Here is a 72,089-nt window from a genome sequence, read left to right as displayed (position 1 = left end):
GCATTTGTTTTCAGATCACTCGTCAGCTTTGAGACAAACCTTTTTTTTTTGGCCTAACACAAAAATAATGTTCTTTGAAAATCATTATGACGATGAACAAATTGGCATCATGACAAAGAAATTCCTGTTATCCCACATAACATATTCCTCTTGTTTCCATTTGACAGATGTGTCACCAGTGACATTCCAAGAGCAACAATGTTGGTGTTCAATTGCATACTATGAGCTCAACAGCCGTGTTGGCGACCCCTTCCATGCATCCGGCACTCATGTCACAGTGGACGGTTTCACTGATCCATCCAACAAGAGCGACCGTTTCTGCTTAGGCCTGCTGTCCAACGTCAATCGTAATTCTACCATTGAGGGTACACGCCATCACATCGGCAAAGGTAAGGAATTCTGGGTTTTTTTCACTTGTCCTGTTCATTTTGGTTTTCTTTAGTAAGTCATTGTTTGATATGACATATGGCCATCTAATCTTCAGTATTCTCCTGAGACATTTGAATTGAAAACTGTCCAACTTCCTGTTATCACTATCATTGATCTTCCAAGTTTCACAGCCGTATAATAATACTGACATTACCAGAGATTTGAGCAGCTTCAGTTTGGTTCCTAAAGTGAGCTTGCTGGCATTCCAGATTTGTTTGAGCTTCATGAATGATCCCATTGCCTTGCAAATTCTGTTCCTCATGTCTTCTCCCCCTCCACCTTGGTTGCTGACATTTGCACCTAGGTATGTATACTTTTCAATGAACAGGACAGTTTAGTGGGTGTTTAATTTGTGTTTCCTAATATATTCACATTAAGTACTATGTGTAATAAATATTTTTGCGGGGTTAAAAATTCACGACTGCCTCTTTGTCTGTGAAAAGCGTGAAAATTAAACCCCATGAAAATTTCCCTATACCTATAACATTAATTTCACTCTGTATATTATGAGCATTTGCAGTGTTGCCAGACCTCGACATTTGCAGTGTTGCCAGACCTTCCTGAAGGAAGAGTAACTTTGATATTTGTACCAAAACTGTAAAGATCAAGAATACGGTTTAATCACACCAGGCCCCACTGTAAAACTTAAACCAGCCAAATTTGCACACTCACGGAGCCTGAACATAAGCTGCCAGGGTTTTCCTTAAGCATTTTGCTGAAGGGGTATTTTTGTACCCTTTTTCATCTGAAGGGGTATAAAACATTGCCCAGGAGGGTATTTAAAAAATATTTTAACCCCTGAGCACTACCTGCCGATCTAACATTGCCTCTGATTGGTCAATTACATGATATCTTCACTTCAGTCACCAATCAGAATGAAATTATTCTAACAATGTTGCTGATTGGTCCAATTGATAATGAAAACTTCTTTTTGGCCAATCGGCAGCTAGTTCTCATGGGGTTAAAATATATACATGTGTGTGTCAATCTGGATGAAGCACAAGACTTTGACAAAGTCTATTTCTGTTGTGAATCCAATATAGTATCACTGTGATAAAGGAAGGGTTTGTTTGCACTAGCACATTAATCATGATAGCACACACCCGCCCAGCGGACACCTCTGCCATGTTTAAACAAATATGGATATCTAGACAAATATGAACTTTTGACATACTGATTAGGAATAGACATATAGCACACATGTTACTAAGGCAAAAAATGGTTGTGTTGCCCTCAATCGGCCGACCCTAAATCCTGAAAAATCTGGGTCGCATTTTTTTTTTTTTGAATGATGATTTTTACAGATTTGTTCAACAAATCAATGTTTTTCACTTTAAAATTAATATTTTATTGAAAGACTAGTCTTAAATTGATTATCTAACATGTCTAACAAGTATCCAGAAGTCAAAATTGACAAATGTCCCCTAATTGAAAAAGCATTATTTAATATTTGAAGGGATTTAAAAAAACTGAAGGTTAAAAAAAAATCTGACCGACCGACCCAACTTTCTCATTTTTCCCACTTGAGGGCAACACAACAATATTTTTTGGCGTAATTTATTGCCATTCTCGAGCAGGTCCTCACATTTCCAGTCTAAAACACTTCCCTACTTCATTTGAAAATACCAATCCTATCTTTTCACTGAACACTGTTTTGGATAAAATATTTTTTGGTCTGTATGTAAAATTCAGGGTGAAATAGTGAAGAAAAAAAAGTTCAATATACATGTAGCCCTACCCCATTGAAATGTCTACTCTAAACTGTGATGTGCAGGTCAATTGTGCCATTAGCCTGCCTACGGTCCATGGTGTGTGTTGGGTAAAATCCCTACTCATTGCTGTGAATGTTTGGGGACGACCGCACATTTCAAACTTTTCACTTTTTTCTCCCAGAAGAGTTGACATTTTAAGATTGATTATCTTTTAATTTTGTTGTTTCTCACTTTACAGGGGTGCATCTGTACTATGTAGGTGGTGAAGTGTACGCCGAGTGTTTAAGCGACAGCAGTATTTTTGTACAGAGTCGTAATTGCAACTACCGACACGGATTCCACCCCACCACCGTCTGTAAAATCCCACCAGCCTGCAGTATCAAGATCTTCAACAACCAGCAGTTTGCCGCCCTACTCTCGCAGTCGATCAACTGCGGTTTCGAAGCCGTGTACGAGCTGACAAAGATGTGCACGATACGAATGAGCTTTGTGAAAGGGTGGGGTGCCGAGTACCACCGGCAGGACGTGACAAGTACGCCCTGCTGGATCGAGATTCACTTGAACGGCCCCCTGCAGTGGTTAGATAAGGTGCTGACACAAATGGGTTCGCCACACAACCCAATCTCCTCTGTCTCATGATCAAACTCACTAAACTGCTCACTATCAGTGTATCACACTAGTCCTGCACTGATGTACATGTATGGTGCGTGCTTTTTGATATTGGTACATATTTTTGTAGTAATTTATTTGACAAGTATTGACGGATATCCCAAGGTAGGTGGGGGGAGGGGGCACTTGTATAATTATATTTCATGGGCCTGTTATCGACTGTTGTATGTGTCGTATTATCGTCGATATGACCCTAAATCCGATCATGTCAAAATAAATTGTCATTTTTCGACACTTAACGACACATATCAAAAAGAAAAAAAATTAAATTTCCATGCTATTTTGTCTGAATAAGCTTACCGTACGATCATGTTACCTCCCGAAATAGAACGAACCAGGAAGTATGTTTATACCGGAAGTCTGCAATCGTAACTCAAGTGTTAAATTAGAAATCATGTGTCGATAACAGGCCTAGTATTTCAAGTTGTATATCCTTTGTGTACAAGGACTTTCAAAAATACCCAAAGCTACGTACATGTCCATGTACGTTCATGTTAAATGGACTCCACGCAAGTACTGTGTGGTGGTTTTCTAACCAAGTATTCATTAATTTTAAACCCAAAACAAGAGTTGCACTAGCCTCAAGAGAAGTCTGGTACTATATTTCTCTGATTGACGTGAGCGCCCTGTTAATGTTAATATGTGGACGGAGCTGTGTGTTCCCTTCATGAGTGCTGCTCTGCGCTGACCACAATGCTTTGACATGTAATTGGCCAATAAGATTATCAGTTTGTTGTTTCGATTGTCAAACGATTGAATCGGCCAATCAGAACCCCATTTTCATGTTTACGCTGTGTGCACTCTCAAAGTGTAAATAAGTGCCATTCTTCTCTGCCAGCAAGTGTAGTAGTTTTTTTATACTTTTCAGGTACTAATTTAACAAGTGGCTGCGGGACGCCAGGTAACCTCGGTATTTTCTTGTCAACCTAACCCTAACCCCCCAATTAGATGTTCATTGACAGGATAACGGTCAACAGGATTACTGCTTACTGTGTAACAACAATAGGTTACCTGGTGCCCTGTAGTCGCTTCTCTAATTAAAACCAACCCTGTCCAGTACCCATAATGAATGGTGGCTGGTAGCGATTGGGAGGATGGAAAACAACGAAAAAGCAAAACGAGAGTTTTTGTGTAGAATTTCACCTTGGACATTACCTTCATTTCAGGTGATATGTGAAGGAAATACAAGTGTCATTTAATATGTAGTTAGTATGTAGCTTTTCAAGAGCATATATGTGACACAATCAAGGGGAATGAGTCGGATGTCGCTAATATTGATTTTGAGATATTGGCAAAAAAAGCATTAAAATTTTTTTGTTTTATATTGTTTTCAGCGATTGATAAATTGATGTAACTTCACAAAGAAAAGTCGTATAAACTTGGGATTTTCAGTTTCTGAAAGCTCTAAATGCCCTCTTTAGAAACACAGGCAAACCTCATTTTCGACCAGGGTCGACATGTGACTCATTCCCCTTGATCATGTCACATATATATATATATATATATATATGATAGCATTGTTAACCCCTAGTATGCTTAATCATGTTGAAATTGTGATATCAAAACAGGAAATATAATATTTAAGGTTTGTAATGAATTTTGTCATTGGTGCATTCCAGAAATTTCTCACTCCACCCTACCCCAAACTGATCCAAAGACAACCAAGTTAAATACATCATGTAGGATATTGGCACAAGTTTAGAATGTGGGATGCTGGGAACTCCTGGCATACACCCTCTCATTATTTTGTGAACGGTGCATACAGAATAAAAAAGTGCAGCTTGTGTGTGGCGTATTTTATTGTGAAACCTAGCCCTACCATAGGGCCTCTTTACCCAGAGGTCTGCTAAAACCCAGTGACTGCTCCACCCTACAAAAAGCATGTTTAAGGTGTTTACAATCAACAAAAATGGCCTTGTGGTAGGGCTAGTAAAACCTGGGTTATTTCCCATGGGTTTCTCAAAACACTTCACATAACAGTCAGGCCTTATATTAAGTATGCCTGGACCAGGAGCTAAAATGAGTTCCTGGTCGCAAACATGGCTTCTAGTCCTATAGTTTGTAGAGTAAAATATTGGACACACCAGGAGCCAAACACTTGGCAACCATGGGGTACAAAAAGTCTGGGTGCCTGCTTAATATGTGACGTGTCATGTCAAAATAAAGGAGACACTTTTGGGCAGGATCGTAAATGGAGAAATAGCCAAAAAGCTGCACAGGGGTGATTTTTTCACAATTTGGGTTTGTTGCGAATTTGTGATGTTATTATTGTTGAAAATATTGTCTGATGGTTTCAAACCAGAATATAACTGGCATCTTGTATTTTTTGAGACATTTTTAAAGGTAATTCCTACTCTCAACATTGTCAATAATATTTTTAAAGGCCGATATCTCAATTTCCAATTTTATAATACCATAACTTACGAACTCAATATCTTCGCTTAGGAATGTCCGATTTCATTGGGGAAAACAGCGTTGTGGAGCAAAATATCTCTATATTTAGGATATGCAAAAACCTCAAAATTGATAACCTGCCCAAAAGTGTCTCCTTTTGACATGACACGTCACATATTAGCCTTGATAACAGCATGATTTTCTAGCCCCAAATTCAGGGTGGTACTACCAGGGAATTGAGGTATATATTGATCTACAAAGCTATCCTAAGCTATAGGAATTCAAATGTAATCTTGCGTCATTGGGGGTTGGACGTTGTTGTTTTGATGAGATTCCCATACAGTATCAAGTGGAAATGGTGTGTGTGAAATTACAGTGTCATCTGGGGTAGGGGAATCTTCTGGAATGACCCATTAGAAAATATAAATAATAGTCTTGTCACTGTTAAATGTCTTATGAACTTGAAAGAAACAGTTTTTTTGTAAAACCTAGAAAACATAATGTAAGCAAACTAAGCTGTAATATATTTTTTGAAAACAAGTTGTATGAACTACTAGTTTTTGCTAAGCAAATCCGAGAGATTTTGTTAGTATGGCTTTATAATTCCATTTTCAAGTAATGATGACCACCAATGTATATTGTACCTAGTTGTTGAGTAAGCAGGGTAGGACTTCTTCAGAAAAGATACCTTACCATTCATTCCCAGAATCCTTTGCAATGTGATGCATCATCTCGTTACAGGAAATGACACTCCAATTACTAAACAGGTTTCCTTTGTTTTCATGTTGAGAATAGGGTCACAACTCTCTAGTCCGAAGGTTCCCTAGTCCGAAGACTCCTTAGTCTGAAGGTTCGCTACTCCGAACACTTAATTTACCATTCGCCAGTCCAAATTCTAAAAAAGGTTCGCTGGTTCCGAATATCGGGTTCTCTAGTCTGAATAATAAATAACGTTCTCCAGTCCGAATATAGAAAAAGGCTCGCTAATCCTAACCCTAAACTCTAACCCTAACCCTTATTCTATATTTGGACTAGCGACCCTTCGGACAAGAGAACCTTCGAACTAGCGACCCTTCAGACTAGAGTGAAGTCACAAAAGAATAGACTGGGTAAACATTGGTCGAGAGTCAAGAAATACACATTTGTTGCAAGATCTGGATGTGCTCTGTTCATTGAGGAGAGGTACTTTTTGTCACTATCGGCCCATGTTGCTTTAGATAGCAAATCAGTAGATTTGGGAGAAATGCATTGTGGGAAGTGTAAGATATCTCTTGTGGGACTTCTCCCATTGTAATCTTTGATAATGATATGAGGTATTATAACAAAAGCTGTATTTAATAGTGAACTTGTAGTAGCAATACTTTAGATAAGTAATTCTGTATATGAATATTCCTCAAAATTGTAACCATATTTTAAAAAGTGTATTATAAGTAAATATGCCGAAACTTCTTCATTATTCACTGACGTCATACATTTTTTTTTCAAAAGGAAAAGAATCAAATTCAGAATTGGTGCAAAAGCAACAATTCTTGGGGGAAAAAAATTTTGATATAAAATTGGATCGATGGAGCCCATATTTATTGGTCGAAATACAAGTTTTAAAATATTGGACAAGATGTAAACTCATAGGGAGACCAATAAATATTGGGTGTAAAACATCCAATTTTATCATTTTTATGTTTTAGATTCATCAAAACATGATATAATGGCCATGTTTGGACAGTTTTATAAATGTACATGTTAAAAATTTTGTTTTCATGTTTTTTTTTTTTTTTTTTAAATCTAGCGACTCAATTCTTGGGAAGTTTTTATTTTTTGTACATCAGCCTCATTTTTAGGTATCATAAGTTGAGTTGTGTGTCAGTCAGCCGGGGTGTGTATCTGTATGTCCACAATATCGGCACCCTCATAACAAAACTGCCTATGTTTCTCGTATGCAATTTTGAATTTCTGAGTAATAAACCCATAATTATTCAAATTTCCAGCCACATTCTTCATTAACTTTTGGAATACATCACAGAAATGTATTCCACAAGTTAATGAAGATTGCCGCTGGAAATTTGGGAATGACTTAGGCACTTTTGTTATGAGGGTGATGATATCGTTATGAATTCGGCAGATGGCCGAATCCGGATCGTTATGAATTCAGCAGACGGCCGAATCCGGATTCGGCTTTTGGTAAATTCATTTTACGCATGCATTACTTTTGAATTTGAAAACAAGGGATCAATACTTTACCTATAGAGGGCAGCAGATCGACTTTTTAACGGTTATTGTCGTTGACCGTACTGCATGCACCGTTAGCTAACCCTGTATGTCGCCCTCTTTTGAATACTTACTATGCTGTTATCATTCCGTTAAAAAATTGATATGCTGCCCTCAAATATGTACAGCATTGATCCCTTGTTCTCAAATTCAAAAGTAATCAATGCGTAAAATGAATTTACCAAAAGCCGAATCCGGATTCGGCCGTCTGCTGAATTCATAACGATATGTAAGACTTGTTAAAATTTTGTCTCATATGAACTGTTCAAAGTAACCAAACTTATAATATAGCTGCTCGATGTGAACCTTTGTGTTCTGGGGTTTTCAAGGTCGCATAAAGTACTTTTCACTTGATTGTGTCAACGCTCTGTGTAACCATGGTATTATTTCAACACATGGATTGATTTGACTTGGTATATGAAAGTAATTTAGTAATCAAGTAAAAAATGTGTGATAAAATTAGGCCATGCTTTAAAGGAAGGCACATTACTGTCTCACTGAGAAGCATCAATAACCTGCTACAAGAAAACATATTTCTTGCTACAAGATTATTATCAATGTTATCAATGTATTCAATGAAATTTAGTTAGTGGTTGTCAAGGTAACGTGTCAAGTACAAACATAACACAGAGCTTTAAATTGACCTCAATTTGTTGTGTGTAGTCAAATCATTGAAGCCTCATTAATAAAGAAAGACCTTGCAGAAAGTAACCATTGTAAATAAGCTTCAGAATTAATAATTGCTGTCGGTGATAATAATCGGATTAACTACCATAGCAATAGATGAATACAATTTTTGAATAGATAGCCCTGCACTTCAAGCAGTGCAGGGCGATCTATTCAAAAATTGTATCCATCTATTGCTAGGTAGTTAATCCGATTATTACGTCTATTTTGACGGCTAATACATAGTATTTTACTATACAGATCGCAAAAGAATTTAGGTACCAGTTATATAAGGTGTATTTGGCCATCAAATACAGATCTGGGGATCTTCATAGCCTACAAGCAAATAATAATGGGACGCCCCTGTACTATGCCAAGCATTCAAATAATAGTTGTTAATAATGTGCCATACAACACTGCTGAAATATCACTCAATATTTAACATTGATCTGTGAATGTCAACCCTGTGAAGTTAACTACCTGTCTAGTCTACGTACATGATAAATGAAGAAACAAAGCCCTCCTTCTGGAGGATGCATCTCAAATTATTTAGTGTATTTTTTTTCTACCACTGTAGCATGCTTGCTGCAGGGTGTAAGCAGGAGATTGTAGAATAAATGTGTGAACAGTTCAAATAGTTTGTTTCTTTTCTGTGTGTACTTCCCGGGGGGTTCACTCGCATACTAAAGTGGTACCCATGCTTATCACAGCATATCGAAATTCGACCCTAAATGGCGTATTCAGGGGTAGCAAATTTTACCCTTAATTGGTGCAAGATATTAGAAATGTTACCCTAAATGGCGTAATGTGTAATGACAATTTTCTCACTTAATATGAGTACTAATAAAGAGAATACACTGGAACTAGATTGATGCATTTTCTTTTGTTTTGGTATCACTTGTGTTCCTGAGTACCATCTCCAGAACGATCTATTTTACCTTAACGTCTAAGGGCGCGTTCTCACTATGCCTGTTTGATACCAGGACGTGGACTCGATCCTACATCGAGTCCACTTCCAAGCATAGTGAGAACGCGAAATAAGTGGTCTCGATCCTACATCCAGGATGTAGCATCGAGACCACCTCATTGAGGTAGTCTCGTACCTAGGACGTGGTATCAAACAGCATAGTGAGAACGCGTTTACAAGTGGACTCGATCTACTTATACCGGAAATGCTCTATGCACGACCTTGATGGCTGGCGTTGTACTATAGGCCTATACAATATACAGTCTATGTGGAAAAAGCTCGGGGAAAGTGGCTATACACGGAAGTTTGTTTGAGATGCTTGCCGTAGTTTGATGAGCAGCATGCTTCTCGTGAAGTGTGAAAACAACGGCATCGCGGCAAGATACAGATTTTATCCAGTTTCAGAATTAAACAAAACGACTTTGAACTTCAAAAGGATATTATTCAGGGGTAATATATTCGTTTTTGAGGTGTACATTTTGCTAGACTGAGTCAAAATTACCAATCAAAAATAGTATTTTTGATGGTGATTTAGAGGTTGTGTTGCGTGTAAATCGGCATGCTTGACCCAAAGTATTCTTTGCTTGACCAAAATCAGAAATAACAACCCGATGTATTTCTCTCATTTTACACGTATAGGCCTAATATAAAATAAGTTTTTTGAGCGTTTTATTTCAGATCTTTCCAAATTATACATATCACAAAATAACATATCCATAGATTGCAGAAATATATCAGGGGGCCTGGAAATAAAAAATGATCTTTCAAAATTGATAGTCTAGTAAAGTTTGATTTGTGCTGTGAGTTCGCTCAAAACATGCATTGCAACAGAATTTGTGACGTCATGCATTGATATTATAACATCCGGGTAAGTGGAGTCGATCCTACATCAGCATTTTGGTGTTAGTGAGAACCTTGAAATCAATGTGGACTGAGTCCACTTGTATGTGGACTCGGACCTAGGTACGAGACCCCATGTCTGTAGTGAGAACACGACCTAAGACAGGTTGAAATTAAAACCCTAAACGTCGAAAAGTACCCATTTTCCTGAAGACGCCAGCAGGTCAAAATTTGACCCCTTTGTGACGAGCATGCATACCAAATAATATCCTAATTGATCCCCCCTCCAGGTGTATTTATCTTGGGGGCGGGATGTAAATGGACCTTTTAAAAAGCTTTTTCCAAACTGATCCTCTCCAGCACATGCTTTTCATTCAAAAAGTCCCTAGTACCAGACATCGTGTCTGCACAAAAAAGTATTTGTCACTGAAAGATGCCATAATTTTGAACTGAAAACTTGTTTTGGTATAAAGGCAAGTTCTCAACATTACTGTAATCTCAACCAGTGTTGTGAGAGTTCCTCTTTTTAGTCTTCCTTTTTTTCCAAAATATTGTGTTTCCTTTTATTTTCAGCCCATATTTGGTGTTTTTACACCAATTTTGCACTGCTTTTCAGCTTTTCATAAGTAATTTTCCTTCTTTTTTGGTCTATAGCCTCTCACACCACTGCTCAACAAAGCAAATTATGAGCCCATTTCTTTGTTGAATTTGCATGCTGGCCATTATAAGTGATGAAAAGATAATAAGACACTCCCAAGAATCTAGCTAAGTTTGGAGCAAGGCAATTATAATTTATTTGAATTGATTTACGGATTGTTTAAAATTGCTACTGTATTCGTTCAAATATGTGCCCATACCCTAATAAGCGCCCACCCAGGGCATTTCAAATTGCCTTTCATGTTTGAAGTGACGGATAGATGTCAATACAGTGAAAAAGCTGGAGGACTGCAAGTCCCGTGAAATTTGCAATACATTTTCTACATCAGAAAAGCTACTACAACATCTTGGGACCCTTTTACATGTTTTATACATACGTAAATTCATCTCTAATAAACGACCCCTTATGAAAAAAATTAGGTAAACTAGGTAAAAAAATAAGCGCCCACCCAAAATGACTTTGTTAAGCACCCTGGGCGCTTATTGGAATGAATATGGTACCATTTCCACCAAATTGCTACAATTTGGAAAAATCTAACAACCTAAAACTGCTCCAAAGGAGACCCAACTACTCCAAAATGCACATTTCAAGAATACAATGGCCAACATATATCTGCCTGGAATGAATTGTTTTATTCATTGTCCTTTCATAACTTATACAGGAAAATGATTACTTCTACTGATTAGATATTGGACATACAAGGTGTCCCATAAAAAGGTTACATGTAGAAAATGAACCGCATTTTGCTATGGTACAACAAAACAATATAATTTTTTCAGGTATTATTTATTCATCTTTCTTGTAATTATCTGCTAAGTTTGAAACCTGTATCTTAAAAGCAACTTAACTTGTGAGCGCAAGATGACAGGGGTGTCAAGAGTGACCAATCATCAAAATATCGTACAAATAAAGTTGAGCACAAGCATATCTTTGTTTGCATATCTTTTCTTATTACTTTTAATTTTTATTATTTATAGTACTAAAGAACCATATTGACAAATTGAATATTGCACTTCGAGTTTCTTGACTCTTGGTGGTAAAAAATAAAGGGAGATGGTCATTAGAGAGGAAAACCTTTTTGGTGAAGGTATTTCTGCACGATGTATCTCCTGCCATCAACATAATGAAATTAATAACAGTTTGCATTTAGGCTTTGTTAATTAGGTTTAGTTGAGTTGAAGTCACTGCTGTGTTATTACAGTAAAAATACTGTCCATTTTCTGATTGGACTCTCGAAATAAAACTGAATAAGTTTAATTATCTGTTGAACAGAATAATATACGGCGTCTGCCATGCTATGGCTGGACCTACTCAAACAACCGCCAAATGCACTGTGCGCCGTGTACGAGCAATAAACCTCGTGTTACATTATGTCACGTAAACATGGTTAACAGCTTGCTCATCAGGAATGCATGGAATGTGGGCTAAATACGCATGTTGTGAACTTGACATTCACAGGAGTACTAGTAGAGGGTCCATAGATTATGTCATGAAAATGACATTTATATTTGTTAACATTAACTTAAGACTTTTTTTTCAAATTTGGCTAAGCATATCAAATTTTGATATGTAGTTTATAGATATCAGTTACATACTGTGCACAAAAAGCATCTGAACACGTAAAACGAAAGCCATTTCCTAAAAGGGCATTTCGTGATCCGCAGCATCATCCCCCCACTTTTCTATAAAAAAAGTTGAGATTTTTATATCACTGGAAACCTCTGGCTATATGTTTATGTACAAAAAATTTCTTGCAGATTAATTCGTTTAGCAAAGATATCGTGAAATTTGAATTTTGTTCTGGTATACCAGAACGAAATTACAACACATTGTCGCAAACGCAAAATCGGAATCAACTGAAATTTTGGAAATTAGCTTTTTTCGTGGATATCTACTGAAAAATGTTATAAAAAAGAAGATGCTAGGATCACGAAATTACTCCTTTAAAGACACTAAAACTTAATTACAAAATTAAGTATTTGATAGATGAACAATTTTGTTCTGCATATTTTGACACCTCATTCGGCACTTCATGACCATATTTTCCTAAATTATAGCAATTTGAATAAACAGAGCTTTTCAAAAGTGACAAAAATTTAAATTGACTTTTCCCTCAAAAGCACACAGATATTGAACACATTGGAGTGAGCGTTTATCTGTCAAGCTGTCATGAGGCCGTAACAAAGGCAGCAGTAATTGCATTGAAGGAGGAAATATCCAAGATTGTCACTTTTGAAACTCTACCCTTTTGTCATTCAAATGAGTATTACTTAGGGACCGTTCACAAACACTTGTAAGGGGGGGGGCCTGATGCAAAAAAATTTCATCGCGAAAATTTTTTTGGGCCCCCCCTTTAGAGACCTCAAAAATTTCAGGGGCCCCCCTTTTTGACATGAAAATCATGGGTCAACCCCATAGAAAAGCATATAAACTCAATTTTTAAAGGAAAATTTGTGGGCATTTTTTTTCAGGGCCCCCCCTTCGGAGGGTCAAACATTTTCAGGCCCCCTTTTTGCATCAGGCCCCCCCTTACAAGTGTTTGTGAACGGTCCCTTATTGGAAATAAGTCGCATCGTGCCAACTGAGATATCAAAGTACGCAGAACAAAATTCTTCACCTATCGACTATACGGTCAATTCATTTGAAACTACACTCAGCAGAATACAATACCTTGAAATTGAATTTGCATCTTGAATTTGATATAACTCTACTAAACCACAAAAATCAACTTAAACCAGCAATATTTTTGTATTAAAAAGACACACATTTTACCACTTATCAACTATACAACATATAAAATATCCTACACCGACCACACTGCTGTCACATGTAACCAAGCATATTATTCAAAGATTACCGACTCAAAAATGCATACACGTAAAGCGGGGGAAAACCTAATATGTGACACGATCTGGTCCATGGGGGCCAAAGGCGGCAAATTTGAAACAGAGATAAAGGCAAAAATATGGGGTAAAAAACAACAAAATACATAAGAAAATACACATCACTTAAACCTCATAACTTTAGAACCAAGTCTGCTAGACCTTTGGTGTTTTCAGTATAAGATAACCTTATAATAGGTATAATGTTACCACAATTATAATAACTCAATTTTCAAAAATGCCTCCTTTGGCCCCCATGGAGCAGATTGTGTCACATTATATACTTTTTGCCCTTGAACATGGATGAAGCAAACCATTCAATATAAAGTCTACACCTATAAGGCTTTATCCATTTTCAAGGGCCAATAGTAAATATGAGGTTTTTCCCGCCCAGTGACGCTATGCTGAATCCGCCATCTTGGTTTGACGCTCACAGATGAGGCCACTTAATTGTACCTCCGTCATTTCTCGGCAATACCTTGAAATCAAATTTGCATCTTTAGTTTGAATGGTTATAATGATTTGCGCATACAGTGCAGCGCATATTTTTTGGCCAGAATGCAAACAATCACATGCTTTGAATCTATTGTCTCATATAACACAGGCGACATCATTATTTTAAGTAAAACAATGAGGCGAAGCCAAGTTGTTTTACGCCAAAAATAATGATGTCGCCCGTGTTATATGAGACGATAGGTGCACGGCAGCGGCTAAAAACAATACCTTTATTCACATTCTTAAACAGAAATAGAAATATCATAAGTATTACAAATTTTAATCAAATTAAATTCTACATTTTACAAGGAACTACCTAGGGCTTAAAATCGATCAGTCCCGTTGTTGCTATGCGCCTCCGATTGGTTCAAATAGCAAGCACGCGTATCGCGTTGATGCACACACCCTGACCCGTGTGATATCGTGTCATATCACACGGGTAAGAACCAATGAGATTGCAGGAACGTTCTCAAGTGTTTAAGAATAAAATATAGCTGATCATTGTTTTTTGCAGACAAACTATGACTCACCTCGTTTTTTTAAACCTGAACCTCCACTTCAGTGCACATAACTTCGTTTAGCTCAAGTTTGGTAGTGACATAGGAATGCATTTCCCTGGTTGCAGTGTGTAATTAACCTAATACAACACACCAGGGATTAATCAATTTGGATATGACAGCTAGAAAAATAGTATGTAAAGATATGAAAGCTGCCATTATCCTGCCACTGCGTATCCTGGAACATTACCGTAATATCTACCGGCTGTATCGCATATGATGCTCCACGTTATCGGAAATTTGTCGCTTACTGCATCCACAGCCCGGAAATTTGATGCTTGCTGAATCCACAGAAAGACTTTTTCAAGCCTACTCTAGTGTATTTTTTTTCAAATTCTATTATGAATGTTTTTTTAGCGCATCCATGAACTTTATTTATTAAATACATCAAATGGACCAACAATTCTGCGATCCCAGCCAAGAAAACAAACAAATACTATTTCAATCACGATCGCGAGAATTAACCTCAATTTACACATTCTATATGTAAGACTTGGCAATAGTTTATGTCAGCACCCCACCACCAACAATGACGGCCCCTGAGTGTACTGGGGTGCTGGAGTGCAGTCAAAACATGAGCGGGAATCATCTGGGAAAATCAGACTGGACAATTTGGCATGCAGACTAGCAAATTCACTGTCAGAGGCTTGCATATTATACACACGCATACACAGGTGGCAGTTTGCCTTTGGCATGCTTGCATATTAACTAACGTCACTACCAAACTCCAGGTGAAACACAGTATAGATGAGGACTTAGGCCTGTCACAAGCCCACAAGAATAAGAACGGCTGGTCCATCCCTTCCCCACTGCCCACATCACCATTTTTTAAACTAAAACTATTTAATAATAATAAGTGACACATTGTGCACTATCGGTTAATACAATGAAAAAAAAGTAGCCAAAATTATGCAAAATATGAATACTGAGAATAAATTTATTTAAAAAGTACATAATTAAATAGTTTTCTTTTGTGTGCAAAACAACAGTTAGTTCAGGAAAAATTTTTTGCTGAAAATAAAAAACAACCACACTTTTGAGCCAATGTTTTGGGTCAGTCTGGTCATGACAAACAATTTGTTTAAAGGCTGTAACGTACACCTACTGATAACCATAAGAACCACTCCATGAAGCCGTTGATGATGACGCACCATATCCATAATCATAAACTTGGGATGTCTCCCCCGTCGTCCCCGATCCATAAGAATCACTTGCGTAATCACCGCTACCATATTTGGAAGATGTCGCACTGCTGCCAAACATGCCCGATGATAAACCGCTGCTGCCAGCACCTGGCGACTTTAAGATACCCCGGGGCGCAGGTTGCGATGAGTAGGATTCCGACTTGACCTGAAATGATAACATAATAATAGTAATAATATCTCTTTGTTAATAGTAATAATACTGGGAACTGGCTGGAACATGTACATTATGTAAAGAGGACTTCTTTTTGGACATTTCATCATTTTTTCAGGTCAAATCTACCAAATGCAGGCAGAAGTGTGGGGGTATGGGTGTGCATCCTTGCGGGGTGCTGTGTAAGTTGCAGTAATAACTTATGGGGTACAATTTCTTTGTGGGGTACAAATCATGGTTCACACAAAGTTACAAGTGTATTTTTACAAATGTAATTTTGCGGCAATTTAATGAACTTGTTTTACAGTATTTTATAATTACAATATATCTCGCAGATAATTACAATTTTTTTAGATTTAAGCTTTAAATTCATTATTTTCCAAGTTCTACATGCATCTGATGAATTATAGCAGTAAAGCCACCAACAAAGTTTTATAGCCCCAGATGAGAATTTTGTTTTTTGATTTCTAATTGTTTTCTAATAAGTTTCTATGTCATGTGTAAGAAATGTGGGTACAATTACCGAATAGGGTGCAACTTCAGTCCAGTCCTCATTTACGGGGTTTAGGATAAGGATTTGGGTAGGACAGTCTTGTAATAAGAGTTGCACCCTATTCGGCAATCGCTCCGAAATATGAAGTGTGTAAATGTACTGTTATTTTGTTACTTTTGTATTTTGCAAATAATTTAAATAAATGTTATTATTAACCACCACTAACCTGCGCCTGACTGCTACCACCACTAGCAAGCACAATCGTGTTACTGTCATCACCAAGCTTAATACGCTTTCCGAAACGCTTCTCGAATTCTGCCAAAAGAGAAGCATCACTCATGTCTTTCTCTTTGGCCGCTGATTGTCTTGCCACGGTTTCAAACAAGTAGTCATCAATACTGTCATATATCAAAGAAAAAAATGGCTCTATTACTTTTTATTACTCAGGCGACAAAAAAACAACCCTGTTCTTCGTACCGGCCAGATTTTCTGAAATAGGGGGAAAACAATTTTCCTGTGTAACAAATGAATGCCAACCCATATTTAGAATGTTTAAATATTTCAAAATATTTATAGATTTCAGTATTTTTAAGGTCATTTGCAAAAAAAAGATCTGACCAACTGACCCTATTTGAAAGGTCCATCCGTCTGTAGTGGGTTTTTTTCATTGCCTTAAAATAATGGATAAATAGTGGAAGCTTGTTAACAATAAATTGTGAGGAATGAGTGCCTTGCATCGGAAAAATTTGAGTCCCATTTCAAGAGGTTTTGCTTTGTACTTCTGTGAAAATGCTAGTTTGACAGAAATACTCTGTTTTGCATCATCAAGCTTTAATTGGTTTTAATTTAGTCTTGCCCGATCGGGCACATCTCTTCAGAGTTTTAATTTGATTTCAGACAGGCGAATTGTCAACAAGGCCTGTGTTCACACCAATAATATTTTCCACATTGTACTTCCTGAGTACAGTGTATTGAATGCGGAATCCACACTGAGTATGTGTTCAAATTACCACAAATTGATTGGTTGAATACTTTTTTTGTTCACAAACTAGTGTCTTTACATACTTGGGTCAAACTAAACATTGCAGTACTAACCTTTGCGGAGCAGGTCTTCTTCGCGGCAGTCTAGCGTAATCTCCATACGGGTCTGGACGTCCTCCACTTGCTCTTCTCATCCGATTTCTGATGGCATCGCGTGGATCAGCACGTACTTCTACGGAACAGATAGGTAAAATAGCATGATTGTTACCCATAATGCACTCAATATTAATTGCATGGACTGAGAATTACAATGATCTAACTAACAAATTGGTGACTTTGAAGTTAATGGCATCTCGATTTAAACCCCCTATGATATCATGGAATCACAGAGTAAAGTCCCATTCAGACTCCACATCACAGTGCGATGCAATGCTGCGATACTTTTATAACATCACAGCATTGCACGATGAAAGTAAAATGTATATTTCAATTTCATCACGCGATGCTGCGATGTTTTAAAAACATGTGGGGTCCGCACCTCCTTTTATGGTCATTCTACCGACCTTTATTTTCCAGCAGCCAATCACAACCATGCACGGCTGCGATATCGCAGCGCGATGCAAAAAAGTTGAACAAAATCCAACTCCATTGCGGACCAAAATATCCACCCCGCGATGAGAATTTTCACCGCCGAGCTCGTAAAAACCTGGCTCAGATTTCAATTTTTATAGCATCGCATCTGTTGTGTGTATTCTGTAAGCTTACCTGTCACATGTGCCAAAATAATACAACATTACCATTTCTCCAAATTGTTAACATTTAAAATGATAAAATAACATATCAACGTTGCTACTTTTTTAGGCATTCAAAATTCAATATCCCAAACTATATTATTTACTTGTAACTGAACCCTGTAATGAATATTAGCTAGATACTGCATGTCGTCACTGGGCAGGAAAAACCGTATTTGTACGTTTTGCCCTTGAACATGGATGAAGCAAACCATTCAATATAAAGTCTACACCTACAAGGCTTTATCCATTTTCAAGGGCCAAAAGTAAATATGTGACCCCTCAGCACAACTGAGCCCGAAGTCGCCAATCATCATTTTTGAGATATTCAACCAAAATATTCTGCTTGAAATTAGCTTTAAAATGATGTATATCATGTCTATAGTACTTGACATTTAAGTAGTGAAAAATCAATAAAACAGTCAATAAATCCTTTGTTTCCTATTGTTTATTGTTAAGTTCAATGGAGCATATCTCAATAGAGGCACTGGCGACATCCGGGCTCAGTTGTGCTGAGGGTCACATATGAGGTGTTTCCTGAATGTACTTTTGGCCCTTGAACATGGATGAAGCAATCTCTTCAATATAAAGTCTACACCTACCAGGCTTTATCCATGTTCAAGGGCCAAAAGCACATATGTGACACGATCAAGGGAAATGAGTCGGATGTCGTTAATATTAATTTTGGGATATTGGCAAAGAAAGTGTTAAAATGCTTTTGTTTTATAGTGCTTTTAGCGATTGATAAATTGATGTAACTTTGCAAAGAAAAGTCGTATCAACATGGGGTATTCAGTTTCAGAAAGCTCTAAATGTCCTCTTTACAAAATATGTAAAACTCATTTTGGACCAGAGTCGACATGTGACTCATTCCCCTTGATCATGTCACATATGAAGTTTTTCCTGCCCAGTGACGATGTCAAGATAGGCATCTCTTAATTCTATATGCCCTGGGCATTAGGAATTTTGAGCAAATCTAATAGGATTTATTAATCTCAAAGACAGGCGATCTCTTCTTTTTATGTAGGTATTTCAGAGAAGAAAAAATATCAAAAAATGTTACCCTCCTGAGCACTACCAGCCGATCTAACATTACCTCTGATTGGTCAATTATGTGATATCTTCACTTTAATCACCAATCAGAATGGAGCTTTTCAAATAATTCTCTCCCCCCTCCAATTGTTTTGTGTGGTGAAATTATTATAACAATGTTGCTGATTGGTCCATAGAATTAAGAAAGTCCTTTAAAAAGCTGTTAGCTTAAAAACACCAATTTGTTAGTTGTTGTTTTAATTCTCAGCTAATGATTGGTTACTACAGGCTGTATCAAATAATGGGCACCCAACAGTTTTGAACATGGTTAGCGTGGAGCCAAAAGGAACTGTAAGCATACAGGAAATTCAACAAAATTGGGGTCCCAAACACAATTATGGTGGTCCAATAAAGCAGTCAAATTTGTTTGATCTTCGGATCGACAGTTGACGCTTGGCAGCTACAGGGAATTGTATTGACGTCCTATAACTTACCATCATCATATCTATCATAGCTCCTTAAGGCCTCTCTGGCATAATCATCATACAGGTCTACAAATAGAAATCAAAACACAACAGCCATTCAACATAGTCTCCATAAATGAACTTATTTTCATCCTTTCACCATTCCCTATGCCATTTACCATCTATATAATAATACTGGTAGTCTGTGACTCTGTGCTTCTGTGACTCTGTGCCTCTGTCTGTCTGTCTGTCCGCCTATTTTCTCGGAGACCGGGGGTCGCACGTGCCTCAGACTTGGTGGGTGGGTGCAGCTTGGTATGAGGAAGAACCAGTTTATATTGGTTAGTGGGTCAAGGTCACCCAAGGTCATCCAGGGGTCAAATTAGTAAAAACTGTTTTTCTCGGAGACTGGGGGTCACACGTTCCTCAAACTTGACGGGTGGGTGCGTCTTGACCCGGGACAGAACAAGTTTGTTTTGGTTAGTGGGTCAAGGTCACCAGAGGTCATCTAGGGGTCAAATTAGTAAAAACTGTCATATGGGCATGAAACTTGGTAGGTAGGTGCATCTTGACCTAAGACAGAACAAGTTTGTATTGATTAGTGGGTCAAGGTCACCCAGGGGTCATCTGAGGTCAAATTAGTAAAAACTGTTTTCCGCCTATTTTTTCGGAGACTAGGGGTTGCACGTTCCTCAAACTTGGTGGGTGGGTGCATCTGGACCTCAGACAGAACAAGTTTGTTTCAGTTAGTGGGCCAAGATCACCCGAAGTCATCCAGGGGTCATCCGAGGTCAAATTAGTAAAAACTATCGTATGGGCATGAAACTTGGTGGGTACAGTCAACTTTTAGAGTCAAATTTTTGGACGGTCATTTTGGGGTCATCCAAGGTCAAATTACTAAAAACTGTTGTATGGGCATGAAACGTGGTGGGTACAGTCAACATTTAGAGCCAACACCAGATCTGTACGTCTGTTTGTACATCTGTTTGTACATCTGTCTGTCTGTCCGCCTCTTTTCTCGGAGACCGGGGGTCGCGCGTTCCTCAAACTTGGTGGGTGGGTGTAGCTTGGTATGAGGAAGAACGAGTTTATATTGGTTAGTGGGTCAAGGTCACCCAAGGTCATCCAGGGGTCAAATTAGTAAAAACTGTTTTTCTCGGAGACTGGGGGTCAAACTTGACGGGTGTGCGTCTTGACCCGGGACAGAACAAGTTTGTATTGGTTAGTGAGTCAAGGTCACCAGAGGTCATCTAGGGGTCAAATGAGTAAAAACTGTCATATGGGCATGAAACTTGGTGGGTAGGTGCATCTTGACCTAGGACAGAACAAGTTTGTATTGATTAGTGGGTCAAGGTCACTCAGGGGTCATCTGAGGTCAAATTAGTAAACTGTTCGCGTTCCTCAAACTTGGTGGATGGGTGCATCTGGACCTCAGACAGACCAAGTTTGTTTCAGTTAGTGGGCCAAGATCACCCGAGGTCATCCAGGGGTCATCTGAGGTCAAATTAGTAAAACTATCGTATGGGCATGAAACTTTGTGGGTACAGTCAACTTTTAGAGTCAAATTTTTGGACGGTCATTTTGGGGTCATCCGTGGTCATCTGAGGTCAAATTAGTAAAAAAATGACGCATGCGCATGAAACTTGGTGGGTACAGTCAACTTTTAGAATCAAATTTTTGGACGGTCATTTTGAGGTCATCTAAGGTCAACTTACTAAAAACTGTCGTATGGGCATGAAACGTGGTGGGTACAGTCAACATTTAGAGCCAAATTTTGGAAGGTCATTTCGAGGTCACAAGGGGTCATCTGAGGTCAAATTAGTAAAACTGTCCTATGGGCATAACACTTGGTGAGTACAGTCACCATCAGCCAGGTAATCGTGACAGCCGAGAACCGCCAAATACGGGTAACCGCCTTCTATATAATAATACGCATAGTCTGTGACTCTGTGCTTCTGTGACTCTGTGCTTCTGTGCCTCTGTCTGTCCGCCTATTTTCTCGGAGACTAGGGGTCGCACGTTCCTCAAACTTGGTGGGTGGGTGCAGCTTGACCCCAGACAGAACAAGTTTGTATTGGTTAGTGGGTCAAGGTCACCCGAGGTCATCCAGGGGTCAAATTAGTAAAAACTGTCATATGGGCATGCAAGGTGGGTAGGTGCATCTTGACCTAAGACGGAACAAGTTTGTATTGGTTAGTGGGTCAAGGTTACCCAGGGGTCATCTGAGGTCAAATTGGTAAAAACTGTTTTCCGCCTATTTTCTCAGAGACTAGGGTCGCACGTTCCTCAAACTTGGTGGGTGGGTGCATCTGGACCTCAGACAGAACAAGTTTGTTTGGTAAGTGGGCCAAGATCACCCGAGGTCATCCAGGGGTCATATAAGGTCAAATTAGTAAAAACTGTCGTATGGGCATGAAACTTGGTGGGTACAGTCAACTTTTAGAGTCAAATTTTTGGACGGTCATTTTGGGCTCATCCAGGGTCACCTAGGGGTCATCTGAGGTCAAAATAGTAAAGAATGTCGTATGGCCATGAAACTTGGTGGGTACAGTCAACTTTTAGGGTCAAATTTTTTGACGGTAATTTTGGGGTCATCCAAGGTCAAATTACTAAAAACTGGCGTATGGGCATGAAACGTGGTGGGTACAGTCAACATTTAGAGCCAAATTTTGGAAGGTAATTTTTGAGGTCACAAGGGGTCATCTGAGGTCAAATTAGTAAAAACTGTCCTATGGGTACAGTCACCATCAGCCAGGTTTACAATCGCGACAGCCAAGAACCGCCAAATACGGGTAACCGTCTATACAGTATATTCTTTGGTTCATCCTTTCACCATTCCCTATGCCATTTACCATACAGTATATTCTTTGGTTCACCTCAAGTTCGGTAGTGACATCAAAGCTTTTTAGCGATTGCGTTGCAAGCATGCTAACAAGCTGCCCATGTCTGTGTGCATGTATGCGCTGCACGATTAATTTTACACACACGATTCAATAGAGTACCGAAGTGATGACGTCACAGAAAACTTTTTTTGCATTTCAGCGTTTTGAATACCATGTATCGGTGGAGCAAGATGAAAAATATCCACAGTCCAAATTTGGTGGGAATCGGATCATGGGGGCCGAGATATTGCCGCATGAATCCCTAATTAGCCCCGATGAAATCAGTGTAAATTGGCCTGGTTCCAATCAGTTATGAACCAGGCCAATTTACACTGATTTCAATAGGGCTAATTAGGTATTCATGCAGCCATATCTCGGGCCCTCATGATCCGATTCCCACCAAATTTGGACTGTGGATGTTTTTCATCATGTTCTACTGAAATAGGGTCATGAAAATGCTGAAATGCAAAAAGAAAATTTTATGACGTCACACTTCGGTACTGTGACAAGCGAAATATGCACCTACATCACTACTCAACTTGAGACAAACCAAAAGTGGAAATTTTAGCACTACATTTATATTTGTCCTTTTCGCCTCCCCAAATTGCTACCCTTGAAAATAACAATGCACGAATATATTCCTTCTGTGTTTATGACAATGCAACAAAACTGAGAATCGTGAATTTAAAAAGGAAACGGTTCAAAATGTGTGAAAATTTCCACTTTTACATTATACTACTCTCCCTTCCAGAAAAATACAGATTAAAACAATATTATCTACTTTCTGGCAAATGAAAAAACAGCTCAATCCTAATTATTCATTTAATTCTAACTGGCAATAAAAGTTAAATGTCCCTATTTGGCCAAATATTATGAATTACGGGACAAAAACATGCATTTTTAGGGTGTTTTTTATATGATGTGACAATCCAGTCTAAAGACTTGTACAAAGTCTAATTTCAATGTATGCATTCTAATTTTTAGAAAAGACAGGTTTCATTCTGATAACCAATCATTCAATGAAAGTAACACAAGAAAGTGAAAATTAAACACACAATTTTGAATGCTTCGACTTGTTCCAAGTCTCAGATATTTGTGACTTGGTAGTCAGAACCCATGCTGAAAATGCGTGTTTTGGGGTCTTTTTTATCCAAGAAATTAGTAAAATAGTGAACTTTTTCTTTTATCGCCAGTAGGCATGGGAATGTTAAACGCATGTACAGTTAAGCATACGCATGATCCGTTAAGCGTTTAGCAAATGTGGTAAGCGTGTAACACGCAAGTCATTTTCAACCTTCAATTTTCCATTTTTCAATGCTAATCAACACTTGAAAGTAACAAAATCTGAAGACGACCTTAATAATAGACATGAAACTTGCTCAAAACATTCATTATTTAACACTAATACATCGAAATAATGCATAGTTTCTGACATGTTTGGGCTGTTGACTTTCTTGAATTTTACCTTATGTACTGATAGAAGCGTGTAGGAAAATAAGCGGAATAACACATCCCTAATCTCCAGTCAGTTCTAATTAAATAATTAGGATTGAGCTATGTTTCATTTGGCAGAATTTGATAACATTTTTTAATCACAAAAAATTAATGCTGGAATTTTCTGGAATGGGGAGTAGTATAATCCCCTGATATGAGGACTGCTGCTTTTTTTCCATTTTTTTTTTAAATAATTTTTTTTGTATAAAAATTTTCTTACAGCATTTTTATTGATTAACTAGAGCGGTTCTCGGCTTTCGCGGTTCTCAGCATTCGCGGTTCTCGGTGGGTGTTTTCGACGCAAGGCGTCGAATGGGATGCCTCCACCATGGGGCGATTTAAGTGGTAAACAATGGGCAAAAATAAGAGTCACATAGTGTATACAGAATTATACGACAGTCTTTCCTAATTTGACTTCAGATGACCACTAGGTGACCCCAGCTGACCCAAAATGACCTTCCAAAAATTCAGCCCTCAATGTTGATGGTACCCACCAAGTTTCATGCCCATACGGCAGTTTTTACTAATTTGACCTCAGATGACCCCTGGGTGACCCCAGATGACCCTAAAATAACCTTCCAAAAATTTGGCTCCAAATGTTGAATATACCCACCAAGTGTCATGCCCATACGACAGTTTTTACTCATTTGACCTCAGATGACCCCTGGGTGACCCCAGATGACCCCAAAATAACCTTCCAAAAAATTGGCTCCAAATGTTGACTATACCCACCAAGTGTCATGCCCATACGACAGTGTTTACTAATTTGACCTTAGATGACCCTGGGTGACCCCAGATGACCCCAAAATAACCTTCCAAAAATTTGGCTCCAAATGTTGACTATACCCACCAAGTGTCATGCCCATAGGATTTGAACTGTTCATATGAGACCAAATTTACAAGTTGACCTCAAATGACCTTTGACCTCAGTATATGACATTCAACCCCAAAAAACAAAAAAAAGTATCCAGGGTTTTTTGACCATGACCCTCCTATCCTGTAAATGTGAAGTCAATCCGCCCATCCATGCCCGAGATACAGCATCCGGACCGGACGAAAGCACGGAAGGGCGGAAGCACGGAAGGACGGACAGTGCAAAAACAGTATGCCTCGCGGTGGAGGCATAATTATGTGATATATTCATGGAGTGACCAATTGACCTTTTCGGTAAATCCCATAACCCTTTGCAAGTACACCTGAGATGTCGTCATTTGACGTAACGCCGATCTGCGCCAATGCGCACATCGTTTATCGAACATCGTTACAGCGCATTGCAAGTCGGGGTGACGTCAAATGACGACATTCCAGGTGTACTCGCAAAGGCTTATGGGATTTACCGAAAAGGTCAATTAAAGGTGGGTAACCTGATTGACAACCTCATCCTCCCACTTAAATCCATCAAAATGCAGATTTTGGTATCAGGTGAAAGCTCATATTTTTCTCATTAACATATTGAAATTAGGCGTATAAATGTCAGCAATTCCATTAGGAATTAGTCACATTTACAATAAACATTTACTTGTTCTTTTTGCATGAATGCTTGAAAGGGATGACATTTTATGTTATGTATACATAAGTTTTAAAGAATTTGATTTTAAAATAGAGCTTACCTCTGGGTCTTGGAGGCAGTCTACTATAGTAGTCATCACCATAATAGTCATCACCATAGTAATCCTTGCCATAACCTTCACCACCGTAACCATGGTCACCACCGTAACCGCCGTAATCTGATGAAATATTGAATAAAACATAACTCATTTTTGGCAAGATATCAATAGACAGCTAAATATACTGCGCCAAAAAAGTATCCTTACACTTGCAAAAATAATCACAATTTCAAAACTGAACCATATTGGAATACATTTGTTTTTGTAATAGATGCACTATCTAATCCAGCACATTATGACACCACATTGAATCCAATATGACCTCTAGAAGAAAAGTTATAAGCAACTGAATAGAGCGAAGGTCCCGTTTTAAAAGTGACAAAACTTTAAAAGGCCATTTCAATTCAATTTAGTACTGTTTTCTTTTGGAATCAGGAATATCGCATTCTAGGTAACACACACTTATCCCATAATAAGCGCCCCCAATCCCATAATAAGCGCCCCCCATATATTATTTTTCGAATGACAACTCTCTAAGCGGCTACTTTTCAATGGGCCTAACTTCTATCAAAATGTTTGAATAAAATTACCTTCCAACCCTTTCAGTTCATGATTATGATGATTGTGACTTACGTTATTTTACATGTTGATGCATACTTCCATTTCCTGAAAATGACTGACTTAAGTGCCTGCGGCATTATTAGGTTCAATATGGTAGAAGTGTCTCCACCACATGATTTGGCTTTACCCATGTAGAAGTTGTTTACTTGTGAAATAAACTGAAACATGTCAACAATGCCAGCTGTTTTGTTATGGTAATAAGGTAGAATAGTTTCACTGTTGCTTGGACTTACCAGCCCCCCTTGCTCCACGTCTGCCCCCTCCATAATCACTTGGTCTTTCCCGAGCGCCTCTACCTTGACCTCTGCCACCTTGACCTCTGCCACCTTGACCTCTGCCACCTAGACCTCTGCCACCTTGACCTCTGCCACCTTGACCTCTGCCACCTTGACTTCTATCTGGGTTTGCACGCTTTGGTGGTTCTGTAAAGGGAGAGAAAATAATATCTTATTATTTTTGTAAAGCATATTTCAAATATTTTAGTATATAGATAACTGCAATTATATACAAAATACAGAGAATATAGAAAATGCTACACTTGTTGTAACAGCAAAAACCACCTAAAAGTCCTCCGACTATATACTGGCCCATCCCAAGCTATAATCTCCCTTTTTTAGTACCCATTTCACAAATTTCCACTTACGTTTTTTCTTGTTTGGATCTGGAATGAATTCTTTCTTCATCTTCTTTCTACCAGTCAGGCTTTCCACCTTAAACGCCATCTCGCGCAAGAATACAGTGCGGTCGTGGCCTGTCCTCTCTTTTTTGCTGTCTTCGCTTTCCAACAGTGCCACGGCCTCTGCTTCCTCTTCTTTGCGTTGCTTTCTCAGTTCCTCTTTCAGTTCAGGATGGAACATAGTCTGCAAACATTATAATAATCATTGGTGTCATTTTAAACACTGAACTGACCTGGAACTTAATTTTCCTTATGAAGTCATCATGCTAGTGTTCTCAGCCTTATTTTCAACAAAATTCTTAGCTGCTTTAAGGGGGTACTACACCCCTCAATAAATATGTGACTATTTTTGCATTTTTTTCAAAAACTAACAACACCCTGGTAACAAAAGTTATGTATATTATAGGGGCAAGGAATCCAATTACTACACTGGAATTTCAGTGACCCAAGACAAGTGGTTCGATACTTGTAATAGAAAATGAGGTACCGCTAGGATGTACCTCATTTCCTGTCATATTTACTGCACCGCTTGTCTTGAATCACTGAAATTTCAGTATAGTAATTGGATTCCTTGCCCCAATAATATACATAACTTTTGTTACCAGTATGTTATTAATTTTTGAGAAAAGAAAAATAGTCACAAATTTACCACAGGGGTGTAGTACCCCCTTAAAAGAAATTCCAACCTTGATCAATTTGATGACACTGGGGTGATTTTAGAAGTAAAGCTTCCTGCCTAGGCTGACTGGACAGAGTGTCTATCTCTCATATAGTGTTGGTTGGAGCCAGACTCCTCCTCAATACAATATCCTGCCTCACCTCACATTTAAGCAGTCAAGTTAGCTCAATCGATAAGGCGTTCGACTATGGTGCGAGAGGTTGCGGGTTCGAAAATTGAGTTAGCTTGAAATTTCCCCTGGACAAGGAACTTACTGCTAATTTGTCTCGTTGTAACCCGTACGAAACTCGGGGAGCTGATCCTGGTTGCGAAGGTTATTTGTGGAATGTCTAGGGTGTGCGCTCTTGAAGCAGCAAAGTCCCTGAATTGTTGTTTAATGTTGTTTAATGGTTTGTGGGATGATGTGGGCCATAGTGGCCAGCGACAACCTGTAAAGTGTGCTGAGGCTTGTGGATCAACGTCTAGGCGTTGTGCCTGCACTATAAATCACTAGGCTTTTTTTTACCTTCCCAGCATATAAGCCGGTGCCCAGTTACAAACCTGGGTAAAGAGAGGCACAAGATCTTGGGTTGCTGTAGTAACACAGTGTCAGACATCATGCATCAGTAGGAACAAAGTGTTTGAGGGCAGAGGGATAATGCCAATTTCAAAAATATGGGGTAGAAATTTCCAATTGAAAATAATGGAGCCCAAAACAATCAAATTCAGGCTAGAGACTGCACTTTCCTAAAAAAAATGAGAAAAAAATGAAAATTTGCGTGAAAAAGTACCAAAAATAGGCTGAAATTAATAAAGTTGAGGAAATTTTGGCTTTAAAAAAATGAATTCAGTTTTTAAACTGACAATTCTCATACCTGCAAATTAAGAACCTCAAAATTTGTGCGGCAAAAGCTTCAGAAATGCACCCATGACCTAATGGCACAAGTTTAACCCCATGAGAACTACCAGCCGATTGGCCAAAAAGAAGTTCTCAATATCATTTGGACCAATCAGCAACATTGTTAGAATAATTTTGCCACACAAAAAAATTGGGGTGAATTATATGCAAAACTCCATTTTGGTGATTAAGGTGTTGCGCTGTCTGTCGGGAGAATACCATCTGCATGAGTTCGAGCCTTGGGCTTGCCTTAGGTGAGAATTCTCTTCCTCTCTCTAAATGTTCCTATAAGGTCGAGAATCCTGTAATTATGTTCAGTTTATACTTTGCAGAATATAATTGTAGAATTTCTTGTCACTCCAATACACTGCTTAGCATGTGCAGATATAGGTAGTGTATGTGTGAGGTTTTATGGTTCGAAAGTCACATAAAGCTGTTAGTCCTGTTTATAGGAAGAGTCATCCCTGTGCACATTAAGTGTCTGAGCTAATTGAAAAGAGGGACCATCCCGGTTCTGAAATCTTTTATGGACCCATTCATGTATGCTTTCTTTATTTTTTACGGGCCCCCTAGGACCCTGGGCCCGGCGGTAATGCACCCCTTTTAACCCCTCTTGTCGGCGGCACTGATACTCAAACATTGAGGTATAGCACATGTACAGGAAAGAAGCAAACGCAAAATTCATGCCTAGCGTCCCCACCCGCTTTCTTTTTAGAGGCTGCCTGCGTTTCTTGTTTCTTTTTTTTTTTTTTTTTAAAAAAGTTCTGAAAAAGTGGGAAAATTAATGATCTTTTCGGGGAAAAAAAATCTTCAGCTTTTTAGCGTCACCGTGTACATGCGGTGGAAATAGTCCATTTGTATGTGCGTCTGCATGCAATATTCACCCTGTCTGAAATACTCTATTATTATACAGTTGTCATTGAAATAGGCCTCCTCCTCCTTCCTTTAAAAAAAAAAAAAAAAGGCAGGATGCTAAACATGTTTTTTTTAATTTTGCCTTAGGTGTAGTGTTAATTATCAGCATATTCAAAGTGGGAGGGGTTTAGTACTGTTGATGACTATGAGCAGCCAATCAACAGCTATTATATGGATTCTGTTTCCCATGTTACATCAGGTTTGAGTTACTTCAGATATAACACAGGTACATGTCCAGTTGACGTCCGGGGTATCACCCCTATATTTTCTTGGCTCTTTTGATGGTAATATATGTGACTGTACACGACGAATGAGCCGTAAATTTCACCCCCGGTCAATTTTGTTTTATTTTGTGTTTAGAAAATATATATCATAAGCTTAAAAATGGTATATAATTTGACTTCAAATGATATCCAGAAGCGGGGTTATGGTTTGTTGAACTTTGCTCCTTCAACAAAATGGTACCTTTTTTTCGTTTCTACATGTCTCTTTCTCCACATTGCTTGTAATAAATATCAAACAGTCATAATTGGTGGTCATTGAACCCACCACTTGAACAGGATTTAACCAAAGCAAACAAAGACCCGCGCTATTAAGAATTCTATAGACGTAGAAGGTAGAAGCTTATTATCCTTTTCAACAATAGGATTATTGATTGGTTTAAAAGGTGTTTGACTATCTACATGTAAATGAGATACTTGTCGAAGCAACTTGAGGTGCCGATGAATACGACCTTCATGCACATTTTACACTGTAACTCAGAATACAATTTAGGACATTTACGGCTCATTCGTGCTGTACGGTCACATATCATCCAATTACAGAAATGTTAAACAAAAAAATTTAATAAATAAAATAGATTTAAAAAAATATTTATGGCCCAAGATCGGAATTTGTGGATAAATCTGGAAAAGTTACTTACTATATAGTTGTGTCTGTGTTTGACACCTGATACATGGCTGTATAAGTTGCCATGGTTCAACAGAGTGTCGCATACATCACACTGGTAATTGGGGTTCAGAGACTCGGCTTCATTCAATATTTCAGTCACATGATCTAAACCTGAATAACAACAAAATACAATAAACATTCAAGGGATTATCAGTGATTTGGTGAGCAAGAACACCCTAAAAGTGATTACCCCCCTGAGCACTACCTGCCAATCTAACATTGCCTCTGATTAGTCAATTACATGATAACTTCACTTTAATCACCAATCAGAATGGAGCGTTACAAATAATTCACCCCAATTTTTTGTGTGGTGAAATTATTCTAACAATGTTGCTGTTTGGTCCAATTGATAATGAAAACTTCTTTTTGACCAATAGGCAGGTAGTTCTCATGGGGTTAGAATGCTACTCCCACACAGGGAGTGTGAATTTCAAATGGTGTCACCCATTCAGGTAGCCCCATTTGAAATTAACACATCCTGTGTGGGAGACTAAGGTAATGTCTTTCATAGGGCATGTATGGATTTGAACTGGAATAGCATATTATTATAGCTAAGAGTACTTAATTAAGAGAGAAAGTGAGGATAGTGTGAGCTCGGGACATTCCATAAGGTGATTATAAATACGTAATTTTATTAGGACTCATATTGAAATTCCCTTACACAGGAAGGTGTGCGCCATCCTGCAGCTTTCCTATGCTAGCCTTTTTTTGTTAAAATCCTGTGTGATTATAACACTGCAATTAGCCACTTAAATTAGGGAGCGCTTTCCTGGGTTGTGCGATGAGCCATAGTCAGTTTGTTTTCTTCCCATTCGCGTCATGGACCACTTCAAAAGGCAGGGTGTATCACTGATGCATATAATCCATCATTATAATATGTTTTATGACCGAGCTTTCCTGAGGCGTGGGCTTAGCGGGGGGAATCCTGCCTTCTTTCTGTGTGAAAGCGTGGTAGGGTATTTCAATATGAGCCCTTAATGATCTGCACTGACAAAAAGTGATTATCATATAAATAAAGCAGACGCTACTGCCGTAATAAAAACATCTTTTCTCATCTTTCAAAGCAATTATCTCTTTCATGGATTATTCACATCCGGGAAATGATCGCGTAGCGAGCATGTTTCTTGTAAATACGTTTCAGTGCACATAGGCCGCTCAGGGGTGGTGCAATAATTATGTGTAATAATTCTGTATCATGGCTTTACCTATATCGTCCACAACTGGAGTGAGTATTTCAAATGGAAGTTGCCCAATTCTCTACTTTATTCAAAACTCATACTCCATCTGTGGAAGACTTTAGATAAATCTTCCACAGGGGTAGTGTGGGTTTTAAATGTAATAGCTAGCGCTGGTATCGGCAAGCATTTTCATTGTCGACAACCGATAAAAATTAAAAAGCCGACGTCGACAATTATCGACAATCAGGCCTAATTAATGTCCCAAAAATTTGCCCCATGGCAAATTGCGACAATCAAGGTTCAAAATTCGGCAACTTTGTGCACATTTATACAGTCAACACGCTGCATGGACTATGAAAACGATACATACTGGCAATGCTATAGTCATGGTATAGTTGCTTAAATATTATTTGCATGTGGGGTGAGAGGAACAAAGAAAATAAAGCATATTTTTCCCGTAAATAAACAAATACTCAACCAAGTAAACACACAAAATCAATTTCGTCATCCCAAGTGTGCACACGGCACGCTAAGAACGACCTTGACATTTGGCCAATCAACGATCGTTATTCAGCCAAGCCCCCCTGACGTCACATGGCGGCCGTTCTAAAAATAAACCAAGATGGCTGAAGCCAAATCAACATCAACGAAAATGGGAAAGCATGGAAAGGGGTCACAATTTTGCTGGATTTGACCATTTTGGATGCTATAATGAACTATCCTTTGATAATTAGATAAAAAAGATTCATAACTTTCTTGTCGCATGAGATCTTTTGGATTGCTAGTAAAAAAGAAGGAAATTAGCAAAGTTTCTGCCAATCAATTTTTCAATTTCGATCGCAAAATTTCTGATATTTTTTGTCGATACATGCAAAGCTCTTGTCGCCAATCGGCAAAAGTGCTCTTGTCGACAATTTTGTCGACAACGCCTTGTCGATACCAACACTAGTAATAGCCCATTGTCACATGATGACACATATTTCTCCATTACAGGTCCTTGGCCAATTACATCCAGAGTCCATCTCACTTATTTTGGCCATGCATCAAGCCAATTATCACTGCTACTTACCAATCATGGGTTCATCACCTTCATAGATTTGTTTCTCAACATCACTCTTGTCCACCCTCCTTCCTTTCTTTCCTGTTCCTAAATCAAACAAACCATAAGCTTTATCAAGATTTCAGTATTTACATTCACCCTAATGCATATAATAATGGTAAGAGAAAAAAAATCACTGAATACAAGTGTGGGGGCTTTGGGTGCTGAAGCCCACCGCACTATGTTAAAAATCATGTAAAGTCAGCCGTTTTATGGCGATTTTATCCACTAAGCCCCCCGCATAACTCTGAAAGCCCCTCTGAGCCCCCCTTGTATCACCACATGGCACACTCTTAGCAACAATGACTGTTAAATAACTTAGACAAACTTCTTCTGTTTCATTAATTACAAAATAAACTGTGAGCTACTTCTTTCATACTAATGGTATGGGTGTTCATTTAGGCCAAAAAAAAATTGTTTGTTTGTCCATAGAGGCTTATGAAACAGTTGGGTCGGTAGGTCGGATTTTTTTTTTTTTTACAGATATTGCACTTGAAACTGACAATTTGAAGACTTAAGTCAAACACACAGCACTTTACTGGTTTAACTCTTGAGATTTACATTTTCTTTTTTTAAATTTATACTAACCACTGTTTTACTAGTACATTCAACGCAAATTTTAAAAAAAGAAAGAAACTAGAGCGGTTCTCGGCTTGCGCGGTTCTCGACGCAAAGCGTCGGCCGCAATGCCTCCACCTTGAGGCGATCATGTTGAATGTACCCAACCAAGGTTCATGCCCATACGACGGTTTTTAGTAATTTGACCTCAGATGACCCCTGTGTGAACCCAGATGACCCCAAAATGTCCATCCAAAAATTTAACTTTAAATGTTGACTGTATCCACCAAGTTTCATGCCCATACGACAGTTTGAAGTTATTTAACCTCAGATGACCCCGGATGCAAAATGGAGATGGGCAGGACATGTGGCAAGAAAAACGACAACAGAGGGACAAAAAAAGAGTCACCGAGTGGCAACCAAGAACAGGAAAGCGAGAAGAGGAAGGCAAAGAGCGAAGATGGCGTAGACGATTTAACAGCATATAGAGGCACCACATGGGCAAGGGATGCGCAAGACAGACAGAAATGGAAGATTCTTGAAGAGGGCTTCATACTACAGAGGATGAAACAGCCTAGGTGAGGTGAGGTGAGGACCCCGGATGACCCCAACATGACCTTCCTAGAATTTAACTCTAAATGTTGACTGTACCCACCAAGTTTCATGCCCATATGACAGTTTTAAGTTATTTGACCTCAGATGACCCCTGGGTGACCCCAGATGACCCCACAATGACCGTCCAAGAATTTGACTCTAAATGTTGACTGTACCCACCAAGTTTCATGCCCATACGACAGTTTTAAGTTATTTGACCTCAGATGACCTCTGTGTGACCCCAGATGACCCCAAAATGACCTTCAAAAAAATTTGGTTCTAAATGTTTACAGTACCCACCAAGATTCATGCCCATACGACAGTTTTTGCTAATTTGACCTCAGATGACCCCTAGATGACCTTGGGTGACCTTGACCCACTAACCAAACCTACTGGAATTTGAAGACCGCCAATGACCATCCCTCCACCAAATTGCATCACTGTACACCAAGGTTCATGCCCATACGACGGTTTTGCTAATTTGACCTCAGATGACCCCTAGATGACCTTGGGTGACCTTGACCCACTAACCAAACCTACTGGAATTTGAAGACCGCCAACGACCATCCCCCCACCAAATTGCATCACTGTACATCTTACCAGTTACGAGAAATTGCACCCGCAAGCTCGGACGGACAGATGGACGGACGGATGGACGGACGGACGGACAACCAGGAAACATAATACCTCCGGTGGAGGCATAAGTGGAGGCATAAAAAGAAACACGGTCGGGACCAGGGTACACAGTCGGTCGGACGTGGACAAACAAACAATTTTGGCCTTATATAGAGGGTTGAAATGAAAGCAAGACCCTATCTGCAATAGCTGCCAGGTGTCAAATATTTAGATTTGTGTCAAATATAAAATACAGATGCCTATAGGGCAGCTATTGAAGATATTGCACCAACTCCTCATCACTTACCAGGCTCCCCAGGTACTGCCATCTTAGCTGCTTTCTCTTGAGCTGCTTCTGAAAAAGATTTTTAGAAAATGTCAATTTTGCCAAGCAGATTAAGACAGAGCCAGGCCTTGCAGTCTAGATTTTAAAGGCAAGTGTTTAATCACTCACTTGCATGATGCTAGGCGAGTGGTTGAATTATTCTCTGGTAGTCGAATCACTCTCTAGCAGTGTTTGGTTTTTGCCGGCAAAAACCTGTTTTTGCCGGCAAGGGTGGCAAAAACTGGCAAAAACCTGTTTTTGCCAGTTTTTGCCTGCTTTAAACCGGCAAAAATGGCAAAAACTCACTTATAGTCACTCAAATATTAAAAAGTAACACAGAAAGCTCATAAACAGTAACACACAACTTTTAATGAATCATTCAACTTATTTTGTGTCTCAAGTCCTTAAAATGAAAAAGTTTTGAATTTGATATATGCCACATTTCGGTTAAATGCACTTGGGCAATGAAAATGCATGCCTTTAAGGGGGTACTACACCCCTGTGGTAAATTTATGACTATTTTTGCATTTCTCTAAAAATATAATAACACACTGGAATCAAAAGTTATGTATATTATTGGGGCAAAGAATCCATGTACTACACTGAAATTTCAGTGACTCAAGACAAGCGGTTCAGTATATATGATAGGAAATGAGGTACATCCTAGCGGTACCTTATTTCTTATCATAAATAATGAACCGCTTGTCTTGGGTCACTGAAATTCCAGTGTAGTAATTGGATTCCTTGCCCCTATAATATACATAACTTTTGTTACTACTGTGAAATTAGTTTTTGAGAAAAATGCAAAAAAACACATAAATTTATCGAGGGGTGTAGTACCCCCTTAATCTTTACTTAATGTTACTTATAATTACAAAATCTGGCCTTGTTACACTGAGGAAATTATTTTTGTAACTTAATAATTTGTTTTGAGATGAAAAAACTGAACTACAAATCACTTTTTTAGTTTTTGCCATTTTTGCTGGCAAAAACTGTTTTTGCCAAGCGGTTAAAACCGTGGTTAAAACCGCGTTTTTTTCCACCTGCGGCAAAAACCTGCGAACCCTGCTCTCTAGGTCTGAAAGATCATTCGTACCAATATGGAACACTTATGCACTGTTGACATCCTCCCTTTCGTTTTTAGGGATTAATTTATTACGATAAATCGAATACATTGAAAGTGCTGAAAGTTGAATGTAAATTGGATTGAATTTTGGATGATTCGCAGCGAGCGACATTTAGTGTCTATGGCGAGTGGAAAATCGCTCACTAGAAATTGAATTTGGGCGAGCGGTGGAGAGCGAGAGCAATCGCTCGCCTCAAACAGCAAGGCATGCAGAAGAGCAAATTATGTGACATACAAGTTAGATACCTGTCCATTAGATAGTTTGATATGGGTTGTTCTGATTGAACAAATTGACTGTTTGGAGCACAAAGAAGCTAACTGCATGGTCTGCTTGGATACAATAGGGTTAAGGTACGTGCCTCGGATACAACACCCTTGCAGGAAAATAGCTCCTGTGTCAAATCAATCAGGTCTATTCATTTAAATCTTTAATCATAACAAAGAAAAGTATTTTCCCCACCTATTTTAAGAGTCTTATAAGAATTGTAAGAATTCTTATGTTTTTCTTTATTTTTGAAAATTCCCTTAATTTTGACAGTTTTTTATTTTATTTGCCCACTTTGGAAAGAGCTATGGTTACCAAACTTTCAGCGATGGTAAATAATCTTAATATCTAAATTCTCTCGCCAGGATTTTTGGATAAAGTGTTTACTTTTTGAAATAAATTTTCCATTTTTTATTTTAGGGAATGTTAGAAACAATGTTGCTTAAAATAGAAACATTTAATTGGAAAAAGCTGGGGAGAGAATTTAGATATTAATCTTATTTACCACCCCTGAAAGTTTGGTAACCATAGCACCTTCCTAAGTGGGCAAAAAAATCCTAGAATTTAGGTAATATAGTGTCTCTAGACAATTTAAAAAAAAAACCATAAAAAAGTACCAACATTCCTTTTAAATATATACTTAAGTAAAGTTAGAAAATAAACTTGGTTTTTATTTTTCTGTGATATATTGGCAGCAAAATGAAACTTAAAACTTATATACAACTGGAGAGAAAAATCAGTTTTAATAAAATCTTTGTTTTCAAAAATGTGACTATTTTGAGAAATTGGCAAAGTGTCAAAAACTCTTCCCTGAAGTAATTCAATGGGATTTTGAGATGACAAAAAATTGCGCAAGTCAAAAACGCTTTTTTTTGGAAAAAATTAAAACTTGCCAAGTAAGGTTTTCTCATCAATACACACATCCTATCTAGAAATATGAATTTTCAAGTTCATCGGATAAAGAGCATTGCTGCTAATTCGTTTTACTTCAATGTCATACAGGACTGGAAATTTGCTGCCATTTCACATCTCTGCTTTAGCTAACAAAAAAAAAAAATACAGACAGACAGACAGATTTGCAAAGTAGGATTTCCCAGATTTACAAATATTTTCCCAAAATTAGGGTGGGTCGGATTATGCCAATATAAAAACAATTTTTGGCCCAATAAAAGCTCCCATATTTCTCACCCCCATACACTGCTTAGCATGTGCAGATATAGGTCGTGTTTGTGTGACGTCTCGTGGTTCGAAAGTCATGTAAAACTGTTGGTCCCATGTACAGGAAGATTCAAACCCCCAGGGGGGTACTTAGTACAAATGACCATACGGGGACGTGCCGCTAATATGGGTAGCATTTTCGGCCTTTTGGTATATCAATGACCCCTTTTTCTAAGCCAATTTTGGTATATGAATGGGTCCTTTTTTCAAAACTTTTTCAATTTCTTCGCAAAATAGCCCAATTTTGCCTCAATCTCGCCAAAATTTCAAAATTTTCCAAACAAAAATTGGGAAAAATTGTAAAAACTAAGACAATTTTGACCTTTGGTATATCAATGGGTCCAAATTTCTTGAAAAATTGGTATATTTATGGGTCCACTTTCAAATTCTCAGCTGCACGTCCCTACCAAAACCAAACTTGAGTACCCCGGTTCAAACCCTGTGCAAGTTAAGAGTCAGAGCTATTTGAAAGGAGAAGGGGGACCATCCCCGGTTCTGATCTCTGCCATCAATTCTAGGCTCCAGGAACGTGCATAGCTAAAACTGTGCACGTTAAGCCTGTGTGATAACAATAAAAAATTGAGGGGCATCACATATATAGGAAGAAGAAAAGTTGGGAACTTACTCCTCTTAGCCTCAGCAAAGAGATCCCGATCAACCTTGGTCGCTTGCCGTCCGTACTGCTCCTCTATGATGGTGGCAAAATGCTGTAGCTTCTTATTGATGAGGCTACGTCTTGGATACACCTCTTCTTCCTCTTCCGCCTCCCCCTCTCCCTTCTCTGCCCTCTCCGCCTGTTTCTCACGTTCTTCTCTCTCCAGGTCATCCATGTACATTTTGATTTCCTCTGCATAGGTAGCATGCACTGGATTTTTGTTCTGCAGGAGTATAACAAAAAATAATATCTAGATTACACAATGTGATTCTTACTTATATTATAGAAGATACTTTCAGTTAAGAACAGGAAATAATGTTACTTGTTCAGATTCATCTTCAACTTTATATTGTTCAGCCATATTTACAAAGTCAAGTTGAATATCGTCACCCTCATAACCAAATTGCCACAGTCATTTTCTGTAGTTTTGAGAAAAAGGCAAAAAACTGAAAAATGACTAAGCAATTTGGTTATGAGGGCGATGTAATGATGGTGAAATGACGGTGTGGCGTTGAAATTTAAATACGGCTGATGTGCATAAGATTTACGTATTCAAACTAATGATAAAGACAACATCACTGAAATAGTGGTACAAGTGCTGGAATAACTGTCTAAGTTACTGAAACAAATTGCCTAAGTCACACTCACAGATTTAGGGCACTCTCTATGGTAATAATGACTAATGCTGGTTTCATACTTTCCTGCCGCTTGCCGCTTTGAAGATGATTTTACTTCACTGCGCAGTCGCACCAGAAACACTAACGGTGATCAGCGGCAAGCCGACATATCGATCACTCCACCACTGGGAGTTGAATCCAAATCAACTCGGAGTGGTGCAGAACAAATTACGATGGAACGTTGCTGAGTGGCAAGAGTGGCTTTCACAGTCACACCGCTGCCGCTCTGCTTGCAGACAAGTACAAGCGGCATGATGAAGTGTCATGCCGCTCAGCGGCAAGCAGCAGAAAGTATGAAACCAGCATAAGTCATTTTGTTACAAGGTGGCAATTGTTATAAAGATTACGTTAAGCAAAAAAACTCAATTTGGGCGACGATGCGCTAAAATGTGTAATTCCTTTAAATTTATTTAGCCATCCATGCTGAAGTAAATTCAGTTACCATTTTAGTAGCGTTTGGTGCTCCTTTTGTCAGGTCCCTTCATTTCATAACAATCCAATTTTCAATGAAACAAGCTTGAGCTCAGCGATCTATGTTTATCATGTTGTTGACATAGTGAATTTCAGTCTTTATAGGTGGTACTACACCCTTGATAAATTTGTGACTATTTTTGCATTTTTCTCAAAAATAATAACACACTGTTAACAAAAGTTATGTATATTATAGAATAGGGGCAAGGAATCCAGTTACTATACACTGGAATTTCAGTGACTCAATACAAGCGGTACATTATTTATGATAAGAAAAGAGGTACCGCTAGAATGTACCTCATTTCTTAACATATATGATGAACCACTTGTCTTGAATCACTGAAATTTCAGTAAAGTAATTGGATTCCTTGCCCATATACATAACTTTTGTTACCAGTGTTTAGTTATTTTTTGAGAAAAATGCAAAATTAGTCACAAAATTTATCAGGGGGTGTAGTATCACCTTAAACAGCCTATGATCCATAAGATACAAACTACTTGGGAGAGACAACTGGCCAAAGTCACCACAAGTATTACCAATCTGGCAGCGACTTTAGTCGAAAGATTTTACACCAAGTTTTCAAAGGAAAACTCATAAATAATGCGCACGGTTAGTGTGTCTACTTACGATGTAATTTTCCCGATGTCGTCCGCCCGTTAAGTGTGCAAGAATGTTGCCAATGTTCATGAAGCTGGTGCAGATCTCACAATGGTAGCCATTTTCTATACCTTTGTCTATATCCAGCCTTATATGCTCCAAACCTGAAGATGAGATGAAAACAAAGCATTTGAAGAGTCATCTACCATTTTGTCAGGTTTAAACTTTACCAATATCTCCAACGGTTTAACTCTACCAATATCTACCATTTAGTTGAGGATGGACTGATCAGGGTGGCCAGGAGAGGACAGCTCATCAGCCTAGTTAACACTATGAGCAAAACTGCATTATACCCATACCCACCAAATTACCAAGGTTTCAGCTCCTGCTTATACTAACCCAGCAACTGTAAACCTAATTGGAAGATATACATGTATGATATGATGGTCCTCCCAGAGCAGGATCAGCATCTAGTTTAGACTCTCCCACAGTCTCGGATCCATCTCTGGGTAAATACCCAAGAGCTAAAACCACCTTCCCCTTCACACCACAAATAATACCCACACACCACTGCATTGTAACAACATAAAAAAGTTGTTACAACCTTAACCCCAGCCTAACCATGCTTAACTCAATTATCGATAGATTGACGGTCCTTAGAGATGGGTCATATGGTTTTCATTATCACAGAAGGGGGATCATATAGTTTTTACTAGTGACTTTCTGTCAGCTCCCGTCCCCTCCAGTAGAAATAATGAACGGTCCCTAATACATAATACCTGCCCCAATGATCTATGATTAAGCAAGACGCTTTTCATGAACAAAATTTGCCAATTTTGGACTGCCGTATGATTGTACTACAAGAATCTGTTTGCGGGAATCCATGGACTCTCGCAAAAAGCTCCAGCTAGAATCCACTGCGACTCCTGTGGCACTTTACAAAATTCAACCAAGCATGTTTCATTTGTATTGTACACACAACTGTTATTTATTGTGGTGATTAGTGCTGAGACTTCTACAGATAAATAAGAAAGTAATGAGTGAACAATCATTCAATTACTCTTTTTTTAATAGACATAGAGTTATATTCATACTATTTTGGTCACAAAAAATGTTGTTTATATTTACATGTACACATAAAGTGTTGTTTATATTTACATGTACAAAATGTTGTCATATTTACTATATGTTTTAACACTTTAACCACTTAAAAGTGGTTAAAGAATGTAAAAGTACCTTGCTCAATGGAAACAAATGTGCAGTAGAGGAAACAAAATTGGCACCTTCCTGCCGTTGATGGGGTGATATCACATTGATATCACATACCATATCCATTCCATTAACCGCCCATGTCCCTATAAGCACCCACCTAGCGACTTCAATACACATGATCCAGTATCATTATGTGCAGGATCCATGCAACGACACGTGTGTCCAATACAGAACCATCTACACATAAAATCCATATTCTGGGCTTTTTTACATCTATAGATGCAAATTTTGTATAAACAATTTAAAAAATAAGTGTCCACCCAAAATGATTTTGTTAAGCACCCTGGGCGTTTAATGGAATGAATACAGTACTATAAAACAATGAAATCGAGGTCAAGACTGGAATAATATGATTATAAAATAACAAAATAATTGTGTGTTGATCTTGCTTTTGGTACCCTATAATGTGTGATGTTGATGCGATATCAATGTTCACTTATTCAACGGCAAGAAGGTGCCTATTATAAGAATGGTCTACAGGACCCTGCATAGGCAAGAAGGCTTCATTCATCTGAGCTGCAGTGGCGACACCCAACCTAATCATGCAGAGCATATACACACACCAGTGACACCACGCTTGCACACGAAACCCCTGACATCACTACCAAACTTTAGGTGAGAGGAACTATAGACCAGGCCTTCTCAACTAGTTATTTGAAGTGCCAACTGGGAAATTTTAGTGATCATGAAGTGCCAACATGTTAAGTGAGAATTTTGTGAGACAGCATGTGTGCGACCGAACACATAGCTGGTTGCGTCCAAGGGCCCGCCTTATGGCCCCTGGAAGGGTCTAGTGTGAAAGCCCCAGCTGCGGGGTCCAGGTGGTAGCACCCCCGGAACTCTGAGATTTTAGGGCTTTCTAAAGGCTCAGATGTGGTATTTTCACCCCTTTTTTGTTAAAAATTTATGTGAAAAAAATTAGTAGATTCACCGAGCGCCACTTCGACTACCTCCAAGAGCTACAAGTGGCGTGCGCCTGGTATAGACTGTATTGTGCTGAATTTGTCAAATTGATATTGTGCTGTTGACCTTTTCAAATGCGCAGTAACGGTGTTCACTAAACGATGTGCACATCGGCGTTCACAACGTCAATTTACGCCATCTACCTGCGAACGGCTTATGGGATTTATGAAAAGGTGATACATCTCAATGGGTGCATGGGTGTACAAAAACATTTACGCTACCTGTATTTCTATTTTATTTCATACAAAACAACAGCTTTGTGCTGCATTAGCCTGTGAGTGAATCAGAAACTTAGCTACACCTCTCTCGATTGCGACAAATGTACCGTCACTGGGCGCATCCATGTTAATTTTAGTCTGTTTATTTATATTCCTCTTTAAAAAGGAGAACCACTAAAGGCGAGATGGTTCCAGCTAGTGCACTATGGCATGATATATACACAAATATTAAACGGAACATTTTCAACACAGAAAATATTTTTAAAATGTTTTCATGTCTGCTTCCCTGATCGGTGTGTAAAGTACACATGTTTAAGAAATAAATATTATAGTTATCAAATAAAATTGATTAAAAACTTACTACATTTATTGAGCTGGAATGAAAAGGGCCAGACAGATTTTTATTTACATTGTGAAGCAAACAATCGTGCAAGTCTTGAGTTTTTGTCCCGCTACACAATGACTCATGGGAACATTGACATGTGTGACGTCAACAGGTGTGAGGTCAAAGGTCATCAAGGGGTCACTTGAGGTCATTTTGAAAATATATTAATTTTCAATTTTTCTTGTTTTTACTTTTTTTTAAACCAAAATGCCTGAGAACCACCCTTCCTGGCGGGGACACATATTACGTACCACCTAAGTTACTAGTTGTTTTTGTGGTGTTACGCCAATCAAATTATGCCTTAGCATGATTAAAGTGCAGTGACCTTTACATACCAGATAATAGAGTAATGAGAGAATAATATCATTCAATTATAAATAGTTTTGATTTTATAGCATTATACAATGTTCAAACTTCAATACAATAGTATACCGTATTGTTTGTAATAAACGCTCCCCCTCTAAAAAACGCCCCCTCCAATTTTTCGGTGAAAAATTTACAAAAATGCGAACATTTCCATGACATATTGTGTAGGTAAGCTTAAAACTTGCATCAGTCATGTCAGTCACGATCGCTAAATTGAATGGACAAAACCTATTATGACTCAATTCCCATCCATTTCACTGCCTAATTATGGTAGAATTTCACTAATTCCATGCACTTACAGGTGTAATTTTGTTGTATTCCCCACGAAAATATCATTTTCCGTGGGCGCCGCCATCATGTATAGTGTAAATCCCTCCTTTTAATAGGAGCACCATCGGGAAATTGAACATTGAACAATTCACTTCCAATAAACGCCCCCCTTTTGGAAAAATGCAACCCCCCCAGGGCGTTTATTACAAACAATACGGTAAGTTGTATTTGTGCTGCTTATGTAGACACAGAGTGTTGTTCACATTTACAATTTAAGAAGTATTTTACCGGTGACTTTACAAAATCTACTATCTTAGAAGGTACTTTATGACACAATAATCATACAAATAAATAGTTAAGATTTTTTAAAGAGATATAATAGAGAAGTCACATTTACAATTTCGTATACACATATATGAGTTTCATTACTAGTATTACAATTAAGTGCTCTATTGTGATGCTACAAAGTAACAAGTTTTTTGGCAATGTTTTGCTAATTTCTTTGTTCTTATTCAGTGGGAGGGATCTACAATCAAGGAAATTAATGTTGGCACCCGGGGGGGGGGGTACTCAAGTTTGGTTTTGGTAGGGACGTGCCGATGAGATTTTGGAAGTAGACCCATAAATATACCAATTTTTCAAGAAATTTTGACCCATTGATATACCAAAAGTCAAAATTTTCGGCCGAATTTACCCAAAATTGTCTTAGTTTTTACAAATTTTCCCAAAATTTTGGGAAAATTTTGAACAAAGGACCCATTCATATACCAAAATAGGCTTTGAAAAAGGGGTCATTGATATACCAGAAGGCTGAAAATGCTACCCATGTTTGTGCATCGTCCCGTATGGTCATTTGTACTCATGCACCCCGGTTGGCACACTCTGGCATACTAAATGTAAATCGTCACCCCTCTCCCCCAGTTCAATATTGATGAAAGCACTTTTTCCATTGAGCTCTCCAGTCTCCCAAACATTGATTGAGGGGGAATGGGGGAGAGAAGGGGAAAGGAGAAGGTTTGTACTTCTCTTCAAACATAGTTATACTAATTTCACTGAACTATCAGAGTGGCAATGAAGAGTTCCAACATATTGTCAAGGTGTGCCAACTATTAATTTTGTTGATTATCTGAGGCGAACACAAAATATGACATGTAAAATTTGTTTTTGTCTCATAACTCAACAACAGAATCTCGTATGAACTTCACATTGCACACGATGTGGGAGTAGACCATATGCCTTGAAATGATTATTAAATTGTTGATAAATAAATTGGTTTATTTAGGAAGTGGTCACTGAAAACATCTGCTACATGCTAAATTATATCATATTTTGTATTAGGCTCGAAACTGTAAAATATTTCATCTAAATTTCGTTTTGGACTCATAATTCAACAACGGAATGTCATATGAACTTCATATTGCACACAATATGGGAGTAGACTATATACTTTGGAATCATTTTTGGTGGATTATCAAGGAATATCGTCAGTTACTGAGCAACACCATTATATTTTGAGTGTTTCTGTATCCACTATATGAATATATATCGTGGATTACCAAGTCAATTTGTAAAACTTCTAGGGTTGGTGTTACCAATTTGTCCGAACATGATAGTTGTATCAATTTTCTTTTTTTATGTTTGAAATTTTATTTGCACAGATGTAAATTTCAACAAACCCAGCCAAATTTGGTTGCTTTTTTAAATTTGGTTAAAATTAAGAGAAACACCGAATATAAAATTGCTGAAAGCAAGGGAAAGCTTAGTAAGCATTTTACGAAATGGACCCTTGATCTTGAAGCCTCTTAATTTGTTTTACCCCTTTAATATTTGTTTTTCTTTGTTATTGCTTTTTAGGCTACATCATTGCACCATCCGTTTTTGTTTGTTTGTTTTGTATGTTGTGTTGTGATTGTTGTTTTTGTATTGTTTTGTTTGTTTCTCTTTCCCTGTTATTAAAGGTTTCACTTTTTGATACATATTTTTTTATGAAGCTATGTATTGAATACTAACTATTGAATTTACATTGAAGGGGTCTGGTGGATAGGTCATTATTTGTACACATGTTTTTCTCCCACCACCAGATCTAAGTACAGGGAATAAAAAAAAATTTAAAAAACTTCTAGGGTCAGAAATTCGCAACCAAGTGCGAGAATCCTTTTGGATTCTCCAGGGGTGGAATTTCGTAAAGTGCCACAGGAGTCCAAGTGGATTCTCGCAAGAGAGTTTTGCGAGAGTCCATGGATTCCCGTAAAATGGATTCTCGTTGTACAATCTTGCGGGAGTCCAAAGGTATTTATATGTAGGCCTACGTAAAATGCATTCAAACAAACAAACTAACAAATAAACTAACAAAGTTAAGTTTTTAATACATGTATATGTGTCATCATACTCTCACTTCCATATATGTCATAGCATCTTTGGTGACTTTTCCTTTATATTTTGCAATTGCAGGCTTTGAGTTTTAAGGCGTGTTGAACTTAACGTAAGTTCGCTGAGCCGATCATTTCCAGATCCATTTCCAGCGAGAGTCCACATGGACTCTCGCAATAGGACTTTTACGGGAGTCTCTGCGAGAGTCGACTCTCGGACTCCCGCCGAAATTCCACCCCTGATTCTCCCAGTGGAATTTTGCAAGAATCCATGGATTCTCGCCAATAACTTTGTATGATAAACTGAAATCTCAGTATTAAGTTCGTAGTCCTTTTTTCTGTGTTGTCAAACTCTTTTTTGAGCTAAAATGCCAAATGTCACCATTTGCAATTTATTTGGCCTTCGTCGGTTTTCACATAGCTTTACATGGTGTGCTACACATTTGCATTGTTTGCCCCTTAATTGAATGAATAGCGTACTGTATATTTGATAGAAGTGGAAACATATCAGCATAATAAAATGTGTAAAATTTGGTTGTAATACATGCTTTTGTTTGAAAGATATGGACCAAAAACCAATTTTAGATACAGTTTAAACCCATAATCGCAAAATGTGTGTAATTTAACATAGGGGAGGTTTTCAGTGACCATGCATAAAATTCAGGTCTCTTGCAGCAGTTTGAAACCAAGGACGGTCCTCGGCTGAAGGCAAGTCCGTAGTTAAGAGTGAAAAATCTTGTGTGTCATCATTTGCCAGCAAACACATACGCAGCCTGACATACAGCCTGACATACGGGAAAGTGATTATATTATGTCTCTTGCCTTATCAGGCGAGACAAAAATGTGTAAAAAATAATTGTGATTAAAACAAAATGCACCATGTTCATTTTGTCAGACATAATCACATTCAATAATAATCAAAATGCTAGAAATTACCATTTCTGTAAGTCTGAGCCTTGTAACTGAACTTGTATTCTCAATAGACAAGAGAAACAATTGGGGATTGTATGTTTGATTTGTCATCACTGCACAGCAGCAAATCTCTACAATGCCCTTGTAGCACTCCCACTGTTGCACACTGTATTGCTGCTACCCACAATATTAGGATTTATGTAAGTTGCCTTGTTTCTTTATTTGCGCTTGTTTACGGCGATTGCTGATGACACCCGCGATAGTGTACAGATATGGATTGATTGCAGAATTTATGGGTAAGATAACTGTTACAGACCATGCAAAAACTGAAGGAGGTAGAGTCAGTACACCAACTTCCACCAAAATACCCAGTAGAACAATTGGTGACCAACATAAGAAGTCTGTAAGAACAATGGCAGCAACTTTGACTGTCATTCTGACCTGGTCTTTCATATCCTTGTTTAGCCCTGCTCGTTTCGATGACTTCAAAACAGATCGTACAATCTCCACATAGCACAGCAGTATGACGAAGTAGCAGATTCCATTAAGACCAAGGAACACTGCTACAGCATAATACAAGCCAGGTACGTGGCCCAGCGATTGAGAGTTAACTATGTACTTTCTATAACGGTATAAATTGGCAGTTTCCGGATTAATTATTTCTTCTGTTACATTCTTTGAGAATTTTTCAATTTGAGCCAGGGGGAGGCCAATGCACACATGAGAGTTGTCATAGAATTTATCATTTTCCCCTGCAAAAATGGATGGAACAACTCCCAATGCAAAGGAAATCAACCAAAGTAATATAACTATTGCAGCCGCTGATTTCTTTTTTAACTTGTGTTGGGAGAAAGGAAATCGGATGTTCATGAATCTGTCAATGCTTATCAATGTCACAAAGAAAACAGAAGCTTCACTTGATATTATTGAAATTGCTCCAGTTATTCTGCAGGTAATACCAGATCTCCAGGTTTCAGCTTGCATCGGAAAATATTCACCAAAGTAAATATCAGCAGATGCAATAATTAGCATATAGATGCCCATGAGTAAATCTGACATTGCCAGATTGTTAAGCAAGAATATTTGAACTTTGTTCTTTTCATTTTTTGATTTTTTTCGACTCAAAACATACAAATTTCCACCTAAAGCATTCAAACCAATGAGCCACATCATTACCATCAACACTCTATCTGACAATAATCGATCGCATGTCAGATACGGAGATCGCACATCAATAGCACTACAGCTAATGCCACTTGGTACATAACATTCACAGATTTCTGTTTGGTTTACAACCACTTCTACCTGTTTTGGGAGTCCAATAAATGTATACTTGTCTATTAGGGTCAATCTGTTTTCTCGCAATCCAAGGAAGGCAAGTTCAGTTAAGCTGTTCATATTAGGAATATCTGTTAACTGGTTGCCAGATAATTCCAGAAAATGGAGATTTGTAAGGGCTTTAAACAGGTGCACATCTAATGCACGAAGCTGATTGAAATATAAAAACAGGATTTGTAAGTTTCTTAATCGTGCAAATATTCTCAGATTCAAATCAGTTAAATGGTTGTAGCCCAATTCAAGAAGTGTCAAAGTTTCCAGTTTCCAAAATAAATCAGAACTCAAGTTTACAAACATGTTTTTGTGTAACAATAACACCTGTAACCGGGGTAAATCATAAAATAACCTATTGTCTAATGATGTCAGGTTATTTTCTTGGAGGAATATATAGATCAGATTATGCAGACCATGAAACAGTTGCTTTGGTAGATGCTGTAGATGATTTTCTGAGAGGGATAACTTTTCAAGGTTCATCAACTCTTTGAAGAGCCCTCTTGGTAAAGTGGTCAGGATGTTGTCATATAGATAAAGGCGTACCAGCTTCTTGTTCTCACTTAACAAATCCAAATCATCTAGTGAATTTATCCAATTCTTATGGAGGTATAATCTTTCAAGGCTCATCAACCCTTTGAACAAACCTCTTGGTAAAGTGGTCAGGGTGTTGTTTTCTAGATATAGCCAAACCAGCTTACTGGTCTCATTAAATAAATCCCCATCTAGTGAATATATACGATTTCCATGGAGGTATAACCTTTCAAGGCTTGTCAACCCTTTGAACAAACCTCTTGGCAAAGTGGTCAGGATGTTGTTATATAGATATAGCCAAACCAGCTTACTGGTCTCATTAAATAAATCCCTATCTAGTGAATTTATACGATTTCCATATATGTTTAACTTTTCAAGGCTCGTCAACACTTTGAACAAACCTCTTGGCAAAGTGGTCAGGATGTTGTCATACAGAAACAGATTAACTAACTTACTGGTCTCATTAAACAAATCCCCATCTAGTGAATTTATACGATTTCCATAGAGGTATAACTTTTCAAGGCTCGTCAACCCTTTGAAAAAACCTCTTGGCAAAGTGGTCAGGATGTTGTCATGTAGAAACAGATTAACTAACTTACTGGTCTCATTAAACAAATCCACATCTAGTGAATTTATACGATTTCCATAGAGGTATAAATATTTAAGGCTTGTCAACCCTTTGAACAAACCTCTTGGCAAAGTGGTCAGGATGTTGTTATATAGATATAGCCGAACCAGCTTCTTGGTCTCATTAAATAAATCCCCATCTAGTGAATTTATATGATTTCCATTGAGGTATAAATTTTTAAGGCCCGTCAACCCTTTGAACAAACCTCTTGGCAAAGTGGTCAGGATGTTGTCATATAGATGCAAATAACCTAGTGTAATGGTCTCACTAAACAAATCCCCATCTAGTGAACTTATCTGATTTCCATAGAGGTATATCTTTTGAAGGCTTGACAACCCTTTGAACAACCCTTTCGGCAAAATGGTCAGTTTATTGTCATGAAGTTCTAGTCGAATGAGATCATGTAAATAATCAAAAATGTGTTCATCCAGTGTATGTATCTGATTTGCAAAAAGCAACAACATCTGAAGTTGTCTCAAATTCTTAAACAACCCAGTTGGCAAAATTGATAAAATATTATTATCAAGATATAGTTCAGCTAAACCAACTAAATCATCAAAAATTTGAGCTGCTAGTATTTTCAACTGGTTACCACTTAAGTACAATTTACCGAGCGTCTTTAAACATGTAAATGCTTGAGGATGTAGTTTGGATAATCTGTTGTAACTAACATCAAGTTGCGTTAAGTTTTTCAGATAGTTAAAGGTATTTTCTGATACCTCTACTATGGTTTGTCCTGAAAGGTCTAATACATTGATATTATCTGGATACATTATCAGAGATTTGTGGATTGACTGGATATTGTTATCCTGACATTTGAATTCTACATATCTGTTACCAAGGATGGCATTACAGTTAGATGGTAAATTGAACAAACAAATATGGTTTGCAAATAGGAAACAAGAAATAGTGTGATTGAATTCTTTCACATGACAGTGTTTTGCATCAGGTAACAGGGGAATTCCGTAACCCTCTTTCATTTCTTCTTTATCAATTTCCTCTTCATTACAAAAAGTCAGAGACTGGTTTATCGCAATGTAACTGAGGAGGATACTAGCGTTACCTTGCAGCAATAACTGGAGCTTTGTGTGAAAAAATACAATGAAGCAGGGTTCATTGGCTGTAATAACTACATATCTACTTTGGCAATTCGGCAGTTCTCCTTGTTTTTCAGTATACATGAATGTATCAGGATGCAGTGCTTGAGGTATTTGAATCATAGTTCCTATTCCGACTGATGTTTCCACATGTACACTGCAAGTTGTTCTTAGATCGCCGGTTAATGTTGTCACGTTCTGCCCAACAATACTGTCCATTGTGAGAAGGCATGGTCCAGAGCTGTTTTGAGTTGCATTCCAAAGAGGAAAAACATGTAAATCTGCACTGCAGTGTAATGTCAGAATTTGAAAAATGAATGAAAACAAGAGAACAGTGACAGAGGTTTTAATAATAAAACTGTTTTTCTTTTCCATCTTGGTTGACCTTTGACGTATCACAAGCTTAGAGGACTTTAGTTAAAATGTTCATTTATATGAATCAGCTTTTGCTATAGACCACTTGACATGTGACCTCATTGACCGGCAATATGCACGCGAATTATGGCAATTTCCATTGTTCTTTGCCCTGCAGTGTTCGTATGCATCGTAGTTTGCTCAGGGCACATGCATTTTAAATCGCCCACCACATGTCATATAGTACAAGAAAGCCATTGAACAGTGTAGCGGTTCCTTCAAGCATATCGATAGACCAGTTCCTCGCATTTGTTGATGAACAATGATGTCTATAAATGGTCTATAAAGAATCGATCATGTTCACATGTGACCGTTTGATCTGTTTATATCTTTGCAGTTGAGTTGTGGATTGTACTTCAAGTAAATTTCATCATGCAGCCAAAAAGGCTCCATTTAACGATTCCGTAGGACAGATGTTTCAAATGGACAAATCATATCAAAAGGTTCAGAAGAGTCTAGAGAATCTTTTCTGCCATGTTGACAAATTTGTTATCCGCACATTCTATTCCGTATCGATGGCAACGGTTACGCTATTGTGCATAAGTAGACCCATCTTGCAGCTTCTTGTGTGTTAAGTTTGAGGATACTTCAGATTGTGGAATGCACTTCATTCTTTAAGCATTACAGATTCATTTGATGGGGATAAAAGGTAACCCAAGAAGCCTTCCCGTTTCTCCTTCTCAGTAATGATCAACAACATAAGCTATTCACATGTTTCTACTAAACACAAGGTTCACAGGTGACATGGGATGATACAAGGTGACGGTCCCAGTAGAAACAAATCACATTAATGTCGATGCTACATGATACATAGTAATAGTACCGTCAACCAGCGAACCACCTTTTTAAGTGGTTAAAAGTGGGTGATACGGGATGATGTTCTCAGTAGAAACAGTACAATGCAATGTTTTACCAGGTACACTGGAAGTCACTTGATTTGTGATAATCTACAATACAGTGCACTCAATCCAAATCTGACCTTAAAGCCATAACATTTCCATAAAAATAGATTAGTATTTCTTTTCCATGAAATGTTATCTTTTACTTATGAGTTTTACTGTCATAATATGTCCCTTTTTAATTTTGAGCCGAGCAACCGAGGTAAAGCGAAGAAAATTGGAATTTACTACCAGCGCCAATGTGTGTCACTCCGTAGGTTGTACTATGGTACGATCCCTCAAGTCACAAATAGCTTCTCATATTTCTTGTCTCCGCACTAAATACGCGGGGAGAGAATGGTTACCCGCCTTTTGCAGAGCAGTAGCGAAGACCCAGTTGACGGTGATGTCAAAAATATGCATGGGAGAATAAAAGCTGAGTGATACAAGGTGTTCAGTATAAACATGTTGTATGTCTCACATATAGATAGATGGTCCAGCAGTAGGCAACTGCTTTATCCGTTTATCAATATAATGTTAAGGGCCATGGTGACTGATACAAATTCTATTACAAGCTACCGTAGTACACAAGTATACTCAATCAAGGAAACAAACAGCGCATAAATCACCTCTTATGACGAGAATGTCATGCCGTACAGTGTCGTAATTTAAGAATGTGCAAAAAGCCCTTAAAGAAAGCACCATTAAAACAAGAGCCGATATTCCATGTATCCTGTCTCCACCAAATCTTTTTAACAGTTTTGATGGTAGTACACAAAAAACCTGGTACTAAGCTGATGACACTACACCATGACCAAAGATCACTCAAGTTTGACTTTTCTTAATGAAGTCCATGAAAGAAGTGAAGGGAGAAACTAATAGACGGTAATTGTATCTATCTACTTTAACTTAGAGTCCGAAGTTTTCCGTTTTACGGAAAACGGAAGAAAATCACGGAATCGGAGGTACAACACGGAAAATGACATTTTTGTATGATGTGACAAAAATTGTTAAAAGATAAGAGAAATAAATGTTAAAAACTATCATGAGTTGTGTATGTCCATTTTTATGATAAAAATACTGTTTAATATACCGAAATAAAGGTATATTAACAAGGCATGAACCCCTTATATCCCTCCAAACATTGTAATAGTCGGCATATTATTGTGAGAATATTCCAATCAGAGCATATTGATCGCCATATTGAACACTTTATTGTGATATTAATATTGTTGTTTATACATTTTAAGCTTTATTCAAGGCACGGATTTACAAATTTTACAACACGGATTACAACACGGAAAATGGATTTTAGAAAACGGTAAACTTCAGACTCTACTTTAAGTGAATGTTGCATTCCATGTAGAATGTTCTATAGTGTAGATTAACACTTAATCACTTTGGAAAGAGATTCTAAAGTGATTTGTTTATTGTTGCAGTTAAAAATAAATTTTTCCTGAATGTGAAATTCACAACATTTAACAAAGCGTAAGTACTGCTTCATATGAAAAGGATTTTGTATTTTTTAATGCACTAATGGATTTTTCTAATGCTGGTTTCATACTTTCCTGCCGCTTGCCGCTTTGATGACGATTTTGCTTCACTGAGCAGTCGCTCCAGAAATGCGAGCGGCGACCAGCGGTAAGCTAATATATCTATCACTCCACCGTTTTGGGCAAAGCGGCAGACCGCTAAGAGTTGAATTCAAGTCAACTCGGGAGCGGTGCTGTGTACGTATGAGAAAAGATTCAGATTCAACTTAATTTGACCACGGAGGGCCCACTTCAACCCTAGGTTGTTCTTCCTTGGGGCCGTGCAGGATTTAGAGCGGTGCTGAGAGGCAACATTGGCTTTCAGAGTCATGCTACTGCTGCACAGCAGAAAAGTGAAAGCGGCATGATGATGTGTCGCGCTGCTCAGCGGCATGTGGCAGAAAGTATGAAACCAACATAACACATGTGTGCAAGAATTCCTATAGAAATTTGTTACATTGAATAGCATATTCTGATGTAAAATATTATTTTTCAATTGTTTAAATTAATTTTGTCACCTTGAGGAAAAATTCAATGAAGCAAATTTTGCCTATATTTCCTGCAAACAAAAGGGAGAAAACTTTAATAAAACTCCAGGTTATAACTTCATGACGATGTTTAAATGATAAGTTAACTTCTCGAGATGGCTAAATGACACGACAACTTCAAAAGATGGCTATATGACCAGTTAACTTAATGCACAGGTCCAACATCTTGATACTAAAATGATGTTCTTCATGCAAACATATATACAATAAAGTATTTTTAAGTTGAAGGGACTCATGCTGCTATCATCAGCAGAAACAAGTTATTTGCTTTTTCAGTTGATTGCTAAGAGACAAATTATATGCCATCTTCATCAGAAGATTACTAAATGACAAATTTCTTGTTTTCTTCAGAAGATAGCTTTTGTTGAAGTTATTTTTACAGTAGATAGCCAAGTGAAAGGATAAGTGATACAATAAATATATGGCTAAATGACAAAAATAATTTGAAACATTTGTAATTGATGGCTAAATGACAAATTATTTGCTATCTCCACTACATGTAGATAGCTAAATTACAAGTTATTTGATATTTTCAGTAGATAGCTAAAAAACAAACATTTTGCTATCCACAGTAGAAAGCTAAATGACCAAGTTATTTACTATCTTTGGAAATAGCCAAATGACAAATATTTTGCTAACCTACAATGCTAGACAAAATAGGTTGGAATGAAAAATAGAATGTGCACCTTGTAATGGCCATATTTTCGTTATTTCTAGAGTGATGAAATGGCACTTTCTTGAGTGTCAAGTGTAAACATTACCCTCGACCCTACTACCTCACCCTGCCCCACCAATCAATGTTGGGTACTACTGAGCGCACATGAACAAAATGTCAGGATTCAACATTGATCGGGGGGAACGGGGGCTCATTTGCAATACCGTACTAATTTCATTCCAACCCTTTTGTCCAGGGTTGTAGATATGTAACTAAATGACAAGTATTTTCCTATCCTACCTGTAGAAAGTTATTTGCTATCATCCACAGATTGCTAAATTACAAAATTATTTGCTATCTTCAGTAGATAGCTAAATAATAAGTATTTGTATTCAAATTATAAATTATTATATTAATATTTTAAAACTATTCAAGTACGGACAGTTCGGTGGCACTATGGTGTCTACTTTTAAATGCCGTGTCCACTTGTCCACTTATGTGTCCATAATTTCAAATTGCTTTAAAAGGATCCAGCCTTGTTGGGAGTGATATTGTACAAAATAACAGGGGTTGATTTAGCCGCTGGCCCTGGTCAGTAGTTTTCTCATCGGGCCAGATTTCCATCTGGATGGCCCTGTGGACCAGTTGGGATTTTGACATAATTATGAATTTGACATGTTACAATATTAGAAACATCATGAAGTAGATAAATAATATTCTTCTACTTTATATTTTCTAATTTATGAAACATTTTCACCAATTTTCATGATCAAACTTAGCGCAATCGATCCTGATTTGTGCTTCAGTGACATCCCGACTTTGTTTACATTCTATTTATAACCTGGAGCGGGACTGCGGGAGGGTTGTCGCAATTGAGCAATAGCGGGACCCCTGAATAATACCCAAGCAGCAGTAAGCACTACGCATGCTGTCTCTGCTATATTGCTGTGCGATTTTGGCCTGGAACTTAGGCTAAAATGTGGTGGTTCTTCATGATATAAATGGGAATTCTAATGACAAATGATGTAAAATAGCTGCCTCCTCTACGACATGGCTACAAGTAGATTTATTTTAATTTATTGTGATTTATTGTTGATGATTAGACTACTTCCCGACGCGTCAACGGAGGGAAGTAGTCAAATCATCCAACATCAAGGGACCAATAGTTTTGAATACTTCCCCGAAACATGTTGTATTTGTTTTACTATACCTCATAAATATTTTCACTATCATAGTAAAATTAAACAAAAGTCAAAACAAAATGGTATACCGGTCATTTTCATGATAAACGCATCTGCAGAATCGCTGTTGTGTAGCATAATGCTACGTCTGACGTGCGGGCCGAGACACCATGTGTAGTACTAGGGTGAGGAAGTTTTTTACCACTTCCCCGCTTGCGTGTTATTGCACAGGCATGGGGAAGTAGTCAAAATACCGTACTCGGCCGCTGGCGTTATTAACCAATAAGATGTCTGGATTACCTGGCTTATGAGGTATTGTAATATTTATTAACCTACATCATACACAAGAAAAAATTACATGATTTTTGCTATTTCTATAACAAAACTGTCACTAAAAATGTTGGAAATACAAGCAAATATAAATGCATCAATCCACAAGAAAAATTAGTGTATCCGAAGCAAGTATGTGCCGCGCATATTTCTAATGTTTCTTCTGATTGGGGTTCTATTTGAGAGTGTATGAATTTATATTAAGAGAGTGATTTTGGAACACACTGTTTTTCTGCAAAGTGTGTATGGAATTACCATAAATGCACTACGGTTTCAGCTTACTGTCAACTTGAGATGCGGCAGACTATACTAGGGATTGTTTTGTCAATTTTACAGAAAAAAAAATATCACCAGATTGATGGACAATTAAAAAAAAAGATAAACAAAACGTGATATAAAAGGTTTTGTTCTTCTTACCAATGAGTGGGTCCGTACAATCAGCAACTACCTCATCAAGAGATCTAAAGTTAACATTCTCTCCTCCTGTTTGTCTCTTTTTCTTTGATCCTTTCACCAGCATTCCTGGAAATAAAACAATATCATCATTACAAATAGTTCAGCACTACAAAGGCAATCACTTCAGCAACATGCTAGCCATAGGCTTCAACATAAAAAGTCAAAATTTTGAGATATTTTCTCAAAATATCAAGAGCTATCTAAAGAACCACTGAACCAATACTAGGCTTGTTTGTACTCATTTCAATGCATTTTTCATGCCGATTCCAAATATGGTAATGAAAATTTACATTTCGGAAATTTTTGAATCTTTAGAATTTTTTTTAAAACATGTCGTCTGCAGTCGACACCCATGCGAAGAGGGTTAAGTTTTGGCAGGTCATTTAGGACAACATCTTTAAAAACTGAAGTCAAAATAATGTTTTTACACACTCAGTGCTTATATATTTATAATTAGATGGTCTAAATGGTCTAAACATCAAACATATACATGTAGAGGTTATCCGTGTTCTATAAGCTGCATATCCTATCAGCGACGGCTATTCCTTGTTTAGGACTTCCAAAAAAAGTACCTACATGTGCAACCATGACTGTTTCAAATAGATCGCCAAAGTCATGCAGGTAACTCTGAGGTCGTGTATTGAATTGGTTTGAATTCACACACAATGAGGAATACTACGGGAATCAGTGCCTTTTTTTAGAAGTCACACATGAGTGAAGTGGATAACCTCTATTAACATTATTAATGACTAAATCAAATGCATGAAATCCAATTAAATGTAGCAAAAGTGTGGTCTATTTATCAATATGACGGCCACATTAATAAACATCTTTTCAAAGATATTAACTGTAACAGTCCATTACAACTGTATAATTTAATTAATAATTTCATTATCCTTGGTTGGAAAATACTTTTCCTGATCAAAACACCTGAGCACTATTTTAAAATTGTCTGATTTTTACATGAAAAATTTGAAGTAACATTCTTAAATAGTGTGCATTTTAATATTTTTAATTACATAATTTACATGTGCTACATACCAACATTGTTTTAATTATGAAACAATAAAAGACCAAACATATCTCATTAAAACTAAATACTTTGTTAGAACCAATTGAATTGATTAGTACAAGAAGACTGTGCTCTCACATTATCTGCCAAAGCCCTTTCCTGTTATAATCATACCTACAATTAAATTGCTTTTATGAAGGGATGGCTTCAAACCCCAACTGCCTGCCAGCTGATGGCACTCTTACAGAACCGGCAATTGTACCTGGTTTCAATAGAGTGCGGTTAAACTGCCGGTACTGCCAGGGAGACAGCGGTTGACTGGCGATAAATTAACTCCAACACAACTGAAACAAGAAACTTGTCGTAGTCGAGTCAGCATTTTATTTTACATTGATTGCAATTAGGTTTGCATAACTTCTTTTATACTAACAAACTTGAATAACAATGATGCTATTCAAGCATATTGTATGGGAAACTGATGGCTCAGGGGTGAATGATTTTCTCCTACAGCAAAGGATCAGGGGTAAATCAAATTTGATTCTTGCAAAAGTTGTCTGCGAGAATCCTTTGATTTTCACCTAAATGTGTTTGTTTACGAGAATCTTCGCAAGAATCGATTCGTGGATTCTCGCCGCAAGGATGAGAGTCCCCTTCCCTTCCATTAACACACCCCTGAGCCATCAATCACATATTATGATGAAGTATACTGTAGGTTCTCTCCACTTGTTCTAGTCTCATCAACATTAATAATGTGTACTGTTGTGTAGTACTTTGAACCTAAAGTAGATTCCATCATAAAAAGTTGTACTCGGTGATTTTCGAAAACCAAAACATTACAAAAATTTGGGGAAGACGTTTTTTCTGTGTTTTTTCCAAAGAGAGAAGACCCAAAGAGTACCAACTAAAAATTGCCTGTGTGTAACGCTATGGTACATCCACCATTTTGGTTTATCGCTCATGGAAGGCAAATAGTGTACCTTCGGCAAGAGCCTAACATTTACCGATAATTTGCGTCTTGAGCATTACAATGTTTGCACACTCTGCACTTTGCAAACATTTTGGCACATGTTACACACAGACCGCATACAAGAATGCACTTTGAATCAAAGTTTGCCACACGCATCTTAAAATTACCCAGAGGAACACTATTTGCCCTCCATGCCGAACGACACGTAAATATGGCGGAGTGGGTACTCTTTGGTTATACCTCATTGGGTTTTTCAAAACGTGACTGTGGGCAAATTTGTGGTTTAACCCCATGAGAACTACCTGCCAATTGGTCAAAAAGAAGTTTTCATTATCAATTGAACCAATCAGCAACATTGTTAGAATAATTTCACCACACAAAAAATTCGGGTGAATTATTTGCAAAGCTCCATTCTAATTGGTGATTAAAGTGAAGATATCATGTAATTGACCAATCAAAGGCAATAATACATCGGCAGGTAATGCTCAGGGGGTTACAGCTATATTTGTCGCATCATCTTTGTATCCTCTCATAGAAATCACAGAATACAACTTTTATTGGCAAATTTTTGTCAGTATATATAATAGCAAAATACTTGAGGCTTTCAAAAACTCTGCAGTGTCTCAAAACTGAAACCTCAAGTATGCTTTGCGCTTAACTGGCAAAAATGTGTCAACCTTATGTAATAATTTTACTCATCAATTAGAAAGTATACTTTAGGTTCCTTCAAAATGGTTTTAGCGTTTTCAAACTCTTCAAACCTAAAGTATACTTGTCAAACGACAAGATTTGTCACTCGGCATTTTGTCAGTGGCAAATCTTGTTCTATACTCACCACCTTCCTTAAGCTTGACCAGATTCTGGGTTGTAATGAAGAAGACAAAAGGATGCATTGTGAGAAACAATAGTTGTCATGGCAACATGTGGCTGGTATCCTCATACATTATCCAGCTCTCCCATGCACCAAGTGAGCGAACAAAGCTACTAAATTTGACCCATACATAAACTTTCCACATCAACTTAACAAGTAAGATTGGATTGATTGAGCCCATATTTATTGGTCGAGCTATGAGTTTTAAAATATTGGACAAGACGTAGTCGAGTCCAATATTTTAAAACTCATAGCTTTAAAATATTGGACAAGACGTAGTCGAGTCCAATATTTTAAAACTCATAGCAAGACCAATAAATATTGGGCGCAAAGCATCCAATTTTATCATTATTATGTTTTGGATCCAATATTTTCTCACACTTGGATTCATCAAAACATAATAATGTTGAATGTTGTTCTCTTTAACCTTTGACCTGGAAGATACAAATATAGCAGCTTTATTCGCTACTCTGGAGAACAGAAGAGTGCATAGCCAATCAGGATACCAGCATCTGGGTAAGAACCAGTTGAACCAACCCAACATTTCTAGGTGTTCATCTCTGAAACCCTAGAAACTACTGCCTGGCACCAAGATTCAACTGATCCAACAAGTCGCCGTGTTTGAAGAACTGCCTTGTGAAACCTACTTTAGTTGCAATGATATAATCAAAAGTTATAACATAACAATTTCAAATGCAAATGATCTAGTCAGCTGCATTTGAATTAATGAATTAATGACACAAAGGTATATAACATACATTTAAAATTCACAATTTGTAGTTTAAATGCAGTTACGACAAACATTTCAGGTGCAATTTGTTCAGATTATGTGTCTGTATATAGCTAAACAGGTACATTCTGTCACACAAATGTAATATTAAGACTCAAAAGAATTATTGTTTTTGGATTTTTTAAATATTCAAGACTTTGGAATGCTAGGAAAACTTTGGAAAGCTCAGATATTTTTCTTGATTTTAGCAAAATGCTGTCTTTGCAAATTTGATTCTCTTTTAAGTCTAGTTACTTGTGGCAATTGCAGGATTTGAATATTTGTCTTTTTAGGGGGGAAAGGGCAGAGAGGATAAAAAAAGCTAAAAATAGGGGGCCTATTCTGTTGTATAATAAACATTGAAGAAACGTAAATTGCATAGATCTTGAAATTGAAAAGGTGTCAATATATCCATCTGCTGCATAATTTGCTTCTGATATATCGACTTCAAAACACTGTATCGAACAGGCCTAAGTTGGCATGAAACAGAGGCACATGTTAACTGTTGGAAATTACAAGTACATGTACCATTGTATGGTGGTGTTGGGGGATCCTGCCCCAGATATCCACCCTGTCAAATCGTCAAAATCAGCCTATATAACAAAACGACCGTGTAAAATCCTGTGGGGATCTTCTGGAGGGGTTTGAGACAACATGATGGCTCAGCTTGGAATTGGACGACGCTAATGTGGGATAATCTAACCATATGTGTGCCATACAGTTTGTGTATCGATACTACCATTGAGTGCATCAACATGTCGGAAGTCTATGAATTTTTCCGACTATTGATACTTTCGACAATCGATAACGGGTATTAGTCAACATGATTCACTTGAAATAGAATTACATTAGAATTATGTTAAAGCCATAATGTAATATTTGCTAAGGAGGATGCCCTCAACTTCGGTCAAAATTTGGATTTTAGGATTCGGATGTAATTGTAATGTACATTAATGAAGTAACATACCCTGCATTTAGGTGTTGTATTTGTGACAAAATTTGATATTTTTAATAACAAAATGTGTCCCATCCTTCATATCATCCTCATATTTGTGGGACGTATACGCGTTGTTGATAACACTGAACTCGCATCAGGCTTTGAGCTTTGAGTGTGATAAATAGCACGCCTCAAACTTGTGATGAGTGCTATTTTGTGAATGATGAGTGTGATTGTACGAGTGCGAGTGTAAGCTTAAAGATTAAGGAGTGCAATACATCGCACTCCTTATGATCATTTAAGAAGTGCGGAGGGGTGCGATCGCACTCCTCAAAACTCAAAGCCTGCACATGGCGTACAGGATTGTCGTAACGCATTGGCGCTGGAATTAAATTGTGATTTTCTTTGCTTTACCTCAGTTGTTCAGCTCAAAATTACCTGGGGACATATCTGACAGCAAGAGCTAACATTTTGTGGAAAAGAAATCATACAATTCTATTTTTATGCTGGAAATGTTACAATATGGCTTTAAACTAATAAGCTTATCAATTTAGGTTCCGCTTGCCTGATTTAGAGATTGTCAATTTATTTCAGGAGCCCTTTTTTCCCATGTTATTACCGAGTAAGTGGATTTGCATCAGTCATTATGGTTCCTGAAGAGTTAATTGACCTCTGTATCAAGATTATCAGATGTGAGATTGAAGTGAATCACACAGCACTGACTGATTGCCAAAACTACCCACCACTTCCAAATTTGCCATATATCATAGCCCCCCCCCACAACAATGTACATGTATGTCCAAATCCTATCAGCATTCTTGAAGACATTTATTTGCTGCTATATAGAGCACATAAACACAAGAATGGTTACAATAATTTGGACACAACACTGGTGTTATGAATTATGGTAAGGTGACAGCCTTCCCATAAATTTTGAGATTCCACATTCTCCCACACCTTCCATTACATCAGTTTCCAGTAAAAAGTCATCAGTTTCTGGTGAAAGGTTGGATTTTGTGACATGTACTGAAAATGTACAGTATTTCAGACCAAATTTGGTAAGTTTTTAACAGAAAATGAGCGATGAACCTATCAAATTTGCTCCAATACTGCTTAAAGGAGTATTTTGTGATCCTATCATCCTCTTTTTATGGCATTTTTCAGCATATATCCGCGCAAAAAGCTTATTCCCAACATTTCAGTTCATTCTGAATTTCCGTTTGCGAGTTATGCATGATTGTGTATATTACACCGATCCATAGACAATGTGTTGTAATTTTGTTATGGAGTACCATGAACGTCATTCAAATTCCATGATATTTTTGCTAAACGAATTAATCTGCAAGAAATTTTTTGGACATAAACATTATGTAGCCAGAGGTTTCCAGTGGTATAAAAATCTCAACTTTTTTTGAGAAAAGTGTGGGGGGGGGGGATGATGCTGGTGATGCATTTTGCATGTGTGTGGGTGTATTACTTTGTGGTATTTATACTTACAGACAAATGGCGTTGTCCCTTAAGATGGGTTTCAAATGTATCAAGATTGTTGCAGGTAACATTGCACATCTGAAACAGGAAAGGAAATTTAATCACATAAACACATGTATCAAAAGACTCTGTAGGGTCAGTCCATGTCAATAAGCCCAATCGGCATTGGAAGTTTGCAATGCATTGTGGGACAGTTTTTGCAGTTTTAGGACACTTTGTCCTTTGACCTATCGGGAAAATTGCTGTAATTATTAATAATTTATTTATTATTGTCATAATGTTATCATTAAAAATATTTAAATAATTAATTCATTTAATAATAATGTTTTTTAAGTTTGTTTTTATTCTAGTAACACGTTTTAAATTATATTTTGTACGCACAAAACCCGAATTTTTCTGAATTTTCCAGATAGGTCAAAGGGCAAAGTGTCCTAAAAAAACCGGAAGTTACAATAGCGATTTGGCTTATTCAACAGATGGCTCCCGCACTACCCTCTCAGAATTTCTTTAAATGTCACTCAAATGTTATACCTACAGCCATTAGAAAAACCCACAGGTTTTAGATCCCTAGCCCTTACTGTTTCCCCGTAGTAGCCGACTGGGGGGCTATTTTTATCATCAAATCTGACTTTTGAAATAAATGGAGGTTTCAATTATATTAGCTAGAGATTTGAAAATGGCAATGTTTGTAAATAAATTTGGTAGTCAAATTCATGAAAAAAAAAAAGAAGAAGGTTGCGCATAATTGCTGCATCACTGATATTGCGCAATAGTATGCATGCCATTTGCCAAAAATAAAGTTTGACCCATCTAAAATCACACTTTCTGACAAAATCCATCTTTGTAATGTTTATGAATGTCGAGATGAATGTTAAGATCATGTTTCTACAGATTTTAATGGACATCATGCACCTAGACAGAGGGGGTTAAGGGGGCGAAACCCCCCAAAGCTAGAGGGTTTCTACACTGTAAAAACCCTCATAAGCCCTTATACAGAAGACACATTTTATAGAAAAAAAAACAATAAACAAGGTGAAAATGAAGCCCTAGGCTTTTATACAGTTCAGCTTGCATTTGAAGAGGATTTAGACTCCATATCTAGCAACAATTTCAACACATATTTCATGACTACAACCTTTAAAGAAAAAGTTTAAAAAAAAAATCTGGGACCTGTTTTTATAAGTTTGAAAAATATGCTTCCTTCACACAGAAAATGTGCTTTATAAAAATGCATTTTTCTATACTTTTGACATAACAATATTGTTTGAAGTGATTATTTTAGCTTTATAATTAGGCCTATGTGACTGATAGGACATTGATATGATGCACAATACAATTTGTATTGTGCATCATATCAGTGTCCTATCAGTCCTTTGAATTACAAAGGCGAAAAATCAGGGAAAAAATCCATTTAAAAATTTTTTTGGTGACTTTGGAGAACCACTAGACGTATTCTGAAGTGCTGGGATCATTCACAGTTAATTTGGGGAAAAAAATTACAACAAAATTACAGTTTGTTATCCTTATATGCAAACCACTAACTAATGTTTACCTCTTCATCTATAACATATTATAAATGCATTGGTTTTCCATACATTTATAATATGTGACCCTCCAGCACAACTGAGCCCTGAAGTCGCCAATCATCATTTTTGAGATATTCAACCAAAATATTCTGCTTGAAATTAGCTTTAAAATGATGTATATCATGTCTATAGTACTTGACATTTAAGTAGTGAAAAATCAATAAAACAGTCAATAAATCCTTTGTTTCCTTGTTTATTGTTAACTTCAATGGAGCATATCTCAATAGTGGCACTGGCAACATCCGGGCTCAGTTGTGGTGGATGGTCACATATGTGATCGATTTTTTTTTAAAAGTTTTTTTTTCAGAAAATCGGAGTACTCCAATTTTCGGGGGTTTAAAACTCGGAAAATCGGAGTAACTCCGCGAAAATTGGAGTAGTTGGCAGGTATGTACTGCATATAACTTTGGTGTGCGTAGTGCAGTCAACACTGCATAGCAACAATTTTCAAACAAGCAGACATCTTTGTGTCTAGGCTGAATTTTCCCCACGCACCCAAATACATTTTTTTTATTAATTTTTAAAAACTAGATAAAAATATCTAGGAGCCATTTTTTACTCTTTTGAATTTGGACCAACTTCACCAAAAATATTTGAAATTTGGGTGAAAATCTGGCTTTTTATGATTATTTTTTTTAATTTAAGCATTTTTTTACCATTTTTGGTGCAAATCTCTCTCAAAGTCTTTGCCATTCTAAATATGTATACTTTTATATACTTCAGACCAACAATTTAGCAGTTATGAGGCCCGAAAGTTTCCATAATTCCAGGGTTAAAACCAACCTTAATTGTAATTCCTGTACATTATATCGTACAATAATACCACCAGTATCAATCTCTATGGAACGACCAACACACACTTACCTCACAACAAAAATCTTCTGATTTTTTCGGCTGCTTCTTTGGTTCAGGTTTTCTGGCACCCCATAACCATAGATATCGTCAAAAGCTTCATATCCTTTCCCTTCACGAGCTCCTCCTCTTGCTCCTCCACGTCCCCTGCCACCTCCTCCCCTTCCTCCAACTCCTCCCCTTCCTCTCCCTCCACCACCTCTCCCTCCAGCTCCTCTTCCTCCTCCAGCTCCTCTTCCTCTACCACCAGCTCCTCTTCCTCCTCCCCTTCCTCTGCCTCCTCCATCTGAAAAAATAAATAAAATCCATGAATGGTGAGAAATTGGGAAATATTTCCAGGGAAGGAGATTCTGATTTTACATAATTTCCCACGAGTTGAGTGAGGCTTATGATCAAAATATCCATTCACAACCAAGCGGGTGGGTTCAGGTGTTGAACAGTATACCATTACGATAAATATTAGAATTTGCAGTATTCATATTAGAAAAAAATATATAGTTTAATTATCAAAATAAGTGAAATAGTTGAATTTTAAACAGTAAAGAAAGTCAAATAAAATAAACATTTAATATATATCCATAGGGTCAAACAAATACCACATGTTGTTTACCAACAAAAATATTATTTTTTCCCATCCGTATACGTGAAAATTCCTGATGCGCTCTGTATCCCCGTCCTTAACATGATATCATCTGTGTCATTAATGAATGCTTTTACGAATCACAAATCTTCCACTATTATTTTCGTTTAGGGTACTTAAGTGCGTTTTAAAATGTTTTTGTTTTTCAGAACTTTGAGCACAAAATATTGTCTTTTTCTGTTCAAAAAGATTGTTATTTTATGTTGAAATAAAAATTAAATAAATATTTTATTTTATTTATTTATTGATTTTTTTGGCAGCTCTGATTTGCTGTCAGAGCCGAAAGGGTTGTTTATTTCCTGGGAAGGAGCTTCCCCACTTTTTGTGAGCCCTGATGGTTATAAAACAAATCTTCAGAGCAGTGTCTTGTAACTATCCCCCTGTTTACCTATCATATTAGATGGGGAGTTTGCTCCTGGGACAGGCAAAATTAATACCTTTGGCAGATGTTACATTATAATTGAATACCTGAGTGGAAGAAGGGCCCAACTCCATCAAAACTGTTTTTGAGATATTAAGAAAAAACTTAATATTTGGAAAAGTTTTATAGACAGAATGTTTTCATCTTCAGGGGACCTTTAATACATGAACATACAATATTACATTCATTCGAAATTATATATGATGTTTCCATGGCAACGGTACAGGTCTTAATACGAGCTGGAGTTGGGCCCTTCTTCCGCTAATATACTGCAAGTGACAGTTCCGTAAGCAGATGTGTTATAAATAGCTACAGAAATTAGGTAATTATCCATTAATTGCACAAGTAGAAGCATGTAATATGTTACTAGAAAGTTTATTGTAGTGAAAAGCAGATTTCATGGATGTACAAAATTCCTCTTTAATCCAATATTTGTGGAAGAAGGGCCCAACTCCATGGAGTTGGGCCTTTCTTCCATGAAAACCATGATTAAGTGTATGTGGAAGACTATTTAGAGAGTGAATTTTGGCTCATCTTTCACACACAAGGAAGAACAGTCTGCTGGCAATAAAATGCTGGGTCTAACTCATTTTTGTAAAAAATTGGAGTTGGGCCGTTCTTCCACTCAGGTATTCAATTGTAGGTGTTGAGAAAGGCTATTGAACCAGATTTGCAAAACAAGGCCATAGCAACACATACATGTATTTGAACCTCTTTGAAGCCCCAATGGGTTGTAGCAGTCTGGTAATCTTTTAAAGGTCAATTTAGGATACCCAATTTTATTCAAATGACAGGCAAAACTCAATTTCCAGCTACATGTAAGCCCCTTTTTCAGAGTACATCCGATCAAGATGCTGATTGAGCCGGTGAAAGCGCTCTTGAATAATAAAATTACTTTTTATTCTATTTGCTATATTGTCTGCTTGTAATAAACTTGTGCAACTCATTAGTCATAACAGCGTAGATTTATAGACTGGCATACTTGCAGTTGTGTGCAGCACCTACAATGTTCTGCCAAGTGCGCTTTGCTATAGTTCGTAATTGTAATATGCCAGGATATCAGCATAAGTTTATTTTTGCACATCTTATTCTAATGTTGCTAAGAAGAGCTAAAGAAAGCAAGAGCGAAAACAAGACACGGGCACCAGAAAAAGAAGGGGTAGAGAGAAAGGAAAGTGAGTTAATGTTTAGAGAGAGAAAGACAGGGTTTCCTACGTATGTACCTTTCTTGCCACCACCATAACCGCTACCTCCGTAGATAGAATCATAGGCTCCTTGTGTTGGGTACTGACTCCAATCACTGGATCCCGTCCCATAACCTTCATAATTCATGTAGTCTGATGTGTAGTCCATGACTATCTTTGTCAGCAACCTGTACTAAAAAGGAGGTAATACAAGACTCAATAAATGGGATATAGGCCAAGGGCTTAGGCAGCCAGCCGTGTAGGCCGTTACGTGGCCACATTCGAAATAACATGGTCGATTATCTATTATCATGGCCTACCTACCTACTGGCCGGCCATGCCATGAAATTAAAAAGTTTTTATGATTTACTCTGAAATTCCATATATCTATGACTTTGATGGCATATTTAAGATGGAAACACAATATAAACTTGATTGTTAGCATCAATCGAATCGGCAAACCAACAAAAAATATCGTAAGATAAAATTCCATTTGATGCATGTTTCCAGCGCAATTAAAGCACAATATCCTCCCAAATCCCTGCCAAAACTTGTGTACACATATATGCAAATGCCCGATTTTCCATGACAGGTTGTGATGTGTGGGAGTTTATTGTTTACATCGATCGTATGAGTGACGTCAGCAAGACGGCAATTATGCATGATGGAGGGAACAAGAGTAGGCTATAATAGTGTTTCACTGATTACTCTGGGTGATCGATATGAGAAAAAGTTCACGATAAAAACAACATTTGTACACCACAAAAGAACAGCTATGAATTAGAATGTTTATTATTCAGTACTGTACAATAATAGTTTTTCACATATAATTTGCATCGTTCGTGTAATGTATCAACTTAATGGAGAGAAAACATCGGATTTCTGCAGGATATACACACACATTATACAGGTAGATAGGAGCAGAATTCAGCATACTTGATTTACTTCAAATCAAATTGCTTGTGACTTCAATGTATAGCTGAATCCAATTTCACGTATTCCTACACCTTAATGGCTGCCAAAGTTACTTTAACTGCCAAAGTTACTCTATTTTTGGACCTTACTCCTACCCCTGACTGCACTGCAAAATATTTTTCACCCCCAAGATTTAATTTTCACCCCATGTATTTGGATTTTCTGCAAGCTCAGGAGTGAAAAACATGGGAAAACAACCCCGACTTTCGGGCCTTAATGCTACCCCTGCTTTCTAATGTTGATGCTCGACATGTGTCATGTGTGCATTTTATGATACTAGCGGTCACCCGTCTTTCGCGGTTCGTAAAATAAATGCAATTTTACAAATGCATCATCACCAATCTCCGAGTTTTTATTGTGAACAATTTTACCAACTCCCTAATTTATTACCGATTGATCAGTCGTTTCATTTAATTCATTTAAATCAATTTCTTCTTTGTTTCCCCCCCCCCTCCGTGTTGTCCCCTATCCTCCTGTTCTTTCCACTGTTCCCCCTTAATCTCACATCCCTGTTCTCCGTCTTATCAGCTCTGCCTCTTATCTGTCCCTAGTATCATGGTTTTAGTACTTCTTCCTATTTGTGAATGTGAAACATAAAATATAGGCCTACAATTTTTTTAATCAGTATAAGTAGGTCCTATGCTCAAGAAATTTATAACGGCTATTAATTTGTATTTTTGCCATGTTCGCAAAGTTTCATGGTCACCCATGCATCGCGGATTGCTAAATAATACCGTTTACCCATGGCACCCATACACTCCCCCGACTCTCCTCAGTCCTCACTCATTGTGATTTTCCCGTGTTTATTATTCCCACTTGCTTTAGAGGCAGCGTGTTGATACGCGATGTCACGAGAATGACGAGATGATTTAAATTAAATGATACACGCTTTTTTGATGCGGGCGTGTTGATACGAAGACACAAGATATTTTCGTTTGACGCGATGTAGTTGTTAGGGGAACATAGTAACTGATGCTCACTATTTTGAGGTCCCTGGATATTTTTAGTGGTATTTTAACTATTTTTGCTAATTTTTAGACTTAAATCACTAAGATTTAAACAAATGAGGTGATTACAAAATGTATGCAGCGTAAGTAACTCGGTGAATGATTAGGTTTGCAAAAGTGAAATTTGCAATTGCATCACCACCGTTCGAGTTTTTATCACGAAAAGTTTTGCAACTCTGTAATTTATAATAGGTATTCATTCATAGCACATCGCCAGTGCACGCCCCCCACACACACACAAACATGACAAATGATCATACATGTACGAAATCATCATCATGGGAATCGGAACTTTTAACATGTTTAATGTTGACACGTCAAGTACACCCAGATACAAACCAGCAAAAACTGTTATAAATATTCCTACATTCCAAAAACACTGGTAGACTGGAATGCCATACCGGAACACATAACCTCAATCGAGGACAAAAACAAGTTAAAGGCCTAAAGGCAGCAGTAACTCAGTATTACGTCAACACTAAGTAACCAAGCTGTGCACCGTCCTGCTAGTTTGGCTCCCGCAAGGGGGTGTTTAGCAGTACAACAACTAGCCCGAAACATCATGGCCCTGTTCCTTCCTCACTAGGGCCATGAATGCCGTACGTACGTAAAAACGGGGCACTGTGAACTCACGTCGCGGTGATGACGTCACACTCCTGACGGCATCTATTTATAGGAAGAATTCAAAACACGGCGACGATAACAGTCACAAGTCTGGTCATTTACATCCTGACCTCAAATGTGCTCAAAATTTACAAACATGCACCAAATATGTTTTGTTTTAAAGTCTCATCTTCACGTGAGGAATGGTAAAAGGAAGTGGTATTTATATAAGAAAAAGTGGTATTTTATGTGTACCCTGGACCAGATATGATCAGGAGTCTCAGACCTTCGTACGGAGACGAACAGTGGAAATCATAGTGACGGAGGTGTGAATACCTCGGCCTATACAACAACCAGAACCAGAACTGTATGACGGCTGAATACAAGTAGACATATGATGAGGAGGTGCGATATCGTCGGGATCGATTAGGAGATTATCATCCAGGCCGCGACAAATTTTATTTTTTAGCTTGCCCGATCGGGCAGGCAATATCCAAAAATTGGTTGCCCGAAATTGCCCGAAATTAACCCATATTCCCGGCAACAATTGTTGACAAAGTCACATACCGTACTCATCATGCAGTGCAGTGCATAGTACCGTAAGTGTGCCGAATTTGGCAGTTTCATTGACGTCATGATATTTGCACGAAACAGGTTCTATAATTGGCCAAACTTCCAATACGTCACGTAACGGCATGATGTTCATTAGCATATATACATGTATATGTCTGCAAGTCTGGTGTGGGATACGAGTGCCCAGCTTAAATTTGAGTTCCATTTCAAGAAGTTTTCTACTTTGTTTTGACGCTTTTTTTACTTCTGTGAACACGCCAAGTTGGACAGAAATACTCCATTTTAAATCATCAAGCTTTAATTGGTTTAACTTTAGACTTGCCCGATCTGGCACAGCTCTTCAGAGTTTTAATTGCCCGACAAAAAATGTGATTGCCCCGGGCCATCGGACAGGCGATTTGTCGCAGCCTGTTATCATCCCTCTTATCCCAGTGAGAATAAGCGCGAGGAGCTATAATTAAAGACAGAGATGAAAAGAATTTATCGCGTCTGACGTCATCTGTCAATCAAATTCGAGCACGGTTTGTTTACAAGTGTCGTGAAGTTGACTTGGTGAACGCGGCGGTATAACCGGGCGCCCTTGTTGTTAATTTTGCAGGTCTTCGAACATGCAAACCATCTCAAACGTTAGGTCTTTATAGTAGGAAACTTTCTTTGGCGAAGGCACCATGTCAACAATGCCTAGAAAAGCTGCTTTTTGCCTTGTAAAAGTACGTAATTTTTCGCCATTTGCTGTTATTCCTTATTTCTCCGATCAGCACCAGATAGATCGGTCTTCCTTTTACGCGCTATTAACCTGTGTAAACCAATCAACTTGTCAAGGATCGTAACTGACAGTGACATCAGATGCGATAAATTCTTTTTATCTCTGTCTTTAATTATAGGTGCTTCCTTTACCGCCTTGTGCTGTAGGTATGAGAGGGAAACGTCAGTTAACACATTTGCTAGTCAGCCAAAATGGCCTAAATCGGCAATATAAATTTACATTAAAATTTAAAAGAACCACTGCGCTTGCTCGACAAGGAAACCTACATAAATATGTTGTCTATACTTCACTTGACCCAAATATATGATTTTTTTTTGGTGATGAGAGACTCGCACATGGAATTTCAGAGGGATTTTGATAGCAGTTCCATTAAAAAAAAGCTGCTATCGTCATTAGACTAAGATCTAGAAACACCCCCGAAATGCTTTTTTTTTGGGAATTTTGCTATAGCTAAAATATTAAATTCTCGATCATGAGAGCCAACTTGGGTACGCACAGGTATTTGCGTTGAGCGTACTACGCATATACAGGCGTAGTCCTGGCAATGAATATTTCTTGCGTAAATCCAATGGTTCCAACGTGGGCATCATGATGATAGTCTCCTACACAACCAGATTGTGTCGGCCTGACGTTCATCGATCCTAATCGCTAAAGTGAGGACAGCGTGAGCTCTCACCCGCGTAAGAGTCTGTTCGACAAAGGCGATTGTGAATAAGGATGATTGACAGCGCCGTATATTGGGTGGAGCCATTATGCCCATATTAGGTGCATATATTACGGCATGGCAGCAGACAGGTTGCGCTGGCCACTGACCCTGACTGTTCATCACATAGACAGAACGTGACCTGGGTACATGTACAAAGCAGGGGATGCGACTGCGAGCCGCCATTTTGACACGTGGTATCTACTCTTCAGAAAAATTACTTTTGTTGACGTTTTATATCAAACAATTTTCGATAACGGATTTCTACTAGGATTTCAATTTTTTATTAAAGGTACATGTAGTTTTGAGGAATAACACAGGATGTTTTGAGTTTTATTACAACTGAACTGGTGGTGTAGGAAGGTGAGTGAATTCGTGAATGAGGCCGGGGACTGAGGTTTTGTTGTTTCAACGATCCGATAGTAGGATACTAAACGTAGGCTAAAATGTCTAATTACGCCATTCATTCGCCATGTTGACATGAAAACATTAGCTGCTGCGAGGTCAGTGTCGTTGAATTCGTGGAGAGCGTGGCGCAATGGTTAGGGTACTTGCCTTTAGCGCATGGGGTCCCGGTTCGATTCCCGGCGGTGGCGATTTGCTGGGTATTGACTTGGAAAAAAAAAAAGTCTGAAATTGATTGGCAACTTCTGTAGATTAAATTCA

General features: G+C 37.8%; 2 protein-coding genes across 3 annotated transcripts in view; one reads left to right on the top strand and one right to left on the bottom strand.

Moving 5' to 3' along the window:
• LOC140160897 (mothers against decapentaplegic homolog 5-like) overlaps positions 1-4,040 on the top strand; it is a 19,296-nt gene extending 15,256 nt beyond the window's left edge. The window contains 2 exon segments of the mRNA XM_072184232.1: positions 168-389; positions 2,380-4,040. Of these exon segments, the coding sequence (XP_072040333.1) occupies positions 168-389; positions 2,380-2,780 (623 nt within the window). The 3' untranslated portion in view covers positions 2,781-4,040.
• Positions 4,041-13,111: 9,071 nt separating this feature from the next.
• Positions 13,112-64,698, bottom strand: LOC140160896 (uncharacterized). Of its 2 annotated transcripts, XM_072184230.1 has the most exons (16): positions 64,564-64,698; positions 62,123-62,191; positions 58,884-58,908; positions 56,031-56,135; positions 39,763-39,896; positions 37,957-38,209; positions 34,705-34,752; positions 32,601-32,678; positions 30,325-30,464; positions 26,899-27,115; positions 26,489-26,677; positions 25,638-25,754; positions 19,682-19,738; positions 17,479-17,596; positions 16,610-16,781; positions 13,113-15,884 (listed from the first exon to the last, which is right to left on the bottom strand). In XM_072184230.1, exons 2-16 carry the CDS (start codon positions 62,189-62,191, stop codon positions 15,636-15,638), a joined length of 1,971 nt encoding a protein of 656 aa, XP_072040331.1. In that variant the 5' UTR covers positions 64,564-64,698; the 3' UTR covers positions 13,113-15,635. The 2 variants fall into 2 exon arrangements, with proteins under 2 accessions (XP_072040332.1, XP_072040331.1); XM_072184231.1 differs by lacking the exon at positions 58,884-58,908 and having other exon boundaries at positions 13,112-15,884; positions 64,564-64,625.
• Between the last annotated feature and the right edge of the window lie 7,391 nt (positions 64,699-72,089).

The sequence above is a fragment of the Amphiura filiformis genome, chromosome 9, assembly GCF_039555335.1.
Source record: "Amphiura filiformis chromosome 9, Afil_fr2py, whole genome shotgun sequence".
NCBI classification, from domain to species: domain Eukaryota; kingdom Metazoa; phylum Echinodermata; class Ophiuroidea; order Amphilepidida; family Amphiuridae; genus Amphiura; species Amphiura filiformis.
This window is presented reverse-complemented; position numbering and strand designations above follow the sequence as displayed.

What these genes read in the sequence shown, in the direction of transcription:
- LOC140160896 (XM_072184230.1), bottom strand. Translation starts at nt 62,191, where the DNA reads ATGTGCAATGTTACCTGCAACAATCTTGATACATTTGAAACCCATCTT. An exon ending in TTGTACGGACCCACTCATTG is followed by an intron (nt 39,897 to 56,030) that starts GTAAGAAGAACA and finishes TCTCATCTTCAG; the next exon opens with GTTTGGAGCATATAAGGCTG. An exon ending in GACATCGGGAAAATTACATC is followed by an intron (nt 38,210 to 39,762) that starts GTAAGTAGACAC and finishes ATACTCCTGCAG; the next exon opens with AACAAAAATCCAGTGCATGC.